Source organism: Hemiscyllium ocellatum, chromosome 6 (assembly GCF_020745735.1).
Source record: "Hemiscyllium ocellatum isolate sHemOce1 chromosome 6, sHemOce1.pat.X.cur, whole genome shotgun sequence".
In the NCBI taxonomy this organism is placed as follows: domain Eukaryota; kingdom Metazoa; phylum Chordata; class Chondrichthyes; order Orectolobiformes; family Hemiscylliidae; genus Hemiscyllium; species Hemiscyllium ocellatum.
This window is the reverse complement of record NC_083406.1, coordinates 102256863-102312098: the sequence shown is the minus strand read 5'-3', so window position 1 is coordinate 102312098 and position 55236 is coordinate 102256863. Positions and strand designations below refer to the sequence as shown.

At 41.9% G+C, this 55236-nt stretch overlaps 1 protein-coding gene across 1 annotated transcript; it reads right to left on the bottom strand.

Moving 5' to 3' along the window:
• Positions 1-1171: 1171 nt before the first annotated feature.
• On the bottom strand, positions 1172-50411 carry dnajb13 (DnaJ heat shock protein family (Hsp40) member B13). The gene is made up of 8 exons (XM_060826989.1): positions 50311-50411; positions 33453-33556; positions 32740-32901; positions 25680-25834; positions 24192-24305; positions 14134-14247; positions 8514-8590; positions 1172-1325 (listed from the first exon to the last, which is right to left on the bottom strand). The coding sequence occupies exons 1-8, from the start codon at positions 50409-50411 to the stop codon at positions 1172-1174; spliced, it is 981 nt and encodes a 326-aa protein (XP_060682972.1).
• Between the last annotated feature and the right edge of the window lie 4825 nt (positions 50412-55236).

The following is a 55236-nucleotide window of genomic DNA, read 5'->3' as shown; positions in this document are numbered from 1 at the left end:
CCCTCCATCATAAGGTCACACATTGGTCAATTTGCCAATGGTTGCACAACTTCAGCCCCATTTACTATTCTTCAGATACTGAAGCAGTCCATTTCCAATTCAGTGAGACCTGGGCAATATCCAGGCTTGGGCTGAAAGGTGGCAAGTAACATCTGCACTGCAAATATCAAATAATGACCATTTCCAGTAACAGAGAATCTACCTACTGCCTTTGACACTCAATGGTGTTGTCTTCACTGAATCCCTCAATAACAACATCCTGGGCTTACCATTGACCAGGAACTGAACTGGACTTACCACATAAATACAATGGCCAAAACAGCAGGTCAGAGGCAATCCCCCCACCACCAATGCTCAGCAGCAGCAGCAGCAGTGTTTACTATGTACAAGATGTACTGCAGAAATTTGTCAAATCTCCTGGACAGTACCTTCCAAATTCACAACCACCACCATCTAGAAGGACAAGGCAGTACATAATTAGGAACACCACCACTTGCAAGTTCCCTTAAAAGCCACTCACCATCCTGATTTGGAAATATATCATCCCATATTCAGGTCACAATCTTTGAACTCCCTTCCTACTGATTTTGTGGGTCTACCTACAGCACAGGGACTGCAGCAGTTCAAGAAGGTAACTCACCACCACTTTCTCAAGGGCACTGGGCAATAAAATGATGGCTCAGCCAGCAACACCTTCATCACGAGTGAATTCTTTTTAAAACTGGTCTGAGGAATTAAAATCAGAGATGTACAAGAGGCCAGAATTGCCGGAGTGTAGATATTTAGGAAGGTTGTGGGATTTGAGGGCATCATGTATAAAAGGAAGGTTAAGAATTTGAAAACAAAGAGGAGAAATTTAAGTTCACAATTCTTATTTTCAGTTCCAAATAAATATCTTTACTGTTGTACAACTTGTTCTTTGACTGGGAGACCATGAATCAGCAGACTATAATTGTGCAATTTTTACAGTAGGGTTCAGCATAATTCATCAACCCTTATAGGAAATGTTACACATAACACAAAACAAGAAAAGTTTGCTTCAATAACTCCCATTCATAAACACACCATCCACTTATGTCACAGATGCATTAATGCACTATATTTCAATACAAAAAGATAATTGCATGGTCCTGACCCTTTAATAACTGACTTCCTTTTGCTATTGTTGACATTATACTTGCAATGCTCGATTAATCAACTTCTTCTTTGCTGGTGTGAGCTTTTCTGGAAAGTGAATGTTAAACTGGATCACGAGATTTCCCTTTTGTAATGGATCCTTTGATAACGGCATTCCTTCTCCTGGAACTACTTTGGTATATTTTGGACTAGGAAAAATAAATTGTAGGAATTAAAAGGTATCAGGACATTTTTCCTAGCTTATAAAAATCTGGGCATTTATGTAGCACCTTTCACAGTCTCAGGAAGTTTTAAAACATTTTTCCAGGTAATGAAGTACACTTGAAGTGTGGTCATTGTAATCTATTTGTTCACCCCAATTAGTGGTGCTGGAAAAGCACAGCAGATCAGGCAGCATCCGAGGAGCAGGAAAATTGATGTTTTGGGCAAAAGCCCTTCATCAGGAATGAGGCAAAGAGCCTCCAGGGTGGAGGGATAAACGGGAGGGCTGTGCTTTTCCAGCACCACTCTAATCTTGACTCTGATCTCCAGCATCTGCAGTTCTTTCACCCCAATTAGTGCACATCAAGGATCCATGAACAGTAACGTAGCAACATACCAATGTAATGATCATAGGAATTTTGAACAGGAGTTGGCCATTTGGCCCCTTGAATCTGTACCATGATTCAAGATCATTACTGATCCGATTGTGGCCTCAACACTACTGTCTAGTTTTTTTAAAATTCAATATGGTAATGATTTTTAAACTATTGATTTTAACTAACTCACATAGATATTACTCAATTTTGGCATTTTGTCCTTGCAAATCGAGAAAAAAATCTAAGGCATTAGATCTCGAACTTCTGTTGCTCATCCTTTGAAAACAAGAAATTCAAACTACTTTTTGAAATTGTCTTTTTCCTGCCCTTTGACATTATCACAAATATTTAGTCCTCAGCCAAAATCACTAAAAGAACCAATACAAACATATGACTTCAGAGCAGAAGTAAGCCCCTTGGCCCTGATTACTTCATATTCCTGTCTGTCCCTAATATCACTCCCTTGCTTATTCAGAATCAATCAATCTCTACCTTAAAAATATTAAAAGATTCTACTTTCACTCTCTTTTGAGGAAGATCATTTTAAAGACTCTTGACCCTTTATAAGGAAAAAAAAATCTGATGCCTGTTTTAAATAGGCAATCCTTTATTTTTAAAATGTGAGCCCAGTTTATGTAGTTATACTTGGTAGGAAGGAAAGTGCTAATTTGAAGCATGAATGTCATGATGGTTACCTGACACCACAGCTTCTCCACAACTTCATCCACCTGCACTATCATTACAACTTCCTAGTATGCTTCTTGGGCACTGTATTCTTCCGCTCTTCCTCCATGCAATTGATCATCAACAAACCACCATCCTCACTATATCATCCTGGTTGTTTTCAGAACAACTCTCACTTCATCTCATCCCTTCAGGACTTGACTTCAAAGCTTATAATCACTTATGACTTGCATAGTTTTGCTATATCATTTTGCATGCATGGACACATACGTATCTTATGCCTCTTAGTTTGCTTTCATAGTGCTCAATCGCTGTGCACTGATTTTGAGGCCATCACCATCTTGTGGCTTGCATTGCTTCTCAGTGTATAGGCAATTATCTCCTAAATTGCAGACTGTCAGCATCTGATGCTTGCATTGCTTTTTAGCAGGTAGAATCTTCAGCCATAGTTTACAGGCTGCTAGCTTCTCTGGCTGAATTGCTGTATCAGACAGAAAGAGAGACAGGTAGATAGTCACAGACGGGTGTCAGGAAAGTGGACTTGTGCTGACATGCTCTGCGCTTATGGATGAAGTCCCTGATTGTTGTCTCCTGCCTGGGGTTGAACAGTGCCTGGTCCCTGGCAGTCTTCTGTGCCCCAGCAGCCTGGGATGTTTCTTCCTTCTTCTCTCCACCCTGGAGGCTTCCTGGCTCTATTCCTGATGAAGGGCTTTTGCCCAAAACGTCGATTTTCCTGCTCTTCGGATGCTGTCTGACCTGCTGTGCTTTTCCAGCACCACTCTGATCTAAACTCTGATTTCCAGCATCTGCAGTCCTCACTTTTGCGCTGTGTTTCTTCCTTGGCCTACAGTGGAGCTCTTCAGTAAAGTGCTCACCAGCTTGCACTCCCAAACTTTCTAAGGCTGATGTTCCCCCACAAGTGTCAGTTTCTGGGCTGGTAAAGGGATATAAGAGGCAGCCTTGTCAATCCTTCCTCTGAGGCCACAGTACTCTGGTTGTCAGAGGTTGAGGAGACAACTTCTATTAGAGCATGCCATTTTTGCACCAAGGTTGTGGATATCTCTGGTACCTACAAGTCAAAAGAGAGAGAAGTCATTGTGGTCGGTGGTTAGAAATAATGCACAATGAAGACACTGACAGCAGGATAAATGTGAGAGTATCAGTGGAAAGAAGAGTGGTACTTACTTGGAACACAGATGTCTCAACATCCCCCCAGGAGCATTACGAGTCATATCTTGTGAGGTGAAAATGTGTTGCTGGAAAAGCGCAGCAGGTCAGGCAGCATCCGAGAAGCAGGAGAATCGACGTTTCGGGCATCAGCCCTTCTTCAGGAATGAGGAGAGTGTGCCAAGTAAGCTAAGATTAAAGGTAGGGAGGAGGGACTTGGGGGAGGGGCGTTGGAAATGCGATAGGTGGAAGGAGGTTAAGGTGAGGGTGATTGGCCGGAGTGGGGGAGGGGGTGGAGAGATCAGGAAGAAGATTGCAGGTTAGGAAAGCGGTGCTGAGTTTGAGGGATTTGACTGAGACAAGGTGGGGGGAGGGGAAATGAGGAAACTGGAGAAATGAGTTCATCCCTTGTGGTTGGAGGGTTCCTAGGCGGAAGATGAGGCGCTCTTCCTCCAGCTGTCGTGTTGCTATGGTCTGGCGATGGAGGAGTCCGAGGACCTGCATGTCCTTGGTGGAGTGGGAGGGGGAGTTGAAGTGTTGAGCCACGGGGTGGTTCGGTTGGTTGGTCCGGGTGTCTCAGAGGTGTTCTCTGAAACGTTCCGCATTAAGGGCGGCACGGTGGCACAGTGGTTAGCACTGCTGCCTCACAGCACCAGAGACCCGGGTTCAATTCCCGACTCAGGCGACTGACTGTGTGGAGTTTGCACGTTCTCCCCGTGTCTGCGTGGGTTTCCTCCGGGTGCTCCGGTTTCCTCCCACAGTCCAAAGATGTGCGGATCAGGTGAATTGGCCATGCTAAATTGCCCATAGTGTTAGGTAAAGGGGTAAATGTAGGGGCATGGGTGGGTTGCGCTTCGGCGGGTCGGTGTGGACTTGTTGGGCCGAAGGGCCTGTTTCCACACTGTAAGTAATCTAATCTAATCTAGGTGGCCTGTCTCCCCAATATAGAGGAGGCCACATTGGCTGCAGCGGATGCAGTAAATGATATGTGTGGAGGTGCAGATGAATTTGTGGTGGATATGGAAGGATCCCTTGGGGCCCTGGAGGGAAGTAAGGGGGGAGGTGTGGGCGCAAGTTTTGTATTTCTTGCAGTTGCAGGGGAAGGTGCCGGGAGTGGAGGTTGGGTTGGTGGGGGGTGTGGACCTGATGAGGGAGTCGTGGAAGGAGTGGTCTTTTCGGAATGCTGATACGGGAGGGGAGGGAAATATATCTCTGGTGGTGGGGTCCGTTTGGAGGTGGCTGAAATGACGACGGATGATACGATGTATATGGAGGTTGGTGGGGTGGTAGGTGAGGACCAGTGGGGTTCTGTCCTGGTGGCGATTGGAGGAGCGAGGCTCAAGGGTGGAGAAGCAGGAAGTGGAGGAGATGTGGTGGAGGGCATTGTTGATCACGTCTGGGGGGAAATTGCGGTCTTTGAAGAAGAAGGCCATGTGGGTTGTACGGTATTGAACTGGTCCTCCTGGAAGCAGGTGGGGCAGAGACGAAGGAATTGGGAGAATGGGATGGCATTTTTACTGGGGGCAGGGTGGGAGGAGGTGTAGTCTAGGTAGCTGTGGGAGTCGGTCAGTTTATAGTAAATGTCCGTGTTGATTCGGTCGCCCGAGATAGAAATGGAAAGGTCTAGGAAGGGGAGGGAGGAGTCTGAGATGGTCCAGGTAAATTTGAGATCAGGGTGGAAGATGTTGGTGAAGTGGATGAACTGTTCAACCTCCTCGTGGGAGCACGAGGCAGCGCTGATATAGTCATCGATGTACCGGAGGAAAAGGTGGGGGGTGGTGCCAGTGTAGCTGCGGAAGATGGACTGTTCTACATATCCTACCAAGAGGCAGGCATAGCTGGGGCCCATGCGGGTGCCCATGGCTACTCCTTGGTTTGGAGGAAGTGGGAGGATTGGAAAGAGAAGTTGTTCAGGGTGAGGACCAGTTCAGTCAGTCGAAGGAGGGAGTAGTGGAAGGGTACTGGTTGGTACGGTGGGAAAGGAAGAAGTGGAGAGCTTTGAGTCCTTTGTGATGGGGGATGGAGGTGTACAGTGATTGGATGTCCATGGTGAAGATAAGGCTTTAGGGGCCGGGGAAGCGGAAATCATCGAGGAGGTGGAGGGCGTGGGTGGTGTCCCGAATGTAGGTGGGGAGTTCTTGGACTAAGGGGAACAGGACCGTGTCGAGAGATGAGTTCTGTGGGGCAAAATGGGTCAGCCGGGGCAGTCAGGTTTGTGGATTTTGGGCAGGAGGTAGAAACGGGCGGTGCAGGGTTGTGGGACTATGAGGTTGGAGGTGGTGGATGGGAGATCCTCTGAGGTGATGAGGTTATGGATGGTCTGGGAGATGATGGTTTGGTGGTGGGAGGTGGGCTCATGGTCAAGGGGGCAGTAGGAGGAGGTGTCCACGAGCTGGCGTTTAGCCTCAGAGGTGTAACGGTTAGTGCGCCAAACTACTACCACGCCTCCCTTGTCTGCAGGTTTGATAGTGAGGTTGGGGTTGGAATGGAGGGAGTGGAGGGCTGCACATTCCAAGGGTGAGAGGTTGGAGTGGGTGAGAGGGGTGGAGAGGTTGAGGTGGTTAATGTCGCAGTGGCAGTTGGCTATGAAGAGATCGAGGGCAAGTAAGAGGCCAGCACGGGGTGTCCAGGAGGATGGGATGTGTTGGGGGTGGGAGAAGGCGTCATCAGAGGGTGGGCGAGAATCCTGGTTGAAGAAGTAGGCGCGGTGGTGAAGGCGGTGGAAGAATTGTTCGATGTCTCACCGCGTCTTGAACTCGTTAATCCGAGAACGTAGGGGAATGAAGGTGAGGCCTCTGCTGAGGACTGATCTTTCATCCTCAGAGAGGGGGAGGTCTGGAGGGATGGTGAAAACATGGCAGGGCTGGGAGCTAGGACCTGGTGTTGGGCTGGAGCTGGGAGTGGGGCGGGTTTGGCGTGGGGGCAGGGTTAGGCATATGGGCAGAGATCGGTGTAGGGGCGGGGTTAGGCATGGCGACGGAGGTCAATGTGGGGGCGGGGTTAGGCGTGGTGACAGAGATCGGCGTGGGGACAGAGACGCATGTGGCGTGGTGGTTGTGCAGGTTAGTGATGCCACTGGGGGTGGAAGTGGCTGCGGCGACGGCAATCCAGGGGGCAGAATTGGCTATGGCAACGACAGAAACGGTGTTATTTCCGATAGCCGTGGACTCCGCAGAGGCCGCGAATCTGTCGGCAATGGTCTTCCTGGCGCTGCAGCGGCCGTGTGGTTAATGGCGCTAGAGTGATTTCGGAGGCCGATGTGTGGGGGTAAGTACATGAAAGTTTTTGGTACCTACTGTCTTTAATTTCCGATATGGCTAGGAAGAACTGTTTGTTTAGTGTATGGATTCTTCTGTGGATGAAGAACAGTAGAGGTCCTTTGCAGGTCTGTGAGAGTGTTGTCCTGAGCTGGGGTAGGTCTAACTGCAGGGAATGTAGGTAGCGGCGCAAGCGTGGAGCGGAGGATCCAGAGGGAGGTCTGCTGCTGGAGGCCTTGAATTTGATGTAGGTACTTGTCCTGGTTGGGTCCAAATTTTGTTGGTCTGAACGTAGTCCGGAGTCCGTGCGGGGTCAGTTGGTTCCGTAGACAGGTGCTGAGCAAGGAGTTGTGGCTGTGGTAGCGAGTCTGTTTGAGAACGTGGCTGAAGAGTTTCTGGGTAGAGGAGATAACCTGGAGTGTGCAATGAGAGAGGGACTCACTGAAATCCTTGTGGAGGGCTAGGATTCTTTCCACGTAGGGCATGAGAAGTCAGATTTTGTGCACCCCTCCACCCTTTATGCCCAACTGTGGGCTGTCAACTCTTTTAAAGGGAGAAAGGGAGGGATTGAATGAGATGAAAGTAGATGTCACAGCTGTTAGTGCAGATGCAAATAGTTGAAAATGGTAAGGCGTTCCAAGGGAGTAAGTAAGCAGCACAGAATTCATGCAGAGTTGATGATGTGGGAGGTTGGGAGGAAGTGAGAACAAGTGAGATGTTGCAAGCAATAGTGAGAATGGTACAGCATGAGCCTTGATGGGAGGTAAGTGCAGTAACAGAGATTGAGTGAATGTGAGATGGTGGAGAGAAGTGTGTAGCACTTTCCATGGAGTGGCAGAGAAGATCGGTGACCTTGTTGTAGCACTGTCAGCCATTTCTTCACATGCTGACACTGCAATGACCTGGGTGGAAAGCTTGGATCAGGCTGCCAGGGTCTGCTAGTCCTCTGCAAACCCTGTTACCAGGATCTCCATGTTCCTGTTGGAGAATTGTGGTGTCATTTTTCTTTTTCCAAGATCTTCACACTCTATTTCAGCAAACAGGACAGCCTCAGGATGCCAGTGCTTATCTGGGTGCACAGCAGCCTTTTAAATATGGCACCGGCACAAAGGATGCTGGGTTTTCAGCAGGTATTTGCTGCCTGATGAGTTGTTCTGGAAAGGTAAGATGTGGCGAGAAATTTCACTCGGCATCACAGCAAAAAGCCCTACAAGCAACTCAACACACCTGGCAATCACCAAAAAAGAATAAGATTCATCCCAAAGTTGTTTTTCAAAGCACATGGGTGATCACAATGCAGTAGGTAATTAACTGCATATTGTGATTTAGAACTCTGAAGCTGACCTGATAAAACAAAAGGTCTTTTCCAGACTTCTGCATTCTTAGAGGGATGCAAAAATATTGCAACTAGGAGAGTCAAAAAGGTATGACAACTTTCTCAGTGTCCCTGGGGGAAATGGAGAGAGGATGGGGAAATTAAAAAAAACAGAATTATTATTCCTCATTGCTGATACAGTGACCTCAGAACCTTATAGATGTGGAGGGCAAAGCAAGATCATATTCCATTGTTGTTTTCTAAGATTCACAATCTATTTTCATGAAAATAAGCATTTAACTGAGGAATCAGCAAACAATGTTTTGGATTTCTGTTCACAATAAAATGGCATGAAAAGACCTAGTGAACACTTACTGGACAATATCATTGATTGGGATGCTGAGAAATCTGCCATCAAGTGTCTCAATTTCAATGGTGTGACCTGTTAGAGCCTAAAATCCAAATAACAATTTAATATTAAAGCATGAACTGTATAAAACATCTAAACCCTGAAGTTTGTTCCCATGATTACAGCACCTACATGCTGAGTTCTTGACCTAAGTTACATCATCAAAAGAGTTAATGGGATGGATATTGTGGAGCCTAAAGCAGCAGGAAATTTGGTGGGATGAGTGACTTAATTAAGCGGGATGTGAAACTTTGACATCCTGACAGCGGACATGCAGCCACAGTCAGCGACAATCTTACAACATGTCATGCATTACACGATGGTGGCTCCATACTTCTAATATTTTTGCATGCCATGAATACTTGTTAACAGGAAACAGTTTTCAATAAAGTCCTGCCTTTAAGATAAAATCTATGGGGCATGAGAGTCTTGTTTAAAAGTGGTGTACATTTTGTGACTGTGCATCTGTGTGCATAGTTACAGTATGGAGGAGGAGCATGGGACAACAGAAAAGGGTGAGTCAGTGAGTAGAGGTATGAAGTTGGAGGCATGGAGATTTAAAAGACAGACAGGACAAAGTTGGAGGTTGAAGGCACAGAGGATTGAAGTGGGAAGGGCTCGATATCCTGGTTGAAGTGCCGGAGGGAGGTGGGGATGACAGTCAGTCTGAAAATGAGGGGTCTTAGTGTGAGGTGGCCATCCTTCTAAAGCAGTGTTCATCTTAACAGTGTTTGCTGGCTGAGTCCTTTCAGGGTTTTGAGTTCACCCACAACATTTCAAATGCCCTCAAATGCTTTTTGACAATGTCCTTACAATCCACAGAATGGAGGGGTACCTGAACCTCTGAATTCAGCCATGTCCCACAGGTAGACATAATTAAGAACATTCAATAAAGAGTGAAAGTAAAAACACAACATTGTTTCTTCCACAACAAGGTAAATGTCCCTAATTCTCCTGTAACCATTAATGTGTGCTAACAATGAGGCATGCCAATACATTTATTATGTAAACAAGAGAATACAGAGTAAATTGGAGGCTATTAAGAGGGATAGAGGAAGTGAGGGACCTTGATGTCCATGTCCAAAGGTCTGAAAGTGGCAGTACAGGTCATTATGGTGATAAAGAAAACATATCCATGTCTGCACAGGCTGTCTCTCACTTAATAACATTCTCCTGCCTTCTCCCCAACATTCTTCCTTTTCAAATAGCCATTAAATTCCATTTTGAATGCTTTGATTGAATTTATGGCACCACACTCTCAGGCAGTGCATTCCAGACTCAAACCATGCACTGCATGATGAAGTCTTTTCCTCATAACACTTTTTTTCTAATTAATGTAAATCTGTGCCTTTTTCTTCCTTTCATAAGTGGGAATATTTTTTCCATATTTACTCTATCCAGACTACTCATGATTTTTAGTACTTCAATTAGATTTCCTCTCATTATTTTCTCAAAGTAGAGCAGTGCCAGTTTCTCCAAACTATCTTCATAACTAAAATTCCTCATCCTGAGACCCTTGTAAACCTCCAGAGCCTTCATATTCTTCCTGAAATGCAACACCCAGAACTGAATTCAATATTCTTGTTGAGGCAAAACTAGTATCTTATTTATGTTGAATGTTATCTTCATGCTCTCTGTCCCCCTGTTCATGAAGGCTAGGACACTGTATGCTTTATTAACTGCTCTCTCAAACTGCCTTACCACATTTAACATCTTATGCACATAAACACCAAAATTCCTCTGCTTCTGGACCCCTTTTAGATTTAAACTCTTTATTTTGTCTGAAAAATGTTCTTCCTACCATTCTTCCAACCTGTCCATATTCTTTTGAAGTTTTACACTAACCTTAATCCAGTTTATAGGGTTTCCAATATAGGTTTCGCAAAACTTGAAGTTGTATATATTAATGTACTTCAGGAAAAGCCCGAGTCCTAGCACTGACCCCTGGGGGCACTTTACAACAAATCTTCCCTTAGCCTGAAAAACATCCATTACTCCGTTTACTTTCCTGTCCCTTTTATTCCATGAACTTTGGACTCTGCTTTGAACTTGGCTCACTGGTCTGTTGTGTGGTACTGTATCAAATGCGTTCTTGAAGTCCATATACATCACATCAATAGTAATACCCTGATCGACCCTATCTGACACTTCATCATGGAACAGTGGCAAGTTCATTAAATGTTATTTTCCCCAAAAAAATCCATATTACCTCCACTTAATTAAGCTACATTTGTCAATGTAATCTTGTCCTGGATTATTGTTTCTAAAGGTTTCCTAAACAGTGAAGCTAAATTAACTGGTCTGTATTTGCTGGGCTTTACAAAGCTGTAGACTTTGCAATTTCAAGTCTTTTGGAACCACCACTAATTCTAAGTGAGACTGAAAAATTATTGCCAGTGCCTCTGCAATTTTCGTTCCCACTTCATCCAGTATCCTTGAATGCATCTCGTCTGGTCCTGATGCATAGTCAACTTCAAGATGACAATATATCCAAAATTACCTCCTTATCAATATTAACAGTCAGACTTCCTCTGCTCGCCAGTCTCTAGTCCTTTTTCTTTCATATTTTTTAACACTTTGCAGCAGGTTTTCATCCTCCCCCTCCCACCAACTTTTAACTTCTTAAACTACCCAAGCCTATCTGGAGATTAGAGGCGAGACAAAGGGAGAGGAGTTGTGGCCGGAGCCCAGGTGAGAGCAGAGTACGTGGGCCGAGTGCCGGAGCGGGAGCAGAGTGAGTTGAAGCTGGAGCCCGGGTTGGCAGCAGAACCTGTATGGGAAGAGTCGCAGGCTGAGTCCCGTAGTGGAGAGCAGAGCAAATCATGATGGGAGCCCTGAGCGGCATCAGAGTGAATGTGAGCCGAGCTCTACAGTGGGGCGCAAAGTGAGTCAGGGACCGAGTCCTGGAGCAGGGAGCAGAGCGAGTTGCAGGCCACCTCACAGAATGGCAGCAGAGTGAACACGATCCAAATCCTGGAACAGGGACCAAGGCGAGACATGACTGGAGCCCAGAGTGGGAGCAGAGCAAGTCCTGGATTGAGGACAGCGCGTGGATGCAGGGTGGCCTCGTGTCTGAAGCCCAGCGGGCATGGGCTCATGTTGGAAAAGGACTAAAACTTGAGTATTTTAAAGACATTTTTTATTCTCATTCTAAACTTTTAAACTCTGTATTCCCATACTAATCCATTTTTAAAATTTACTATTTCAAATCTGTGACACTTAAAAAGTTGTTTGGGGGGGCGGATGAGTGCAGGTAAAGGGATGGCAGGAAAATGGGAGTCCAGAGACAAAGAAAAAGCACATTTGGTTCACTGATATCTTTTAGGGGCGGAAATCTGCAATTCTTGCCTCATCTGACCTCCATGTGACTCCACACCCACATTAATTTTGTGGTGATAGTGATACAGCAGTTGTGTTATAGTAATAATCCAGAATCTCAGGCTACAGTTTTAGAGACATCTCATGGTGAAATTTAAATTCAATAACATCTGGAATAAAAAGCTACCCTAATGGTGATCACGTAACCATTGTCAAATGGCATGATGGCTCAGTGGTTAGCACTGCTGCCTCACAGCACCAGGGTCTCAGGTTTGATTCCAGCCTCTGGCACCTGTCTATGTGGAGTTTGCATATTCTTCCCCGTGTCTGCATGGGTTTTCTCCGGGTGCTCTGGTTTCCTCCCACAGTCCAAAGATGTGCAAGTCAGGTGAATTAGCCATGCTAAATTGCCCATAGTGTTAGGTACATTAGTCAGAGAGAAATGGGACTGAGTGGGTTACCCTTCGGAGAGTCGGTGTGGGCTTGTTGGGCCGAAGGGCCTGTTTCCACACTGTAGGGAATCTAATCTAATCAAAAATGTTATAAAAGTACACTTGGTTCACTAATGTCCTCTAAGGAAGTAAATCTATCATCTTTACCTGGTCTGGCCTACATGTGACTAAAGATCTATAGCAATGTGATAATCTTTTAACTACTCTCTGGAAATTAATGATGGGTAATAAATGCTGGCTAAGCCAGTGATACCCACATCCCATGAATCAATAAAAAATTGGAGTTGATTTTTAAATGCCCTCTGAAATAGGCTAACAAGCCACAGATGCAGACGGTTCACCACAACTGTCTCAAGGGCAATTTGAGATAGACAACTGATTTGGCCTGTTGCAAATGTGTTGCTGGTCAAAGCACAGCAGGCCAGGCAGCATCTCAGGAATAGAGAATTCGACGTTTCGAGCACAAGCCCTTCATCAGGATGAAGGGCTTATGCTCGAAACATCGAATTCTCTATTCCTGAGATGCTGCCTGGCCTGCTGTGCTTTGACCAGCAACACATTTGCAGCTGTGACCTCCAGCATCTGCAGACCTCATTTTTTACTTTTACAACTGATTTGGCCTAGCCATTGAAGCTCACCGGCCATGACTGAAATAACAAAAAGCATGTGATATTTCTGAAACGACATATCATTTACATAATGTTTGATCAAAACATTATAATTTATATGTGTCACCAGCAATCTTATGGATTGCTTCCCAATGTCTTCATTAAAGTCAATCTTAACAATGGTAAAAAGCTATAGACTTAAAATGGATTCCGAAGAGTAACCCACCCACTCCCATTTCTCTCTGACTAATGTACCTAACACTATGGGCAATTTAGGATGGCTAATTCATCTGCATTGGTTACTGTCACCCATGTAGATGATCTACCATTAAAACTGTCCTCCATCAATAAGGAAAATCGTTAATAAAGATTATATTGAGTTGCCCTTATAAAATGGTGGTGAAGATTTTTCTAAGTTTGATACATTTGGTTTATCAAGCTATTCCTGTGGTAGTAATATTAATATGAGGCATGACTCACATCCAGGCCAGACATTATGGCATTGATGAACTGCTCAGTCTTTTGCTTTTTTTTTAACTGATACTCAAAACATTTTATTTCCAGATTTTTAAAACTGAATTTTAATTCTTAAACTATGAAAGTGGTATTAGTGCGCATGTCCTCTGGATATTAATTCAGGGCTTTGAATTACTAATTGAATAAGATAACTGTTGTACTACTGTAAGATTAATCAAAAGCTGTTTTTTTACAATCAAAATCGCAACACCTACTAAACTTATGTCAGCAAGCAACTTTGTCACTCCTTCAAAACATTTGATTAAGCTGGTAAAGCCTCATTTTTCAAAGTCTACAACTAAAATTAAAGTAATCGGCCTATGGTTTCCTAGTTCTGACAGTGTATTTTTAAATATATTACATTTTAAACTGCTTTTGCATCCACTCCTAAATATTTGTTTCTCCCCTATATTAATAGGATTACTACCTCAATATTATTTTCAGTAATGATGACTGATGAAAAGGTACAATTTGAAGTCTCAGCCATCTTGTGGCTCCACAATATCCAATCAACTTAAATTCTTTAAGAGTGATTTCTAGAATAATATTGTTAATACATATTTACTGAAACTAAGGAGTATTTATTAAAGGCATCTGTAAAATCATATTTGCAACAGAAAAATACATTCTATTTTCCAGTACTAACGCAAGCTCTAAAATGACATCGCAATCTGTCTGAACATTACACCCACCTTTGCCAAGGAAATTGGAGCACAGAAAATTAGATCATTTTCTTGTCGACAGAACCACGGATGTGGTTTTTCTTTTACAGTAAAGATAATATCTGATGGAATGTTATTTGGACCCTGCATGAATCAAAAGTAATAAATCTTATTTAACCAATATAAAATATGAATAAAAATTCATAATATTTCATGATTTCATCGTCACATCCATTCTTCAGCTAATCCTGAGAATATTGCAAGAATTTCTGATCATCAATCTTTTAATGACAAAGTTCATTTTATGTTGTATTATGATCCGAGTAGAACCCCAGCTGAGGTTACCATGAAGATCCTGCCATCTCAACCTCTCCCCTTGCCTGAGGTGTATGACCCTCAGATTAAACTTCACCACCAGTCATCACTTTCTCATGAGAGAGCAGCCCTGTGATCCTCTGGGGCTATGGCAACTCTAGAAGGAAGTAATAGTCACATGGGGAGAGGTACACTAGCCACAAAATATAATTGTGCCAGAAAATGGGAGCACAGAAGTTGGGAATTGCACTCTGTGTGCTTATGAGCCTGGGACATAAGCAATACCATTATTGTTTATATAAATGGTATTGGGTGAAGCGGAGGGAGAATGTGACACCACTAATGACAGCCAAACTGCTAAAGGGGTTTAAAAATAGAAAATGCAGGAAATATTCAATAGGTCTGGCAGCATCTGTGGAGACAGATACAAAGTTAATATGCTGAATTTCACCTGAACTTGGCCATACAGTCTGTTCTGATATGACACGATAGTTCCGTTTCCGTACGATCCCATGTTATAAGAAAATCACATAATAGATGTTCCAGTTAAACCAATGGGACTGGAATCATGTTATAGCCACTACAGATAATGAAAGTTCGCATTCTACAAATAATGGGTTAAATTCTTCAATCGCGTAATAGCCAATTCATGTTGAAGAAATGTGCGTTATAGTAGAATCGATTTCAGAAAGTTACATGGAAAATTTCTTTCTGTGAGCTCTAGCATATTTTCTCACTCAATTCTCACAGCTCGCCCCATTAGCTATGGCAGTCTGCTTGCGCTATTTTGTCTGAAGTGAAAGTATTCGTCAATGCCAGGACCTCTGGGATTCCTGAGGGTTTGCTGAGATAGTTCTTTTGCTTGCTAGGACTTTCTGTTATTCGATATCTCTCTTCTGTAGGTTCTTTCTCCACTTCTTCACAGGAAACATAGACAACTGCTCCATTATTTACAAAGACTCTTAGTTGCTGATTAAAAGCACCAGCTTACAGCAACTGGTGTCAAAAAATAAACTGGCTTTCTTCAGGCTTTAATTATTTTACTGGAGGGAAAGACATACCACCTCCCCTTCCGGCAATGCAGTATCGTTCACAACCACAAGTTGTTCAACTATTCAGGAATCAATCAGATAGTTGTTGTCAAACTCTCACTTTGTTCACACCCTCTTGAGCCAGCCCATCTACAGATTCCCCTCTTGCTTGAACAAAGCAGTAGTGTAAGCAATACTTACAATGAGCTCTTAAAGTAGCTTTAGGGGTATTAGTCATAATGTAGGGCCAACAAGGACACAGGAACCTCCAGAGAAATGTACTCTGGGGATAAAGCAAGCAATGTACCAGCTGCAAAACATGCCAGTGAAATTATCACTAGATTGCACCATGAGTCTAAATAGACTATACATCAAAGTAAAAGTCTCTGGGTTGCTGAAGGGTGCAGGTGAATGACTATTGTCTCTCCACCTATCCACCTGTCCTGGACCTCTTACTCCAGTTGTGAGGAGCCAGGTTTTCCTGCAGTGAGAGATAAAAAAGGATTGAGTATGATGAAATGGCTGCAAGTATAATTCATAATCATGCATGAATACAAGAGGTGGTGAAATGTCTCCAGTCAGTTACTGGGAAGTATAAAGATCCAGAACAGTTAATAGTTGTAGAGGAAGAGGTGGTTGTGAACACTTGAGTGGACATGATGCATATGATGCTGTAGTGCATCACCCTTGGTGAGGTGCATGTGTGTGCAAAGTTATTGTTGGCCCTGTGAGTGTGTGATAGCAGGGAGAACATGGTGCCACTCATCCTTGCATAGTGCAGGAGAACTTCTTGCAGAACTGGTGGCCATTCTTTTTCACAGTGGAAACAGCATAGACCTATGCTACTATCTCTACGAGGTTGTCTACCAGCTTGAGACATACAAGATAATCAGAGGGTTAGAGTGGATGGACAGTGAGAGCCTTTTTCCTAGGATGGTGATAGCTAGCATGAGGGGGTACAGCTTCAAATTAAGGGGTGATAGACAGATGACAGATGTCAGAGGTAGTTTCTTTACTCAGAGAGTAGTAGGGGCGTGGAATGCACTGCCAGCAACAGTTGTAGACTTGCCAACTTTACGGGCATTTAAGTGGTCATTGGATAGGCATATGGATGAAAATAGAATAGTGTACATTAGATGGGCTTCGGATTGGTTTCACAGGGCACAACATCAAAGGCTGAAAGGCCTGTACTATGTTCTATGTCTGGGTCTGATGAGGTGATCTCTTGCTGCAATCAGCCTGGAAGAGGACTGAACTTCTTTCCATCATCTTTTTCACCAGAGCTGTGAAAGCTTTCTCCATAAAGTGGGAGGCAAGCTTAGTTTTCTGCTTACCCTTCTGGGCCCGAAGGCCTCTTCCCCTCTATCGTAAACACCCAAACTGTTCACCTGTCCAGGAGCCAATCACAGAATTGATGTCAAGCTGATGACTTCTGGCACCCACAACTAATCACAATTGCACAAACCAATCAGCAATCTGTTGCTGGAGGAATTCCGCTATGCACACACATCTCGGTGCTATCTCTCCTGTCTGACTGCTTGCAAAGCAGCAGTGTAAACACAACTCACAATAAATTACAGTTTTTAAATTTGTAGTAACACTTTCCCAGTCCTTGGGTTTAAAACAGTCCATTTTCCATTTTAATCCACAATCAAAACTAAAGAAAAATAAAAAACGTGTGGTCTTAATAGCTCAATAATGGAAATGGTGGTATGGCTCTCACTTTAGCTTGCTTGACAGCTTTTTTTTGATTTCCGAAATGAGTCATAAACCATGGTTGGAAACAGTAGCCTCTATTCCTCAGTAACCTGTTGATAACCTGATAGCCAGAGAGAAATAAAGATGGGAATGAGGACAGTTGCATGATGACTTATTCATGTCTCCTGTTAGGCACTGATCTACATGATGTGCGCCTTGACATCACAAAACAGATGTACGTTAAGTGACTGGGACTCTTTTGATTGATAAAGATGTCAGGCTTGTTATGTGGAACACACAAGGCAATGGTGATGTAACCTGTGGCATCTTAAACTCTGGGCAAGATTGGGATGTAGGTAATGCCTGGTTGGCTCAGTCTACTTTGCTGTCTCCATTGGGAAATTATTATAGCTTTTCTTCCGAGTATGAAGGGCCTTGGTGACTTCCTTGAAGCACTGAAAATATGGAAAGTCATTGATTCCACCTGTTGCGACCTGAAAGAAGTTTTTGACATAAACATTCAGGGTTACCATGACAACAGAAGGGGGAAGCAAAGTCAACATGGTTTTGTGAAAGCAAAATCATGTTTGACTGTTAGAGTTCTTTAAGGAAGTAGCAAGTAAGGTGGATATCATGCAATGGAAGCAACTCAGAGTATATTCACCAAACTGATTCCTGGGATGAAGACCTTAATTAATGAAAAAGATAAGCAGGTTGGGCCAAAGCCATTGAAGCTCAGAGGAATGAAAAGTGATCTTATTAAACACAAAAGATTTTAAACGGAATTGACAGAATAGATGCAGAGAGGATGTTTCCCTTGTGGGAGAGTCTAGAACCACAGGATAGAGTTTAAAAATGAGGAATTTCTCTAATAGTGGAGAGGACTGAAGAGGAAAGGAAGGAAAATGAGAAGAGAAGGAGAAAAATAACTAATGTGTCAAATTCATAACAAATTGTAATTTGACGTGACTCAGCACAAGACATAAGAGCCAAGAGTTGTTGCAGTTCACTGCAGGCAGCACAAATCAGATGAATATGAATGTCAGGTAGCACAAAAGCCAAACACATGACAGGCTAGGCAAGTGCGTACTAGGGATGAATATCAAGTAGAATCTGAAGCTTAGTAGTCAAGGCAGATATAGCTGGCTTCACAGTTAACAACCACTTGAATGAACTGTTTCAGAAATTGATGCACTCCCCTCAAGGCTGAAATAAAACCATTCCATTCGCAATCACTACATTGTTATCTAATTGCATTAAATTATTAATTAATAAACTGAGATAAAAATGATTAATTTAAACAAAGCATATGAGTAGTCATTTCAGTATAAACAAGCACTTTAACTAGAAACATCTAAAAGATTAAAGTATAAATTTAGGTAGATTAAATCTAGCCCTGGTTATGAATCCTGTAACTGATACTGAGTGCATAGTGTAAAATCACAGAGTGCAGCATTGAGTTCCCAGAATGATATGTTCTGGTTTTAATTATTTTGCAATGAATGTGACATCTTTTATTTAGCTTTTTTTTGTTTTTAAGATGCTTTATGATCTGCAGGCATAAGACTAAAACAATAATTTTGGAAATGGCCTTATACATGAAAAACAATGATAAGTTTAATTTTTCATATATCTAATGCATTAAAAAAAATCCCAAGATGATTTATGGGGTTGGGGAGAGGGGTGAAGAATAACAGATACAAAAAAAGAAACTAATGTTGATCCATGGTGAATGAGCCTGAAAAGGTGACTCTGAGCTTGATTGAAAATATCAGTTATGAAAAGGTTTTTAACAGTGGAACAAAATAGACAGTTTTAAAAAATTAAGGAGAATTTCTAGAGAATAAGTCCAAATTGGTTGAAGACATTGGACATCATGAATGAGAATGATAATAAGGCAGTCAGGGGACTGAAGGACGTTCGAAGTTAAAGAATTATAGAAGTGATTGTAGATGTAGAATGGGACAATGCACTGGAGGCATTTAAAAATAAGGAAAACATTCAATGTATGTGCAGATCACTGGGAGGGATAATGGGTGAGTGAAACTTAGTGGAAAAAGAGTTGCTGATTTGAAATCATTGCAAGTTTATTAATTCATTTTAGCAGTTGATGACTGAGTCAGCATTTATTGCCCATTGCAAATTACTCTTGAGAAGATAATGGTGAGTTGCCTTCTTGAACCACTACAGTCCAAGTACTGTAGTTGCATCTGCCATGCTGTTCGGGAGATGGACACAGGATTTTGACTAAGTGACACTGAATGTATGGTGAGATAATTCCAAGTCACTATGGCATGTAGTTTGAAGAGGCACTTATAGATGGTGCTGTTTCCATGTCTCTGCTGCCCTTGTTTTTCTAGATGGTACAAATCCCAAGTTTAGAAGGTACTCTCTAAAAAGCCTTAGTGAGATGTTAATAGAACATGTTGGATGGAGACAAAGAATAGGTGATTCTGCAGGGACCAAATTATGGACAAGAGTTTCATGGAGGCTAGGCTGAATTCTGTTGTGAAGGTGGACGAAAGCAGTCTTCCTGATCTATAGATAATAGTGTTTATTATTCAGGTTTTAATCAGATTGTCAAGCTGGTGAGCTAACCTGAGGTGTAAGTTTTGATACATAGCTACGAGTTTGGACTGATAGTATAGAGAAAATTGGGAAACCAAACATGGGTGAAAAGATGAAGTCTGCTGTCACCACATAAATTTGGAAGGGACCCAAAAGCTATGGTCATATCTCTGAAGGGCAGTGTGCACATAGAATCATATAGTCACACAGTCATACAGCATGAAACAGGCCCTTCAGTCCAATTCACCCATGCTGACCAAGTTTCCCAAAGTAAACAAGTCCCATTTGCCTGCATTTAGCCCATATTCTTCCAAACATTTCCTATTAATGTACCTAGAAAAGAGCAGCAGGTCAGGCAGCATCAAAGGAACAGGAGAATCGACGTTTCGGGCATAAGCGTTGATTCTCCTGTTCCTTTGATGCTGCCTGACCTGCTGCGCTTTTCCAGCAACACATTTTAAGCTCTGATCTCCAGCATCTGCAGTCCTCACTTTCTCCTATTAATGTACCTGTCCAAACGCCTTTTAAATGTTGTAACTGTACCTGCATCCACCACTTCCTCTCGGAGTTCATTTCACAGATGAATCACACTTTAAGTGAAAACTTTGCCTCTCAGGTCCCTTTTAAATCTTCCTCATCCCACCTTAAAATTATGCCCTTAAGTTTTGACTTCCCCCAACTCTGGGGAAAAGATCTTTACTGTTCACCTTATCTATGCCCCTCATGATTTTATAAACTTCTGTGAGGTCACCCCTCAACTGCCTATGCTCCAGCAAGAAAAGGCCCAGCCCATCCAGCATCTCCCTATAAAAACTATTAAAAACACAAACCTTCTAGTTCCAGCAACATCCTTGTAAATCTTTTCTGCATATGCTCCAATTTAAAGATATCTTTCCTAAAGAAGAAGAATCAAGAGTACATCCTGAGACGATCCAGTAATTCACTGTATAGTTATATCATCATCAAACCAGCAGATAAACGAGGAGCCAACATCACACAGCATAGAACGGACTACTGCAAAGAAGAATACTGATAACTGAACAATCAGGAACACTACAGACAACTACCTGCTGATTTGAACACACCCATCAACTCAACAGACTGCTCAAGCCTTTTGATCCAAATCTTCAGAGTATCCTATGCACTCTCATCCCGTGTACTTCTTGTATACGAGACTTCTGCTACCTTCCAAGGATAAACAAAGCTAACACACCTGGATGTCCCATCATATCAGGCAACAGTACTGTGTGAGAACCTCTCTGGCTATGTTGAGGGCATCTTGAAACCCATTGTATGTGGAATCCCCAGCTTCAGTCGCGACGCTACAGGTTTCTTAGAGAAACTCAGCATCTACAGACTAGTCGAACCAGGAATATTCCTCGTCACAATGGATGTTTTGCACTCTACACCAGCATCCCCCATGATGATGGCATCGCTACAACAGCTTCAGTTTTCAACACCAACAACTGCCAATTTTCAGATGCCATCCTACACTCATCTGCTTCATCCTAGACCAAAACGTCTTCACCGTCAACAACCAGCTCTTCAATGGGGAGCAAATTTGCACTCCAATATGCCAACATTTTCATCCACAAGTTCAACCAAGACTTCTTTGCTACACAGGACCTTCAACCAACGTTACACACCAGATACATCACTGATATACAATAATATCAACAAATTTCATCCCACCATTAGACTCACCATGGACTACTGTTCAGAATCAGTCTTATTCTTGGATACATGCATCTCCATCAAGAACGGACATCTCAGTACCTCATTCTACCGCCCACGACTAACCTCACGTTCTACACTTCTCTAACTTGCACCCTAACAATGTTAAAGAGCCATCTCCTACGGACAAGCCCAGTATGGGGATCTGCACAGGATCTGCTCAGAAGAAGAGGGACCCCATGGATGTCAAAGATGCTGAAAGATGCCCTCATAAGAACGGGATAAGGTGCTCAATTCATCAATCACCAGTTCCAACATCCCACAGTGAAAAGCTCCAATGACTTCCTCAGGAGACAGATGAAGGACATAACCATAGAAAACTCTTCATCATCCAGTACTTCCCTGGAGCAGAGAAACTATGTCATGTTCTTTGCAGTCTTCAACATGTCATTGATGACAGCGAACATCTCGCCAAGATCACTCCTACCACAGCTACAACAACAGATGAATGGACACCACACAACACTCGACAGACAGGAATGAACCCTCACAGTCAGGAACACTTCAACAGTCAAGGACATTCAGCTTCCAATCTTCGGGTAAGTGTCCTCCAAGGTGGCCTGCGAGATACACAACAATGCAGAATCGCCAAGCAAAAACTGATAGTCAAGTTCTATACCCATGAACTTCGGCTCATGTCACACTACATATAACTCCACCATACTATTCGGTAACTGTAAAATCTTTGTAACTGTCCTGTTTTGACACCATCACCTTGATAACTTGTTATGATCTCTCCACCTTAATTAGTTTGTACAATTTTGGATAGACCCTTGGCATGCGACTTTTATACCTATCATGTTATTCCATCCATTTGGTTTGTCTCCAGCACCTCCTTATTTTTAATTTTTTGAAATTATCTCTCTGCCTCAATTAATTGGGTTATAAATCATCCCTTCGCTTGCATTTCAGCTGTTGACACTTCACTAACCCTGTCTGACACATTTGATCACTTGCTGAGACTTATTATCCACTCCATTTGCATGATCTTTTGATCTCTCTGCCTTATAAATTCTTTTCACTTCACTTGATGAAGGAGCAGCCTTCCAAAAACTCGTAATTTCAAATAAACCTGTTAGACTATAACATGGTCATGGCAGGGGAGATGGCTTAGTGGTATTATCAATGAATTGTTCATCTTGAGACCCTGATAATGTTTTAAGGACCCAGGTTCAAATCCTGCCTTGGCAGATGGTGGAGTTTTAGGGCGGCACGGTGACAGTGGTTAGCACTACTGCCTCACAGCGCCAGAGACCTGGGTTCAATTCCCGCCTCAGGCGACTGACTGTGTGGAGTTTGCACATTCTCCCCATGTCTACGTGGGTTTCCTCCGGGGGCTCCGGTTTCCTCCCACAGTCGAAAAATGTGCAGATTGGGTGAATTGGCCATGCTAAATTGCCCGTAGTGTTAGGTGGAGGGGTAAATGTAGGGGAATGGGTCTGGGTGGGTGCACTTCAGCGGGTTGGTGTGGACTTGTTGGGCCGAAGGGCCTGTTTCCACACTGTAAGTGATCTAATCTAATCTATGGTGTTGTGTGACTTCTGACTTTGTATATTTTCATAATTAGCCACCATTGTTGAAAATAAGTTTACTTTTCAAAATTTATTCTAATAGATCACTAAAATATAGTGTAAAATCTACAGCACTAGGCACAGGTGTCAGGAACAAGCCGGGAAACAGTTCATCACAATGTGAAGCCCTTCCCTATCTCAACTTTTCACGATCAGTTATATCAGGTTTCTGAAGGCTTGTCAAGGAGCTTCATCACCAGGGCTGAAAGTACAGCAGTCCACCTCCAGCCAGTAACCTCCCAAGCAATAAATAATCTGCAGATGGTTTAAGACACATCCAGGAATACTGCATCTGGCTGTCACAACAGGAGCCAATGACTTGGTGGAAGATTATGCCTCTCAAGAAGAATCTAATTTCAAAGCTTTGTTGCACCTTGCAGAGGCAGACACCAACATTGGAGAGGCAAATGTCCTCATTGGTCATAGTAATGGCTTAAATATTAAAGCCATTCATCATGTAATTCATCATTTGAAGTCTACTCCCTTGAAAACAGTAAAAATGTTCAAAGGCATAATCAGGGAATTTACAATGACAGTGAGAGTGACACATGTTATCCTTAACAGCATATTAGCATGTCAGCTTCTTCACTATCTCTCAATCAATAGCAACCAAAACAGAACATTGAACAGGGTACTTTCTAATTGGTGAAAAACTGGAAACAATGGAGATCCAAAGAGACTTTTGGGATCCAGGTTAGCGGATCATTAAAATATCATGAACAGACTGAAGAAATGCAGCTGAGCATTCAAGAGGGCATTGCATTGAATGATTTTTGGGTGGCAATGATGTGTAACGATATAGGGAAAATGCAGGAGTTTGAAGATTGATACTAGATGGTGGAGTCAGACTAAATATTAAGAGTCAATGCAGGCAAGAAAGACTGAATGGCCTTCTGCATTGTAATAGTTCTGTGATTCTGTGGCAGACAAAACGAAATCAAAAAGGCTAATGGAATTCTGAAATACATAGAGGTCTAAACTGCAAGCAGGTAGAATTCATTCTCAGCTATGCAAAGCCCTGCTTGGAATATGGAAGGAATGCTGTGAGCAGTTCTGTGCATCATACCATCAGAAAGACATATTTGTTTTGTGTGGAGTGCAGCATATATTTAACAGGACAACAGCTAGACTCCACAAAATAAATTAAGAGGAGAAATTACACAAATCCTACCTGGTCTCCTTCTTTTGGGAATGTGATTTTAGTTCCTGGTTTCCAACCTTGTTTAACCTGAATGGTCAGGATCTTATCCTTAATACTTGAAGTGTGACCATCTTCATTCATAACCTGTTTGAAAAGTAATGAAGTAAAGGGAATTGTCATTAAACACTTTATATTATTAACAAAATAATGTTGTAATAAATAGTTAGAAATTTAACATGCCCTTAAAAGTTAAATTCATCTTTTTACAAACCTAGTAAGACATGTAATTATGTATTTGGAGACTTGCAGGAAATGTCATAGATTCCATGTTTGTTTACCAAGAGGCTGATGCTATAAGGATCTGGGAATATCCACAACTTAAACCATGACTTAAACCTTGTGCTTAGTCAGCTGATTGCCACCAAAGCAACTTATCATTAACTTCACAAGGAGGAAATTAAAAACACTGAGTGTTGAATCCTGATTGCTACCCAGTGGATTGTTCTGGCAAGTGTGTAAACCAGGAACCTAGGTGTGTCTATAATCAGATCCATGAAACTGTCTTAATAATCCTTGGAAAAGATGGTTACAGACACCACTATATGTATCACTGTATGATTTCCACAAAAACGTGTGGAAATAGTCCATGATATTATAAATTAATATTATAATACACATTAGAATTTATCTTTTTCAGTTTCCATATAACAATCCTCCTCAGCTAATGATTCTCAGAGGGAAAAGCCAGTAAAACAAACAATAACACTTGGAGATGAATAGAGAGTCATACCTGTTCTCTGTTTTGAACTACATAATATGGGTTGAAACAATATGTCTCAATTGCCAGTTTTATTGATGTTTTCTGTATATGTACCACCTATTACAATAACTAAGGGGAGGCAGTGGTGTAATTGTCATGTCACTGGTATAGTATCTAAAGTTCTGGACTAATATTCTGGGAACAAGGGCTCAAATCCCACCATTGTGTCAGTTGAGAATTTAAATCCAATTAATAAATCTTGTCTCAGCAATGTGCCATGAAAATCTATGTCACCATGACATATAACAACTCTGTCTATCCAAAATGTATGTTGATTTTCATAAAAATTCTGCTTCACTTTAGGGAAGTAAACCTGCTGTCCTTATCCAGTTTGGTCCATATGTGACTCCAGACCCAATGCTATGCCAATGATTGCTAAAATATTGCTAAGTCCTCTGAAATATCCTGGCAAGCCACTCAGTTTATGAGCAATTAGGGATGGGCAGCAAAACCAGCAATGCCCACATCGAATAGAAGAATAAAGAAAAAATGCACTATATCATGCATACCAGATGATCTGAGATTAAATTTTGGATCAAGTCTAAGTTAACTATAGTTATTGGTCAAACAATAGCTAAAGCACTGTAGTTACACTCACTGAATCCAATTCCCAACAAGGTTCCAATCCCAAGCTGTGCTATAAGACAAAAATGCAACTGTAATATTCATAGTAATTCCTTGAAGTAATATCACTATACCCTGCGTGAAATTTTGATCTTCTTCATGCATCCATGATATAGATCTTCTAAAGACAAATAGAGATCCTTTTCGATAGGGGGATCTTGTTTCTTAACTCCTCGGCCTCGTAGCCCTCCAAATCCCAAACTTACATCTCCTTCTGAATCAAAAAAATCTGCAGAGCAAAGGGTGATAACTTTCAGTAATGGGCATCTGTGGCAGAGCATTACGTCTAGTCAGTACACTTTTGTACAATTCATTTTGAAACAGTTTCTGTTGAAATTCACTTTGCCTTCCAATTGCTTGCAAAAATAATAGTTTGCCATATTGTTCAACTGCATTAATTAAAGTCATATCAGGCTGTCAATAAAACATGAACATTATAAGATAGATTTTGCAGCCATAGGTCAGAAAAATTCAGATATGCAAAACATACAAAAATATTGGCCAGTTAGTGTGTCTACTGTTCTTTGGAATATACTCATATCTTGCCACATATTTTTCACACAATCAAAGAAATTTCCAGTCACATGAATAAGAAAGGGATATTGGCCAAACACAGTCAAATGGGATTAGTTTATTTTGGGAAGTTCAAGTTGGACCGAAAGGTATATTTCTGTACTGTATGACTCTATGGTTCTATAACCTCTAAATGGAGGTTCACTTTAAATATTAAAAGAAGCTTGATCCAAGAAGACCTCCTGAGGGCAGTCATGCCTGACCAGTCATGTTCCTGCCATCTCTGTGTTCAAATTGGAAAATATTCAATTGTAAGTGTTCACATTTATTTGTTCCTTCAAATTATAGAGGAAGAGGTGCAGGATATCTAAAAGCGCATAAAGGTGGATAAATCCAAAGGACCTGATCAGGTGTACCCTAGACCTTTATGGGAAGCTAGGGAAGTGCTTGCTGGGCCCATAATCGAGATATTTGTCGAATCGATAACCATGGGTGAGGTGCCAGAAGACTGGAGGTTGGCTAACATGGGAAAGGTGGCAAGTCTGATGTCGGTTGTGGGTGAATTGTTGGAGAAGATTTTGAGGGAGAGGAATTGCATGTATTTGGAAAGATATGGATGGATTAGACAATGGACGCATTATGGGCGACATGATGGCTTAGTGGTCAGCACTGCTGCCTCACAGTGCCAGGGATCCTGGTTCAATTGCCACCTCGGGCGACTGTCTGTGTGGAGTTTGCATATTCTCCTTGTGACTGCGTGGATTTTCTCCAGATGATCTAGTTTCTTCCCACAGTCCAAAAGATGTGCAAGTCAGGTGAATTGGCCATGTTAAATTGCCCATAGCGTTAGGTGCATTAGTTTGGATTAGAGTGGTGCTGGAAAAGCACAGGAGGTCAGGTAGCATCTGAGGAGCAGGAAAATCAACATTTCAGGCAAAAGCCCTTCATCAGAAATTGAGGCAGGGAGCCTCCAGGGTGGAGAGATAAGTGGGGTTGGGGGGTGCTGGGGTAAAGGTAGCAAGAGTACAATAGATGGATGGGGATGGGGATGAAGGTGATAGGTCAGAGGGGAGGGTGGAGCGGGTGGGTGGGAAGGGAGAATGGCAGGTGGGACAGGTCATGAGGACAGTGCTGAGCTGGAAGGTTGGAACTGGAGAAAGAGAAATGAGGAAACTGATGAAGCCCACAGTGATGTCCTGGGATTGAAGTGTTCTGAGGCGGAAGATGAGGCATTCTTCCTCCAGGCATCGGGTGGTGAGGGAGTGGTGGTGGAGGAGGCCCAGGACCTGCATGCCCTTGGCAGAGTGGGAGGGGGAATTGAAATGTTGGGCCAAGGGGCGGTGGGGTTGATTGGTGCGGGTGTCACAGAGATGTTTCCTAAAGCGCTCTGCGAGGAGACATCCAGTCTCCCCAATGTAGAGGAGACTGCATTGGGAGCTACAGATACAATAAATGACATTGGTGGATGTGCAGGTGAAACTTTGATGGATGTGGAAGGCTCCTTTGGGGCCTTGGATGGAGGTGAGGGAGGAGGTGTGGGCACAGGTTTTGCAATTCCTGAAGTGGCAGGGGAGTGTGCCAGGACAGGAGGGTGGGTTGTTGGGGGCGGGTGGCCCTGACCAGGTAGGCATGGAGGGAACGGTCTTTGCGGAAAGTGATGGGGAGGGAAATATATCCCCGGTGGTGGGGTCCGTTTGGAGGTGGCGGAAATGTCGGCGGATGATGTGGTTTATGCGGGTGGAAAGTGAGGACCAGTGGGGTTCTGTCCTTGTTACGGTTGGAGGGGTGGAGTTTGAGGGTGAGTGTGAGGGAGGTAGATGAGATGCGTTGTTGGGCATCTTCAACCACGTGGGAAGGGAAATTGCAGTCTCTAAAGAAGGAGACTATCTGGTGTGTTCTGTGGTGGAACTGGTCCTCCTGGGAACAGATACGGCGGAGGCAGAGGAATTGGGAATATGGGATGGCATTTTTGTAGGAGGTAGGGTGGGAAGAGGTGTCATCCAGGTAGCTGTGGGAATGGGTGGGTTTGTAAAAAATGTCAATGTCGAGTTGGTCGTCATTAATGGAGATGGAGATCCAGGAAGGGGAGGGAAGTGTCAGAGATGGTCCAGGTGAATTTAAGGTGTGGGTGGAATGTGTTGGTGAAGTTGATGAACTGCTCAAACTCCTCGCAGGAACACGAGGTGGCGCCGATGCAGTCATCAATGTAGCGGAGGAAGAGGTGGGGAGTGGTGCCGGTGGGGCACATACAGGTGCCCATGGCTACCCCTTTGTCTGGAGGAAGTGGGAGGATTCAAAGGAGAAATTGTTAAGGGTGTGGACCAATTCAGCCAAACGAATGAGAGTGTCAGTGCTTTGTGATTTTTTACTTTTGTTTCCCTGCCTCAGCATTCTTTCAGAATGTTCTTCAGGAAATAGTAACAGGACATTTGGAAAGTCAAAACATAGTACATCGATGTCAGCATGATTTGATGAAGGGTAAATCATATCTGACTAACTTGCTAGTCTTCTTTGAAGATGTAACAAGCAAAGGGGATAATGGGGATCCTGTAGATGTGTTGTATCTGGATTTCCAGAAGAGATTTGACAAGGAACTGCACAAACGGTTAATACACAAGGTAAGATCACATGGGATATGAGGTATTTTTTCTCTTGGGAAGAGGATTGGCTAACCAAAAGGGGCAGCATGGTGGCAAAATGACTGGCATTGCTGCCTCACAGCGCCAGGGACTCAGGTTCGATTCCACCCTCAGGCAATTGTCTGCATGGAGTTTGTCTGTGTGGGTTTCCTCCAGGTACTCCGGTTTCTTCCCACAGTTAAAAGATCTGTAGGGAAAGTGACTGGCTATGCTAACTTCCCCATAGTGTCTAGGGATGTGCAAGTTAGGTGCATTAGCTGTGGGTAATATGGCGTAACTGGGATAGGGTAAGAGGATGGATCTGGGTGGGATGCTCTTTGGAGAGTTGGTGTGGACAAGATGGACCAAATGACCTGCTTCCACACTGTAGAGATTCTATGAGAATAACATAAAGCAAAGTTGAAATAAATAGGTCTTTTTTCTGGTTGGCAAGTCGTGGGCGGCACGGTGGCACAGTGGTTAGCACTGCTGCCTCACAGCGCCAGAGACCCGGGTTCAATTCCCGTCTCAGGCGACTGACTGTGTGGAGTTTGCACATTCTCCCCGTGTCTGCGTGGGTTTGCTCCGGGTGCTCCGGTTTCCTCCGAATTGGCCATGCTAAATTGCCCGTAGTGTTAGGTAAGGGGTAAATGTATGGGTGGGTTGTGCTTCGGTGGGTCGGTGTGGACTTGTTGGGCCAAAGGGCCCGTTTCCACACTGTAAGTAATCTAATCAAATAGTGGGGTTCCACAGGATTTGGTACTTCGGCCCCACCTGCTTATTATATATCAATGTCTTGGATGCAGAGATAGCAGGTACTATAACCAAATTTTCAGATGACACTAAAATAGATCAGAAAGTAAGGTTGAATAAAGAAATAAGAAATTGATAAATGGACATGGATAGGTTAGGGAAATGGGCTAAAATTTAGCAGATGAAATTATGTGGATAAGTGTGAGGTTATCCATTTGGTTGGAAGAAAAAAAGGAGGGAAGATTGCCACTATCATTGTACACCCTAGCATAAATTCTGCTCCATCTTTAAACAATTCTCAATCTCAATGTCTCTATCTAAATGGACAGAAACTTCAAAGTGCTAGATGCAGAGGAATCCTCATTCAGGGATTACAAAAAACTAGTATGCAGCTACAACGGGCTAGTAATGCAAATAGAAAGTTTGCATTTAATGCTAAAAGAATGGAGTGTAAAAGTGAGGAAGTGGTGCTGCAACTGTACAAGGCATTAGTGAGACCACACCTGGTGTACTATGTTCAGTTTTAGTCAATAATTGGGTTTAAGCAGAGGCAGGAAGTCAGTGAATTTTACACATTCTACCTTATTCAAATAAATGCTCCCTGCTTCCAAACCTGCCTTGCAGTGGGCACTGAAGTTCACGTGTTGACACTGGTGCAAAAGCAAACTATTTTAAGTTCAGATTAAACACATTGATAGAACAGAATAAAGAGGTTTATTTTGCTCTATGATGCATTTAACCTAGGACTACGTGAAATATCTTTTAATACTAACATGCTTCATTTAGAGACATAGGAAAATATCACATTTGAAAATGTCTCTTATTTATTAGAATTAATTAATGTCATTGCATCACCAAGGGACATGACACTTTTGAGTGGAACTGACATGTTACCTACTTTAGTTTCTATCAACATTGGCTCAGCAAAGCCCTGTATCCTATTTGTTCCTAGATTCCAAAACAAAGCGGTCAATGATTGAATTATATCACCACTGTGTGCCTGGCAGCATGCAGCTGACAAGGTGACACATTAATGGATAGCATTTGACTTGGATTGACATCTAATAATAATTTCTATTTATAGAACACTTTTAGTGTAGAAACACACAATGTCATTTTACAGAGGGAATAAAATTGTTAAAATGATCTTTTTTTAAAAAAATCAATGGACATCAAGGGAAGCTGGTCGAGTCATTTTGGGTTTTGAGAACTGTTTAAAGATGGAGCAGAATTTATGCTGGGTGAACAATGATAGTGGCAATCTTCAGCTGGAGAGAGTGTTGCTTTATCCATTCTTTGCCAGGTAGGATGTATGACAGAGGAGGTTGTCAATCTGAAATAGAATCAATTCTCAATAAATAGCTGGCGAATAATAGTGCTGAAGCTCATAAAAATATTAATAATGAAATTCTGTATAAAACAAAAATAGAATCAATTTGAAATAAAAACTTGGTGAAGAATAATATTGTATCTCATAAAAAACAATATTAATAATCAAGTTCTGTATAAAACACAACTATTTCACAGTTGATTGGACAACTTTACAAATAGAATCCGACTGGTCAGAATTGAATAATGTAAGTTACCACATCATTACACTAGGTCCACGTGATTGTTTCAAATCCATAAGACATTGAAGCAGAAATAGGCCATTTGGTCCATCAAGTTGGCTCTGTCATTCAATGAGATCATGGCTGACCTAATAATCATCCAACTCCAATTTCCTGCCTTCTCTGCAGAACCCTTGATTCCCTAACTGATTCGAAATGTGGGGACATCAAATTTGCATTCCTACACCAGAAGCAAAAATCAGGGCTACAGTCTGACTGAAAGGAATTGAAATTTTTAGCCCAAACCAATTTCTCGATGGCTGGAGAAGAGTTTTTAAGGAAGTCAGCAACTTCTCCTAATTACTGCACTGATTAAGTTAAAAATTAGTATTTTTGATTCCCTACCTTCTGTAAAGATCTTCGGGAATAAACAGTCTTGTTTAAATACCTCTCTTGTTCAGTTTTTTACACACTTTTTTGGATAAATTTCATTTGTTTTAAATATATACCATTAGGACTTAGAATTTTAATCATAATTCTGACAGAGAAGGCAAACAAACAAAAAGCAGACATAGCACACAGTTCCAGTTATGTCCACATTGTTGATAAAATCAATGTAATCAAATCTTAGTTTTCAAATTTTCAATTGGCCCAGCTTCCATAGCTATTTGGAAAAAAGTACCAGATGTCCATTACACTTTGTGTGAAAAAAATGTCTTCCTCATTTTATCTCCTGAAAAGCCGAGCTGTAAGTTTAAGATAATATTCCTTTTGTTCTGAATTCCCCAGCAGAGGAAATAGTTTTGTAGCTACCTTACCAAACCCCATAATAATCTTAAAAAGCCTAATTAAATCATATCTCAATTTTTCTAATTTTAAGGAAATAATCTTCACAGTTTTTGTGTATCAGAGGACTGCTATCAAGGAGTAGGAAAATCTACCCTTATTGAGCAGCAGCACGGTGGCTCAGTGACTAGCACTGCTGCCTCACAGCACCAGGGACACAGGTTCAATTCCCGCCTCGGGTGACTGTGTGGAGTTTGCACATTCTCCTTGTGTCTGCATGGGTTTGCTCTGGTTTCCACCCACAGTCCAAAGATGTGCAGGTTAGGTGAATTGGCTATGCCAAATTGCCTGTAGTGTTAGGTGCGAGGGTAAATGTAGGGGAATGGGTCTGGGTGGGCTGCTCTTCGGAGGATTGGTGTGGACTGGTTGGGCCAAAAGGCCTGTTTCCACACTGGAGGAATCTAATCTAAATTGCAGATGATCTAGCTTCTTAGAGTTAAAACAGCAGAATACAAGAGAAGTTGCAAAAAACTAGATGGCACTCCATGCAAACCAAGTCTTGAATTCAGCATGGAGGTCTGGTTGCTGCAGTAGAATGAAGTCATTCAAGTACTGAAGGCAGGCACAAATGTCATAATTCAATTTATAAGGAAATAGTGGAAAATATTTTCTTCAAGCTAAGAGGCTACCCAATACTACTACATTGGATACGCTGAGGCCATGAACACCACTATATAAAAAAGTTATTTCTTTGCAAAGAAGAGAATACATTCTGACATGAATTGATAGTGTATATTTTTTACAAATTGTTACCGATAAGTATATATTTCTAGTTTCTAATCCAGTAGATAATGCATGTTGTAATCTTTGTTAATATTACTACTTATTGTTATTTAAAATGCTAATGTAAGTACCTGCAAATGGATTATCTCCACCGAAGAAGTCCCTGAAGATTTTGTTGGCATTTCCATGAAAGGTATATCCGGTTGTCCAAGCGCCAGTTTCACTAAATTCAATAGGAATCCCTCCTTTCAAACCCTCCTCACCAAATTTATCATAGGTTGCTTTCTTTTTTACTGAAAAAAAATTGAGTATTTCTCACATTTCAATTTATCTGAATTTCTAAACTTTTAAAATGTTGTAATTCTCAATCCTACTAAACTTACTTAGAAAACCTAGTAAGTTAATCTGTGTGATAGATTGGCATATGGTAAGGATCTATTTATTTATGTAGATTTTACCTATATTCCCCCAATGTACCATATATCATCCCGATATAATACAGCAAATAAGGTTATTGTTTACCAACGACTGAAATTAGGCATCAAGTGGAATACTTCTGAATACTTCTGTGTGTTTCAGGAGATGGCACGTTGGATCAGTATGCAGTTGTTCTAAAACATTAATTATAATCAAGTTATAAGTACAATAATAATGCACAAAATACAAACCCTTGGGGAGATTCTGGTCACAGTACAAAGACAGCATACTATAAATATATCATAGTAACCGTATTACGGTAATGATGTTAACATGAACCAAATTTGCAAAAACATTTGGCTTGCTTTGGCTGATCATTTTTTTCCCTATTTTTACAGCTCCCACTCATAAAAATTACAATACTTACAATCACTTAGAACATCATACGCTTCTGCAATTTGTAAGAACTTATCCTCTGCACATGGATCTGAACTTTTGTCTGGGTGGTATTTCAGTGCCAATTTACGATATCTATATGACAGATATAAATTATCAGTAAAATTCATCTCCGTTTCCATTTATTTCCACAAAGGTTTAAGGAGAAACGCACTGTCCACTTTCATACATGCCATCCTACAAAACACATGAAACCTGATTACAACTGAAAAATAGTTCAAATAAAGACAGAAATAAAAGCAGAAAATGCTATCAGTATTCCACAGGCCTGACCTCACCTGTGGAAAGAGAAACAGAGTTAACACCTTAGCCAAATGATCCTTCATTGGAAAATAAAGACTTCCTCAAGTTGACTACATGTGTTTAATTCCTTTTCATTATATTGAATCTCTAAATTTTACCATTATTTTGTGATCAAATTCATTGCTGAGTTTATTTTCTATGAAAGATAAAGAACAGTAGCCTTACTTGTGACATGTAACAAAGTAAAAGTTAGAATGAAAGTACATGAAGTCACAGATTTCATGTTTAAGTTGCAACATACGTGGGGACAACCCTGTAGAAATTTTGTAAAATGCTGATGGTGGGCACATATACATGTTCATTGAACACAATACTTGTTGTGACAATGGATCAGAACCTGAAAGCATTTATAGATATGTTTAGTCACAGTGTGTTGTTTTCAAAAGAAGAATTGTTAAAGAAAAATTTAGATTTAAATTCAGTGACTATCTGGCAAAGTCCTGTATAAAGCTCATGAAGCACATTTAAATCACCTGGGAAACTTAAATTGCCTGAAACTTAAATTTTAAATGCCTTAAACTTAAACTTAAATCGCCTGGTAAACAGTGGACTGTGATTTTTTCCAAGTACAAAGATAATGAGAGGCAGATTGCCCATCTTAACAGTGAGCCTACACCCTATGTCCTAAAATGCAGACATTTTATGTATCGAAAAATACATAGAGACAGTATTAAAAATGCAGTTTCCGCTCTACTAAAGTTAATTAAGGGACTGAATGCTCTTGTGTACCATTCTGGGTTTGAGCATTACCATTCTGTGAAAGTTGAAATCAAAGAACCATTCCTTAGTTACCCTTGCTTTGGAGGCAAAGGAAGACCCACTCTCACTTTGAATGCTGAAAACCAATTAAAAGAAGAATAACAAAGGATAATCTGTCATTCTGAATGTCAGAACTCAATCACAATTGAAAGGCATCTGAACTACAGAATCTCAAACAATGTATAAAACTATGAATCGTGAAGCTGATTGTGCATTACCAATGTCAATGCTACTGGTAACCTCCATTGGCTGCAGGGTTAAACTATTGCTCTTTGCAAATAATTCAGATACTGATCAATATATTTCTTTTATTTTTTTAGACTCACCTCTTATTTCTAATGGCTATGTTATGTGTGTTGTATTACTGATCCTTCCTGCATTTAATAATTGATAAACTTACTCCTTTTGTTAATTCAAGACAGACTGGTTAAATTGGCTCCTTTTTAAAAACATAACTTCATTTAAATCTGGGAGAAACGTATGAAATGGAAGTGGAGCACCTTACAGCAACTTATACATATTAGTTCCATTAGAATACCAAAGCATCATTAGGCACTTTGCAAATGTTATCAAACAGAATCTGAATCTGAGCCACATATTATACTAGATGACCAGGGAAACTACTATAACAGTAAGAAGGGATGACATTAGAAGTCTCTTCAAATGAAGCCATATGGGTAGATCTTAAAAACCATAAAAGAGGGATCCAAGATGGCAGCAATCTAGGAAGATTGCGTTGCAGAGCTCCGCACCTCAGCGCAAGCGGGACGAGCTTTTAACTCGCCCTACCCAGACCACCAATGGAAGTTAATACCAGTTCCTCCAAGTATAGGATCCAAGCCCTGGAGACGCAGGTTCGTAATTTGCTTGAGCAAGTTGATGATCCTGAGAACAGGGCAGGAGGAAAAACATTCGGATCTTTGGTCTGCTAGAGGCTAAGAAAGGTGAGCGGCTGGTGGAATTTATTGAGGACTGGTTGCTGAAATTCCTCAACTTGGAGGCTGGAATGAGAGGCTTGAAGATCGAGAGGGCTCACCAGGTCACGGCGTGGAAGTCAGGTCTGGATCAACGTCTTTGTCCTAACTTGGTGCAATTTCATCATTATAGAGATAAGGAGAGAATCGTGGAAGCTTTCAGTATTTAGGGGAAGGATCTAAAGGCCCTAATTTATGAGGGCTCTAAGACCATGTTCTTCCAGGACTTCTCAGTAGCGGTGATCCAGAAAAGAAAGTCCAATGACGGTGTCAAGAGGAGACTGAGGGAGCTTGGGATCCAGTACTCTGAGATATCCGGCGGTGCTTTGGATCACCTTAGATGGATTTGGCAAAGGTGAGGACTGCTGGTGCAGGAAAAGCACAGCAGGTCATGCAGCATCCGAGGAGCATGATTTGTACATCTCTTTGACACATCAAAGAAGGTGAGAGACTTTGTGGACAAATTAACTTAATCTGAACAATTTAATATGTACAAATGGTAGTGTTGTCTGGGTATGTCTTTGTTTATTCTTTTAAAAAAAAGAGGAAGTCCGGTCAGAGCTTTCTTTTCCTATCTTTTTTACTGCTAATGTACTGGTCTAAACTTTGTTTGGCGATGTTTGAGATGTGTACTTTCAACTTCCAAGTTAAGTTAGACCGAAGGATGAGTGGGGTACCTACCCTTTTATTTTCAAAATTTCCTTATTCACATTGCTATTCCAAGGTGTATTTTCTTTCCTTTCTGCCTGTGTTTGGGGTGCAGCTCTAGCTAGGAGGAGGGAAAATGGTTGGGATGGCTAGATGCCTACTTACAGGCAGCTTATGCCAGTTCAGGTATTTAAATGGCTGGGCTGCAGATTTGGTAGCATGATGGGAAGTTGGGTTTTGGGATGTATAGTTGCTCCCTTTGGGCAGGTGGTGAATTCCCCTATTCAGCACCATTGGCACTTTATGTGTTTGTTTTTGGGTTTTGTTGTTAAATCGTCTTTGATAGCTTTGTAGGTTTATTAATTGTAGTGGTTTTAGTTTATGTAATTTTTATGTTTGAAGATCTTGCGACACTAAGGCTTAATGATTTGTGGTTCGAGTTCCTCCTGTTTGGAATCTAAATGTTAATGCAGAAGGTTATAGCTAATGACTTGATTAAATGATGTACCTGGAACATCAAGGGGAGTCACTCACCAATTAAGAGGAGGTACCTTCGAGTCTTAGAAAGGAAAAGGTAGATATTGCTTTGTTACATGATAGGGGAACATTTGAAACTACAGCAGAATGGCTTTGATCGGCTTTACTTTTCATCTTTTAATACCAGAAGTAGAGGAGTGGCTATATTGGTTAGGAGGAATCTCCCATTTAAGTTACTAGAATGTGTTAAAGACACACACGGGAGGTTTTTAATTTTCAAAGCCCTGATAAATGGGAGGGGGGGAAATATAGTAATTTGAATGTTTATTGCCCTGCAGCCCATCTACCAGATGTTTGGTAGATGCATTCTCTAAATTGATCAATCCCGAGTCTCGGCATATCATTATAGGAGGAGATTTTAATTGTCTCATGGATCCCACAAAGGCCCCCCAATACCTACTGTACAAACTAAACAATTAGCAGATCTGTGTGTGAAGTTAGGATTGGTGGACATCTGGAGGTGTCTCCACCCTACAGACAGGGATTTTACGTTTTTTTCCAATCCACACAATGTTGTGCCAGGATTGATTTTTTCTGACCCCTGTGGCAACCCTGGACTTGGTGGCATCTTGTACGATTGGTAATATTATCATCTCTGATCATGGACCAATGTACCTGTTGGTTGAGATTAAGGACGTTGCAGTAGACCCAAGGCATTGGTGAATGGATCCCTTTATCCTTAAGGATAAGTTTGTGGAGTACTCTCTAGGGAATTTCAGGCATTCCTAGACATTAACTCAGGCTCGGTTAGTAGCCCGTCCATCCTTTCGGAAACTGCCAAAGCCTATGCCAGAGGGTTAGTTCTTTCCTACTGTGCCAAAGGGAAGTGGCAGAAGGACGAACAGCAATGTCTCCTCGAAGCACAGTTGAAAGCAGTTGAGAAGGCTTACTTTGACATGCCCCTGTTGGTCAAATTACAGAGGGTTACGATTCAGCGGTCTGCATTGAATTATGTGCTCACGGCGACAGAAAAAAGGAGCTTACCTTTGCAAAGCAAAGGTTATATGAGCATGGTGACAAGCCAGGCAAGTATCTTGCATATCTCGCCTGGAAAAGGAGCACCCCTCAAGCCATTACGTTAATTAGGGAAGGGTCTGGGAACCTAATATGTGATTCCAAAAAGATTAATGTAGCATTCCAGAGATTTTACTCAAAGTTATACCAATTTGAGTGTTGTGAGGATGGGTGGGCCAAGAGGGAGTCCTTTTTCAAGGATCTGAAGCACCCAGGCATGACCCCCAATTAAGTCTTTTCTCAATGCCCACTTATCAAACCAAGAGTTGCAGGAGGCTGTGAAACAGCTTCAGAGTGGAAAAGTGCCTGGCCCTGATGAACTTCCCAGTGAATTCTATAAGGAATTTATTAACATCTTGTCAGGCCCGATCTTAACATGTTCAATGACTCATACAGTCATGATTGTCTCCCACCATCTCTAAGAGAGGCCAATATTTTGCTTATTCTTAAAAAAGGTAAGGTCCTCGAGGACTGTGCTTCATACAGACCCATTTCACTCTTAAATGTGGACTTCAAAATCCTCTCTAAGACTCTTGTGTTAAGGCTGAAGACTGTGTTACCTTCTATTGTCAAAGAGGACCAGACGGGTTTCCTAAAGGGCTGCAAATCCTCCAATAATATTAGGAGGCTGCTTAATGTAATTCAGGTGTGTCAACAAGTCAATACAGGGATTGGTGATTTCTGTAGATACGGAGAAGATCTTTGACTGAGTTGAGTGGCCGTACCTTTTTTATACTCTGGAACAGTTTGGCTCTGGATCATTTGTCAAAATTTAAACCAGGGGTATCTTCAACATGTCCCAACTGCAAGGTTGGTTGAGCAATTTTACCCATTGTCTCTGTTCCTGTGGTAGGCTTCAAACACACTGGAGTGCTGTGGCAGGTGCAATGGAAGGGATTTTGGGTGTAAAGGTGGAGAAGGACCCAAACACACATGCTCAGTGTGTTCCCTGTAGATGTGCATAAGAAAATCTTTTCAACATCCTTACTTTCTACACAAGAAAGAATATTTTGTTAGGTTGGGTATCCAAAAATTCCCCAGGCCTGTTGGGTTGGTGGAAGATTGTTATGGAGCATATCTCCTTGGATTTTCTCACAAGTATGGTACTTATGGTATTGTGTCAAATTTAAAAATCTATTTTTCACTAAATATATATTTTTAAAAATCCAAAAAGGAGCAATCATATTGCTGGGACTATACTTGAGGCCCCCCTCTAACAGTCAGAAAGAAGTATAGACAAGGTCTTTTCCCTAGGTTGGGGGAGACCAGAACTGGAGGGCATAGGTTTAGGGTGAGAGGGGAAAGATTTAAAAAGGGGCAACTTTTTCACAAAAAGGGTGTAATGAATGAGCAGCCAGAGGAAGTGGTTGAGGCTGGTACAATTACAACATTGAAAAGGCATCTGGGTGGATGTATGAATTGGAAGGGTTTAGAAGGAAATGAGCTAAGTGCTGGCAAATGGGACTAGATTAATTTAGGATATCTAGTTAGCATGGACAAGTTGGACTGAAGGGTGTGTTTCCGTGCAATACATTTCTCTGATTCTATGAATCTATGACTCTAGAAAAGTAAATTTGAAGGCAAATTTCAGGCACATGTGAACTAATAGGATGATGATGAAGATGATGGTTGAGGGGTGTTTTTCTGACTGGAAGTCTGTGCCCAGTAGCTTCCCACAGGGGGTCAGTGTCAGAGTCGTTGCTATATGTGGTTTATATGGATGGTTTAGATTTGAATGTAGAAGAGTTGATCCATTAGTTCGCAAAGCTGGTACAAAAATTTATGGGGTGGTAAATAGTGAGGAGGATAACCTTAGACTGGAGGATATAAATGGGTTGGTCAGATGAGCAATCAGTGGCAAATGTAATTCAATCTGGATAAATGTGAGGTGATGCACTTGAGTTGGAGAAACAAAACAAGGAAATTCACGATGAATAGTAGGACACTGGAATGCACTGAGGATGAGATAGATCTTAGTGTGCCATGTATACTGGTCCCTTAAAGTATCTGGACAGATGGATAATGCATTTAGAAAGCATATGATATACTTACTTTTATTAATCAAAGCGTAGAGTTTAAGAGCAAGAACATGATGCTGGAACTGTATAAAATATGGCTTAGATCACAGCTGGGGTGTTATGTATAATTCTGGAATTCACATTATAGGAGGGATGTGATAGCAGTGGAGAGGGAGGGAGAGGAGATTTACCAGGATGTTGCCTGGCAACGGAGTTTCGGTTATGAAGAAAGATCGGACAGATTGGGGTAGATTTCCTTGGAGCAGAAAAGATTGAGAGGGGACTTGACTGAGATACTTAGATAGGGCAGAGAGGAAGAAGCTTTTCCCCTTGATGGAGAGATCAATAATTGGGGCCATAGATTTAAAGCAATGGACAGAATGTTTAGAGTAGATATAAAGAAAATCTTTTTCACTTAGATGGTGGTGGGATTTTGGAACTTGCTGCCTGTAAGGGTGGTAGAAGCAGAAGACCTCATTACATCTAAGAAGTATTTAGATGTGCACATGCAATGCCAAAACATATGAGGCTATAGGCCAAGTACTGGAAAATGGGATTATAATAGATGGGCGGTTGTCTTTGACTGGCACCGAGGTAATTGGCCAAAGGACCTTTACCTGTGATCTCTATGACTCTGTGACCAAAAGCTTGCTCAAAGATATATGTATTTAAGGAACATGCTAAGGAGAAAAAAGAAAGATGAAAGGCAGAAGGGTTTGAGGGAGGCATTCCAAAACCTAGGGTCTCGGCACAGCTCACAATGGAGTAATTTAAATTGGGAATGCTCAAGTGGGCAAAACTAACAGAACACGAGATGTCTGAGAGTGATAAGGCTGCAGGAGCCTGGAAGGATTTCAAAACATGGTCTGCAGTCTAGAATAGTGCCATTACTTGCACAATGGAATCCTCAGAATGACAAGATATAATCTGCTCCTTTCTACTTGTTCTTCTCAGTCGATAACATATCTAAATGCAGGTGTCATGCCAATTGTGAGCACTAGCTCAATAGCTATGGATACTACTATGCTTATGTGCCAACAATGATTAGAGCAATTTGAGATAAGTTTGAATTACAGGTGATATTAAAATTATTGATTACAACAACACCATTTATATCTAGACAATCCTGTAGGAATATTGTGAAATGCCGACAGTGGCATGATTTGGAGATGCCGGTGTTGGACTGGGATGTTCAAAGTCAAAAATCACACAACACCAGGTTATAGTCCAACAAGTTTAATTGGAAGCAGACTAGCTTTCAGAGCATCGCTCCTTCATCAGGTGATAGTCGAAGGAGCGATACTCTGAAAGCTAGTGTGCTTCCAATTAAACCTGTTGGACTATAACCTGGTGTCGTGTGATTTTTGACAGTGGGCATGTATACATGCTTATTGAACACGATACTTGATACAACTAATTCCATTTGCTAGCCTCACTTATTATCAGCTTGTACTAATTAGTTATCAAAGAAACCTGCAATTGTTGCAAAATATATAGAAATTAGTCAAGTCAAAGGAAAGTGGAGCTACAAAAGAAGAGAAAGCAAATGTTTAGATTCCCACTTTCAAGCAAGATGGGGATAGAAATTGAATGACAAAAATTAGTTCATTAATAAATACAATTCATGAAGAATAATTTTACTAAATGGGCCAAAAATTGTTTGTGTTAAAAACTCACGCAAGTGATATGGTACCTTAATACATTAATGCAAAATGGAAGAGAATTAAACTATACCTCTTTTCTTTTGCTGTTACACAATTGATAGTGTCATAAAATGTGAATCATAAAAAAAGGAAATATTTTAAGGGTGTAGGGAAAGTGGTGACGATTGCCTTTAATCTCACACTCCTGCACCACAATATAAGCAGGTCTACCTCCACCTGACATACAAACAGAAATTGCTGGAGAAACTTAGCAGGTTTCGCAGCATCTATGGAGAGAAAGCAAGTTAACATCCAGTGAACCCTCTTCAGAACAGACCCACAGCCAAGGAAAGACACGTTTGCATTGGTGGGATATCAGCATGGAACTACTAGAATGTTACCTGGAATCCAAGGATTAAGATATGATTACAAGTTACACAAAATAAGATTGTATTCCACGAAATTCAAAAGAGTCAATGATAAATTCATATTATCAGTTACAGCACAGAAAGAGGCCAGTCAACACATTATGTCCATGCCAGCTCTCTGCAAGAGTAAATTCACTAGTTCCACTCCCCAGCTCTTTCCTTGTAGCAATTTTTTTTCTCTCCTCTGGTTCAAAGTCATGATTGAATCTGTCTCCATCTCCCTCTCAAGCAATGTATTTGAATTGTAAACACTTGCTGTGTAAATATTTCACCTCATGTTGTTGATTCTTTTGTTATTCACTTTAAATCAGTAACCTCCAGTTCTCCCCCTTTGATCAAGATAAACAGATTCCCTCTATTTATTTCTACAAGACCATCTGTCAAATCATCTGTCGGTCTTACCTTCTTTAAGGGAAATAGCCATAGTTTTGTGAAACTATCCATGTAATCAAATCAACCAATTCCAGAAACATCTTTCTAAATCTTCTTTCTGCCTTCTCTAAAGCCTTCATATGCTTTCTAATGTATAAATTTCAGAATTGGGCACAATACACAAGTTGAGGCAGAACCAATATTTGCTAAAGTTCCATCATATTCTTTGTTTTTATGCATTATGCCACTATTTATCAAACCTGGGGTATCAAATTTCATATTAACCACTTCTTAAATGCCTTGATAAAAAGTTCACAATAGTAAGTGGAGTAAATAAAGTAAATAAAGAGAACTATTTTCATTGAATGGGAAGTGTATGAATGGGCAAGTAGCATGAAGATTAAAACCAGATCGTTCAAGCATGAAATGAGAAAATACTTCTCCACACAAAGTGTGATAGAAGTGTGGAACACTCTTATACAAAGGATAGTTAATGCTAGATCATTCTCATTTCTGCAATGAGAAACTTCAGTAATGACACATTTTGTCTTGGATTCACAGAACAATTGCAAGAAAATACCGATTCATGGGAAAATCAACAGTTAGACCACATGAGAGGAGAATAATGATTGGTTGGCAAGCAGATTGATGGTGGCATCGCTGTGGAGAATGTGCCAAATAATAATGATTGGCCATCAACTACCAGGCTTTGTTTAAACTTTAACTGAGACAGGTTGACTCTGATTCTTCAGGGTATTGCCCTGAGAAATTAACCAGCAGACAGCTGTTACTTAATTTGTTGAGTTGGAATAGACACAGTTTTCTGACTGTTACAACAAACAGGGCCTGTATACTTATATATTCAAGTGCACCAAACGTCTGACTAACAATACTAAAGTGGTTATCAGCATAATTCTTCACACATGCAACAAATACTATCACAGACTCATACAGTCACACGGCATGAAAACAGACCCTTCGATCCAACTCATCCATGCCGACCAGATATTCTTAATTAATCCAGTCCCATTTGCCAACTTTTGCCCATTTCTCTTTAAATCCTTCCTATTCATATACTCATGTAGGTCCTTTTTATATGCTGGAATTGTACCAGCCTCCATCGCATCCTCTGGCAGCTCATTCCACACACACAGCAATCTCTGCATGAAAAAGTTGCCCATTAGGTCCCTTTTAAATCTTTCCACACTCACCTTAAACCATATGCCCTCTAGTTTTGGAGTCCCCCACCCTGGGGAAATGACCTTGGATATTCACCCTGTCCACGCTCCTCATGATTTTATAAACCGATAAGGTCACCCTTCAGCCTCCAACACACCAGGGAAAACAGCCCTAGCGTATAAAGCCTCTCCCTATAGTTCAAACCCTCCAACACTGGAAACATCCTTGTAAATCTTTTCTGAACCCTTGCAAGTTTCACAACAACCTTCCAATAGCAGGGAGACCAGAATTGAATGCTATATCCCAAAGGTAGTCTAACCAATCTCTTGTACAGTCACAACATGATCTCCCAACTCCTATACTTAATGAACTGACCAATAAAGACAAGCATAAGAAAGGCCTTCTTCACTATGTCTACCTGGGACTTTCAAGGCCCTATGTACCTACTCTCCAAGATGCCTTTGTTCAGCAAAACTCTCCAGGACCTTACCATTAAGTGTACAAGTCCAGCCCTCATTTGCCTTTCCAAAATGCAACACCTCACATTTATTTAAATTAAACTCCGTCTACACACCTTGGCCCATTTGCCCATCTGTTCAAGTCTCATTGAATTCTGGTCACTGTCCACTACACCTCCAATTTTGGTCAAAAGTGTGGTGCTGGAAAAACACAGCAGATCAGGCAGCATCCAAGCAGCAGGAGAGTTGATGTTTCGGGCAAAAGCCCTTCATCAAGAATGAGGCTCACTTTGGGCTTAACACAGTGTGGAGATGTAAGAGGTACCAGGTTCCAATCCCAAACAGGCATCATTCCTGATGAAGGGCTTTTGCTCAAAATGTCGACTTTCCTGCTCCTCAGATGCTGCCTGACTTGCAGTGCTTTTCCAGCACCACACTATCGACTCTAATCTCCAGCATCTGCAGTCCTAACTTTTGCCTCCAATTTGGTGTCATCTGCAAACTTATTAAGCATACTTCCCATGTTCACTTACCCCTAAAACACTTATACAAATGACAAAAAGCTGTGGACCCAGCACCAATCTTTGTGGCACACTGCTGGTCACAGGTCTACTGTCTGAAAAGCAACCCTCCACATCACCCTCTGTCTTCTACCTTTGAGTCAGCTCTGTATCCAAATGGCTAGTTCTCCCTGTATTTCATGTAATCTAACCTTGCTAATCAGTCTACAATGTGGAACCTTGTTGAGCACCTCACTGAAGTCTATATAGAGCATGCCACTGCTCTGCCTTCATCAATCCTCTTCATCACTTCTTCAAAATCTCAAGTTCGGGAAAGACGGTTTTCCACGCATCCCTCATCAGACTTTGCCTTTACAAATATATGTAAATTATGTCCCTCTGGGTTCCCACCAACAATCTGTCCATCACTAATGTCAGGCTCACCAGTCAAAAGTTCCCTGGCTTTTCTTTACCACCTTTCTTAAATAGTGGCACCACCTTAGCCAACCTCGAGTCTTCTGGCACCTCACCTGTGGCTTTCATGATACAAAAGCTCAGCAAGGGGCCCAGCAATCACTTCCTTAGCTTCCCACAGAGTTCTAAGGTACACATGATCAGGTCCCAAAGATTTATCCACCTTTATGCATTTTAAGATATCCAGCAACTTCTCCTCTATAATATGGACATTTTTCAAGATGTCACAATTCATTTCCCCAAGTTCTCTACCTTCCATATCCTTCTCCACAGTAAATATTGATGCAAAATACTTGTTTATTATCTCCCCATATTCTGCAGTTCCCCACATTGGTGGCCTTGCTGATCCTTGAGGGGCCCGATTCTCTCCGTAGTTATCTTTTTGTCCTTAATGTATTTGTAAAACCCCTTTGGAGTCTCCTTAACCCAATTTGCCTAGGCTACTTCAAAGTTACTTTTCGTCCTTTAAATTTCCCTCTTAAGTATACTACTATCACCTATATACTCTTCTAGGGACTTTCTCGATCCCTGCTGTCTATACCTGACAATGTGTTGATCAAAACTGCAATTTCTCTAGTCATTCAGCACTCACTGCACCTACCAGCCTTGCCCTTCACCCTAAGAGGAACATACTGTTTCTGGACTCTCGTTATCTCATTTTTGAAGGCTTCCCATTTACCAGCCATCCCTTTACCCGTGAATTTCTGATCCCAATCAATTTTTGAAAGTTTTTGCCTAATACCATGAAAATTGGCCTTCCTTTGGTCTCCTTCCTATCGGAAAGATGTTGTGAAACTTGAAAGGGTTCAGAAAAGATTTACAAGGATGTTGCCAGGGTTGGAGGATTTGAGCTATAGGGAGAGGCTAGACAGGCTGGGGCTGTTTTCCCTGGAGCGTCAGAGGCTAAGGTTTTGTAAACCTTATAGAGGTTTACAAAATTATGAGGGGCATGGATAGAATAAATAGGCAAAGTCTTTTCCCTGGGGTCAAGGAGTCCAGAACTAGAGGGCATAGGTTTAGGGTGAGAGGGGAAAGATTAAAAGAGACCTACAGGGCAACTTTTTCACACAGAGAGTGGTACGTGTATGGAATGTGGTGGAGGCTGGTACAATTGCAATACTTAAGAGGCATTTGGATGGTTATATGAATAGGAAGGATTTGGAGGGATAAGGGCCGGATACTGGCAGGTGGGACTAGATTGGGTTGGGATATCTGGTCGGCATGGATGGGTTCAACCGAAGGGCCTATTTCCATGCTATCCATCTCTATGACCCTATAATTGAATTAGGGTCACTGGTCCCAAACTGCTCCCCTGCTTACACATCAGTCACCTGCCCTGCCTTATTTCCCAAGAGTAGGTCTTGTCAGTACTGAATCAGAAAATTTTCTTGTACACTTAACAAATTCCTCTCCATCCAAGCCCTTAACACTATGGCAATCCTAGTTTATGTTTGGAAAGGTAAAATCCCTACCATTAGCACTCTATTATTCTTACAGCTAACTGAGATCTCTTTTAAGTTTGTTTCTCAATTTCCTGCTGTATATTGCAGGGTCTGTAGTACAATCCCAATAAGGTGATCATCCCTTCCTTATTTCTCAGTTCCACCCAAATAACTTCCCTGAATGTATTCCCAAAAACATCCTCTAAGTACAGCCATAGTATTATCCCTCATCAAATAGGCAATTCCCCCTCGTCTCACACCCCGCTTTCTATCCTTCCTAAAGCATCTATACCCTGGAACATTGAGCTGCAAGTCCTGTCCATCCCTAAGCCACATCGCAATGCTATCCAAGTTCCATGTTTTCAACCATGTCCTGAGTTCATCTGCCTTACCTGTTGCACTGAAATAAATGCAGTTTAATTTATCAGTCCTCCATCCTTCTCTGTTTTGTTCCTACCTGCCCTGACTGTTTGACTTGCTCCTTTTTCCAAATGCACCAGCCTCAGATTGAGGTCTTTTCTCACTATCTCCCTGGATCCCACCCCACTACACACCACTCCCACCCCAACAACCTTACAGGTTTAAATCCTCTGAACAACTATAGCAAATCTCTCCATCAGTATTCACTATAGCAACATCTCTACAATCAAAGTGCAGATGCCAACCAATCAGCACTTCCTTCTTATGCAGTATACCTGTTAGTTTTTCATTTGAATTGATATTGCTGTGATTTGTCCTGAAGAGTACAAGACAAAGTGCCTTTTTCAGCAATATTCAAGTTCTGCATTACCAAACGACTACTTATTCTGAAAATAGATTGCAGAATTTTGGGACTGTTTACTTTAGACCATAAGGCATACGAACAGAAATTAGACTATTCAGTCCATCAAGGTAAAAACAATCACTGCAGATGCTGGAAACCAGATTCTGGATTAGTGGTGCTGGAAGAGCACAGCAGTTCAGGCAGCATCCGAGGAGCAGCGAAATCGATGTTTCGGGCAAAAGCCCTTCAACAGGAATAAAGGCAGAGAACCTGAAGTGTGGAGAGATAAGCTAGAGGAGAGTGGGGGTGGGAAGAAAGTAGCATAGAGTACAATAGGTGAGTGGGGGAGGGGATGAAGGTGATAGGTTGGAGCAGGGGAAGGGTGGAGTGGATAGGTGGAAAAGAAGATAGGCAGGTAGGATAAGTCATGGAGACAGTGCTGAGCTGGAGGTTTGGAACTAGGGTGAGGTGGGGGGAGGGGAAATGAGGAAACTGTTGAAGTCCACATTGATGCCCTGGGGTTGAAGTGTTCCGAGGCGGAAGATGAGGCATTCTTCCTCCAGGCGTCTGGTGGTGAGGGAGTGGCAGTGAAGGAGCCGGAGGAGCTCCATGTCCTCGGCAGCATGGGAGGGGGAGTTGAAATGTTGGGCCACAGGGTGGTGTGGTTGATTGGTGCGGGTGTCCTGGAGATATTCCCCAAAGCACTCTGGTAGGAGGCATCCAGTCTCCCCAATATAGAGGAGACAGCATCGGGAGCAACGGATACAATAAATGATATTGGTGGATGTGCAGGTAAAACTTTGATGGAAGTGGAAGGCTCCTTTAGGGCCTTGGATGGAGGTGAGGGAAGAGGTGTGGGCGTAGGTTTTACAGTTCCTGCGGTGGCAGGGGAAGTTGCCAGGATGGGAGGGTGGGTTGTGGGGGGGGCGTGGACCTGACCAGATAGTCATGGAGGGAACGGTCTTTGCGGAAGATGGAAAGGGGTGGGGAGGGAATATATATCCCTGGTGGTGGGGTCTTTTTGGAGGTGGCGGAAATGTCAGTGGATGATTTAGTTTATGCGAAGGTTGGTAGGGTGGAAGGTGAGCACCAGGGGCGTTCTGTCCTTGTTACGGTTGGAGGGGTGGGGTCTGAAGGCGGAGGTGCGGGAGATGCGTTGGAGGGCATCTTTAACCATGTGGGAAGGGAAATTGCGGTCTCTAAAGAAGGAGGCCATCTGTGGTGGAACTGGTCCTCCTGGGAGCAGATACGGTGGAGGCGGAAGAATTGGGAATACGGGTTGGCATTTTTGCAAGAGGTAGAGTGGGAAGAGGTGTAATCCAGGTAGCTGTGGGAGTTGGTGGGTTTGTAAAAAATGTCAGTGTCAAGTCAGTCGTCATTAATGTAGATGGAGAGGTCCAGGAAGGGGTGGGAGGTGTCAGAGATGGTCCAGGTTAATTTAAGGTCAGGGTGGAATGTGTTGGTGATGTTGATGAATTGCTCAACCTCCTCACGGGAGCATGAGGTGGCGCCAATACAATCATCAATGTAGCGGAGGAAGAGATGGGGAATGGTGCCGGTGTAATTACAGAAGCTCAACTGTTCCGCGTAGCCAACAAAGAGACAGGCAGAGCTGGGGCCCATACGTGTGCCCATGGCTACCCCTTTGGTCTGGAAGAAGTAGGAGGATTCGAAGGAGAAATTGTTAAGGGTGAGGACCAGTTCGGCCAAACGAATGAGCGTGTCGGTGGAAGGGTACTGTTGGGGACGTCGGGAGAGGAGAAAAACGGAGGGCTTGGAGGCCCTTGTCATGGTGGATGGATGTGTAGAGGGATTGGATATCCATGGTGAAGGTGAGGTGTTGGGAGCCAGGGAAACGGAAGTCTTGGAGGAGGTGGGTGTGGGTGGTGTCTCGAACGTATGTGGGGAGTTCCTGGACTAAGGGGGATAGGACAGTGTCGAGGTAGGTAGAGATGAATTCATGGGGCAGGAGCATGCTGAGACAATGGGTTGGCCAGGATGGTCATGCTTGTGGACCTTGGGAAGGAGATAGAACCGGGCAGTGCGGGATTTCTGGACTATGAGGTTGGAAGCTGTGGGTGAGAGATCTCCTGAGGTGATGAGGTTCTGTATGGTCTGGGAGATGATGGTTTGGTGATGGGGGGGTGGGGTCATGGTTGAGGGGGCGGTAGGAAGAGGTGTCCTTGAGTTGGCATTTGGCTTCAGCGGTGGATAGATCAGTGCGCCAGACTACCACTGCGCCCCCTTTATCTGCTGGCTTGAGCCCATCAAGTCTGCTGCGCCATTCAACCATGTTTCTCGAGCCCCTCCTCCTGCTTGCTCCTGGTATCCCTTGATCCTCTTGACAATCAAGAACCTATCTATCTCAGTCTTAAATATGCTCAATGATCTGGCTTTCACAGCGTTCTGAATTCCATGGATTCCTTGGAAGCAGAAGGTAAGAAGAGATTTGAATAAAACATTCAAAATCATGAGAAGTCTGGGCAAAGTAGACGTGGAGACGCTGCTCCCCTGGTAAAATATCAAAAACAAGAGGGCATAGATTTAACGAGATTGGTAAAAGTTAAGTGAATGGAATGTGTGAGTGGTTTGAACATGGAATTCACTGCTTGAAAGTGTGGTGAAGGCAAATTCAATCAAGGCATTCGAGAAGGCATTATATGATTATTTGATTAAAAATAATGTGCAGGTCTATGGGAAAGGGTACGAGAATGGAACTAAGTCATGGTGCACAATTCGAGTGCCACTGCAAACACAATGAGCCAAATGACCTCTATTTGCAACATAACAATTACGTTATGCTGTAAAATTTAAAATCTGCGATTGATTGCATTTGGTGTAACCAAACATATGAAGGGGCACGGGGCAAACCAGTACGATATCTTCCAGTGAACCCTGGACACTGAATACAACAGGGGTCCCAAAATGTTTCAATATTGAATGGGGATCAAAATTTTTACTTTAATTCCTGGAAAACCTAAACTTAAAAGGCTCTGATTTTGTTGTTTTGAGAGGATGCACCAAGATGCAAATTGTCTGACGACCAGTTCTGTTAGCTTATGCGGGTGGAAACAAAGCAGGCAAATCTGCCATGGTCTGACTGAATGGAGGAACAAAGTTTGGGCCAAATAACCGACTCCTGCTCCTCTGGGCCTGGAAAGGACGAACAAAAATCACTCACGCTTTCTTAATATCCGCGTTCGTTGCATTCCTAATAATGCCCAGGACAGTGTAGTAATCCTGACCCATCTTCTGATCAGCAGTTTCCCAGTATATATTAAACTTCTGAAGGATGTTTGCTTTCCTCAAATCCTCACAGCGCTGTCTTCCTCGGCGGCGCCCGTTGCCGTGGCAACCCTCCGGTCTCACAAGATGGCGGCAGCGACTGCGGTCTCCAAGGTAACCGGCGCACGGCCATCTGGGAATTGTAGTTCCCAAGGAGGGTTGTTTTGTGCAGAAACCAGCTCTTCTATAGTTTATGCATCATTGTCCCATGTTTTGAAATTATTTAATATAATGCGAACAATCTTTCGTTTTGAAAAGAACACATCTGATTGCTAAAATAAAGTCTGTACCTTGTAAAATTTTTGGTGCATGTTTATGTGCAGGTCAGGTGAATTGGCCATGTTAAATTGTCCATAGTGCTGGGTGCATTAGTCAGAGGGAAATGGGTCTGGGTGGGTTACCCTTTGGAGGGTCGGTGTGGACTGGTTGGGCCGAAGGGCCTATGACTGCACTGTAGGGAATCTAATCTAAAAAAAAGCCGCCTTATTTTCAAAACTTCCAAAGTGGACTACTTTGCATCCTGGTGCATTCCCTTTCTTAAAACAAAAAAGTTTTGGTTTTCTTAGAGATAAAACTAAATTTCTGGTTCCATTTCTATATTGTATTCTACATTGATCTCCTCTTTAGTCAGGTACAACTAGAAATTATCTTAATGGTTTGAAAGATGTGTTCATAGTGACTCTCTTGACTAAATCCTGACAATCTCCATGCCTACTAGCAATTAGAACAACACAAAAATGAACCTATTCTGATTAAGTAGGACACTTAGAATTATTATACTTCTAGATACAAAATGTAGAAGTTCCATTTAGTGCATTTCTCAGAGTTCGCCATGAGATTAGTAACTTGACACACATTGTTGTTCAGCACTTGATTATCATGTAGCAGTCAGTATGGCACCCAGATCTTATAACTGGCAAAGTCCTCACTGCTGTCACCATTTTAAATATTGCATGTGACCTGGGACATTTCAGTTGACAATCCTTCCTTTTGACATTTATCAAACATGCATATCACTATCATTTTGATTTAATTTATAAATCAATTATTCTTCATTCACTTGTCTTTTACACTTTACTGTGATATTTTGATTTTATAAAATAAAAAAGCACCACTATCAATCTTATATTTAAGCAACTATTTGTATGAAAAGTAAAATGGGAAGAAAGAAAACGATATTGGAGATCTAGACACAAACTGAAGACCTTCCTTTAAACACTAGATATATCCCAAAGATGTACAGATTGGATGATTAGCCATGGTAAATGTGGGATATGGGGATTGGTGGGATGCTCTTTGGAAAGTCAGTGCAGACTTGATGGGCCAAATGACCTCTTTCCATACTTTAGTGATTCTATGATTCACCAAATTATTTCACCAATCAGCTTCCTTCCCTACACATGTATCATGCTCAGGTTCATGATGTCAATCAGCTGCTGGTCTTACTAAGGGTTGGTCTCTTGACCTACACCTTTCAGCTCCTCCCATTCAACTCTCCTCTGGAGAATTCACTTCTTGCAGTAAATCTTCATGAATGCACCTTTGCACCAAATTTCCACCTTGGTTGAATTTCCTGAGAGGTTATGCACTCAATCTTTTTCACATTCTGCTGAAAGTGAGGATTCTGGATGGTGGAGATCAGAGTTGAGAGTGTGGCACTGGAAAAGCACAGCAGATCAGGTAGCATCCATGGAGCAGGAGAATTGATGTCTTGGGCATCCTGATGAAGGGCTTATGCGTAAAACATCGATTCTCTTGCTCTTCGGATGCTGCCTGATCTGCTGTGCTTTTCCAGCACCACACTTGATTCATTCTGCTGAAGTCAAGCACGACCTCTGGAGGCAATTCAAGGATTTGAGAAATTCATTCGGACACTCAAAGTGGTTGGGGTCAGGTTCCTCCCCTCATAAAGGATGAGGAGCCAAATTTTGGGCATCCCACCATCGATATTGGTGGTTCCTGCCAAGTTTGGACTGTTTTCTCCAGGATTGAGAGTAAAGGGGGGATTGAATGAGATGAAAGTGATTGTTGCAGCTGCTAGTGCTAGTGCTACTGGGGGGAAGGGCGGTGAGATTTTCCACAAGGCAGTGCAGAGTTAGTGGTAAAGGGGGAATTAGATAGGTAAGAGTGAGTTTGGGAGATTTTACATTAAATTGTGAGAGTGGTAGAGCATGAACACAAGCATTGGTGAGAGGTGTGTGCAGTAGTTGTAATGGAGTAAGGATGAGGTAGCAGAAGCAAAATGGTAGGACTTACTCTGGTGGAGTGGAGGAAATTATTGACCTTCTTTCTGCATTGTTGGGTGTTCCTCAAGATGACTGAGACTGCCTTGATGGTAACATTGGATCAGGTTGTCCTCGTCTGGTGTCATTGCTTACTCTGCCAGTCCTGTGGAAAAAGTACATCCCTCCTCTGTACCACCCCATCCCTCCAAATCCCTTTCTGCAAAGCAGAGTATCAATTTCCCCTACTGAGTCATGTCAAGGGCAAATCACTTTAAAGGTGTAGGGCAGCTCCTACTGACCATGCTTGACTCAATGTACAATGGCCTTGGATAATTGAGTGATGTGATGCCAGGAATCTCAGAATATCTCAACAGTGATGAGTACTTCTGATTACAATGAATAGGGGGATTGGGCTAGCATTTGATCAGAGGGGCATCATGTGAGAATGGTGATAGTTAATGAGGTGAGTTTGGGATAATAGCATGAGAAGACCTGCTAGGCCTCCTGAAGAGAAACCCTCCTTAACAGAAGCCAACAAAAATAACACTTTGCCAAAATATTTAAAATTCCACCCAGTATCTTCTAGCAGCCAAGAAATGGGCGGCACGGTGGCACAGTGGTTAGCACTGCTGCCTCACAGCGCCAGGGACCTGGGTTCAATTCCTGCCTCAGGCGACTGACTGTGTGGAGTTTGCACATTCTCCCCGTGTCTGCGTGGGTTTCCTCCGGGTGCTCCGGTTTCCTCCCACAGTCACAAAGATGTGCGGGTCAGGTGAATTGGCCATGCTAAATTGCCCGTAGTGTTAGGTAAGGGGTAAATGTAGGGGTATGGGTGGGTTGCGCTTCGGCGGGTCGGTGTGGACTTGTTGGGCCGAAGGGCCTGTTTCCATACTGTAAGTAATCTAATCTAATCAAATAAATACATTTGTGTCTGTACATTGTGTGACATTTCATTGTTCTTGTATGTTAAAAAAGTGATAAAGTCTGACAAGCTTCTTAAGCCAGATTGGCTTTTAGTTCCCATTATCCACTTGTGCTGTTTTAAAATTTCAGCTTCGACCACTATTTGGATAGCTCTTTCAAATGTGAGATCTTCTTTTGATTATAATAGTTAAAAGAAATGTATCAGAAAGTCAGATAACATTTCTATCACAAGGTGTTTGCTCCGGTTTCCTCCCACAGCCCAAAAATATGCAGGCTAGGTGAATTGGCCAGGCTAAATTGCCCGTTGTGTTAGGTGTAGGGGAATGGGTATGGGTGGGTTGCGCTTCGGCGGATCGGTGTGGACTTGTTGGGCCAAAGGGCCTGTTTCCACACTGTAAGTAATCTAATCTAATCCAATCTAATCTAATCTAATCTAATCTAATGTGGTTCTCATTGTAAATCGCCATTACTACAAAAATCTGATGATGTGTAAAGACCATTAATAAAATTGTCAACAGGTTCCTCAGGAAGCTGTATTCTTCTGCTAAGTCATACTTTCTCCATCATGTGACTGGTACTCAACTTTAAGTAATTGTCAAATATCCTTACAATATTATCAAAGATATGTTTCTCTTCTGTTAATTTTGTCATTTTAAAACATAACGTGCAATTGGATTTACAGAGTAAAGAAATGTGCCTTTGCTGGGATTCTTTTGTAATCTTAAAACAATTCTATATTGCACAAATTGTGTCTTCCATATATTCCAGTTAATTTCCCTATCTGAAGGAAATGTGATTTTGGAAGTGTAATATCTTTCTTCCTTCACAAATGTTTCACTGCTACTGTTTCTCTTATTTGAATAAATTACTTGGAAGTTGTTGCAAGGAATTCTTTTTTTGTAAATATAACAGAAACTTTTACAATCAGTTCAATTGTGTTCAATGTTCAGCAGGTAATTTAAATTCATTCAACTATGTCACTATTTTACTTAATTATTATATAACAATAATGAATTGCCAATAAAAAAAATCCTTAGTTTTGTTGTCTTTGTATGTAGTTTAAGTTCTCTCTTCATGTTTTGCTTTTCAGAAATCTTCCTTAAATGATGGTCATTAAAATTGAAAGAATAAAATAGAAATATCCTTCCATTTTGGTTGCAAAAATTATTTTAAAATTTTCAATTTATTCGAATGTTGTAAATTGTAGGAATATCTCATTTTAGTTTCTGTACAAAATAAACAAATATCGGTACAAATCCCTCCATGATTACTGTATATTTGTCAGTGCTATAGAGGATATGCTCCCTTTCTGCTTCATCTCTGTATCATCCCACATTGAGAAAATGGTGTTACATGGGAACATAGGAGTAAGCCATTCAGCCATTTGGGCCTGTTCCATCATTCTTTGAGATAATGGCTGACGTGTGGCCAAACTCCATATACCTGCCTTTGACCTGTATCCTTTAATACCTTTGCTTAACAAAAAAAATCTCAGATTTAAAACTAATAACTAATCTAGCATCAGCTGCTATTTTTGGGAGAGTTCCAAACTTTTGTTTGTTGAAGTGCTTTCTGATATTTTTCTTGAACAGTCTGGTCCTAGTTTTCACTGTATATCCTTTAGTTCTACAATCCCCAACCAGTGGAAGTAGTTTGTCTTTATCTACCCTTTCTTTTCCAGTTAATATCTTAAAGACTTTGATCAGACCACCTCTTAACCTTCTTAATTCTGGAGAAAACTGGCTTAATTTGTATAATCTGTCCTCATAACTAAACCCTTGAAGTTCAGGTTTCATTTTGTAAACCCAC

Bases quoted from the DNA above. Each gene is read 5' to 3' on its own strand.
- dnajb13 (XM_060826989.1), bottom strand. From the start codon at position 50,411: ATGGCCGTGCGCCGGTTACCTTGGAGACCGCAGTCGCTGCCGCCATCT. The intron at 33,557-50,310 runs GTGAGGATTTGA...TCTGTCATATAG, and splicing joins CCGCCGAGGAAGACAGCGCT to ATATCGTAAATTGGCACTGA. The intron at 1,326-8,513 runs GTAAGTGTTCAC...TATTTTTCCTAG, and splicing joins CCAATCAATGATATTGTCCA to TCCAAAATATACCAAAGTAG.